At 42.1% G+C, this 54,686-nt stretch overlaps 1 protein-coding gene across 2 annotated transcripts; it reads right to left on the reverse strand.

Moving 5' to 3' along the window:
- Nucleotides 1-3,198: 3,198 nt before the first annotated feature.
- On the reverse strand, nucleotides 3,199-49,982 carry LOC121540524 (volume-regulated anion channel subunit LRRC8C). 2 transcript variants are annotated; one of them, XM_041849458.2, is made up of 7 exons: nucleotides 49,770-49,982; nucleotides 19,345-19,487; nucleotides 6,925-7,314; nucleotides 6,184-6,788; nucleotides 5,708-6,029; nucleotides 4,988-5,350; nucleotides 3,199-4,757 (listed from the first exon to the last, which is right to left on the reverse strand). In XM_041849458.2, exons 2-7 carry the CDS (start codon nucleotides 19,480-19,482, stop codon nucleotides 4,191-4,193), a joined length of 2,385 nt encoding a protein of 794 aa, XP_041705392.1. In that variant the 5' UTR covers nucleotides 19,483-19,487; nucleotides 49,770-49,982; the 3' UTR covers nucleotides 3,199-4,190. The 2 variants fall into 2 exon arrangements, with proteins under 2 accessions (XP_041705392.1, XP_041705393.1); XM_041849459.2 differs by having other exon boundaries at nucleotides 19,345-19,490.
- Between the last annotated feature and the right edge of the window lie 4,704 nt (nucleotides 49,983-54,686).

Consider the following 54,686-nt stretch of genomic DNA (forward strand, 5'->3'; position numbering starts at 1 on the left):
AAAAGGGTCAATCTGCAGTTGAAACAAAGTGACACCCCGCCACTGATTTGGTAAACAGCAGAGGGATGGAGAATGTAACCACCCTCAAACTCATGGACAGAGCTAGCCCATTCAAATAGATGGTAAATGTTATTAAAACATTATACTGTCTATTCACAAGTTGTCTGCAGCTTCAGGGGATTTTCACCCAAATGCTCTGTCTAAACGCAAATACACCTCGCACGCGATACAGTTTTGAAAACATTTGTAATTTAATGCTCATATAAGCGAGAAATAAACAAAATTAAATAGAAAAATAAACGACACGTACTGTACGCAATTTAGGAAAGCTGCACCCGGCTGTATTTTGAGAAACACAGGAAATGTGGAATGGAATGGTTGAATGGAAATGCGAGCAAAAGGTGAGAGGATGTGTCGTGCCCGAGGTGGCATGTGAAAACAGCTGGGTGCAGCTTTGCTAAACTGTGCACACTAAGTGTATCTTTGGTACTTTAAAGATTATTTCTCACTTATATGAACGTTACATTCCAAAGGTTTCCAAAATCGTGTCGAAAGTGAGGCGTATTTGCGTTTAGACAGAGCGTCGGCTGTAAATTGGGCATACCCCACTTGGGTTCTTGAAGCTAGGACAGAGCTATGGATACAAGAACTAATCATCCATAATATCAACATTATAGTTTTAACATGTTGAGGCTAGTGTTTGTTTACATTTACATTGTTTACAAACAAAGGAGTAAAACAAGCTTTTATGTTGGGTTCTGATGGGGTACTACAGTTGAACTAAGCTCATGAGTCATCTATACGTTATACAGTGGGGGAAAAAAAGTATTTAGTCAGCCACCAATTGTGCAAGTTCTCCCACTTAAAAAGATGAGAGAGGCCTGTAATTTTCATCATAGGTACACGTCAACTATGACAGACAAAATGAGGAAAAAAAATCCAGAAAATCACATTGTAGGATTTTTAATGAATTTATTTGCAAATTATGGTGGAAAATAAGTATTTGGTCAATAACAAAAGTTTCTCAATACTTTGTTATATACCCTTTGTTGGCAATGACACCGGTCAAACGTTTTCTGTAAGTCTTCACAAGGTTTTCACACACTGTTGCTGGTATTTTGGCCCATTCCTCCATGCAGATCTCCTCTAGAGCAGTGATGTTTTGGGGCTGTCGCTGGGCAACACAGACTTTCAACTCCCTCCAAAGATTTTCTATGGGGTTGAGATCTGGAGACTGGCTAGGCCACTCCAGGACCTTGAAATGCTTCTTACGAAGCCACTCCTTCGTTGCCCGGGCGGTGTGTTTGGGTTCATTGTCATGCTGAAAGACCCAGCCACGTTTCATCTTCAATGCCCTTGCTGATGGAAGGAGGTTTTCACACAAAATCTCACGATACATGGCCCCATTCATTCTTTCCTTTACATGGATCAGTCGTCCTGGTCCCTTTGCAGAAAAACAGCCCCAAAGCATGATGTTTCCACCCCCATGCTTCACAGTAGGTATGGTGTTCTTTGGATGCAACTCAGCATTCTTTGTCCTCCAAACACGACGAGTTGAGTTTTTACCAAAAAGTTATATTTTGGTTTCATCTGACCATATGACATTCTCCCAAGCCTCTTCTGGATCATCCAAATGCACTCTAGCAAACTTCAGACGGTCCTGGACATGTACTGGCTTAAGCAGGGGGACACGTCTGGCACTGCAGGATTTGAGTCCCTGGCGGCGTAGTGTGTTACTGATGGTAGGCTTTGTTACTTTGGTCCCAGCTCTCTGCAGGTCATTCACTAGGTCCCCCCGTGTGGTTCTGGGATTTTTGCTCACCGTTCTTGTGATCATTTTGACCCCACAGGGTGAGATCTTGCGTGGAGCCCCAGATCGAGGGAGATTATCAGTGGTCTTAGTACGTCTTCCATTTCCTAATAATTGCTCCCACAGTTGATTTCTTCAAACCAAGCTGCTTACCTATTGCAGATTCAGTCTTCCCAGCCTGGTGCAGGTCTACAATTTTGTTTCTGGTGTCCTTTGACAGCTCTTTGGTCTTGGCCATAGTGGAGTTTGGAGTGTGACTGTTTGAGGTTGTGGACAGGTGTCTTTTATACTGATAACACGTTCAAACAGGTGCCATTAACACAGGTAACGAGTGGAGGACAGAGGAGCCTCTTAAAGAAGAAGTTACAGGTCTGTGAGAGCCAGAAAACTTGCTTGTTTGTAGGTGACCAAATACTTATTTCCACCATAATTTGCAAATAAATTCATAAAAAATCCTACAATGTGATTTTCTGGAAAAAATATTCTCAATTTGTCTGTCATAGTTGACATGTACCTATGATGAAAATTACAGGCCTCTCATCTTTTTAAGTGGGAGAACTTGCACAATTGGTGGCTGACTAAATACTTTTTTTCCCCACTGTATTCTTCAAGAATCAAATCGGTATAGAGCATTCATTTAAAATATGGATGTAGGAACAAGTTTCCAGTGCAAATTAAGTGTTGTAGTATAGGTTATAACTTGGCCTTTGATATGGGTATGGAGTATAAAAATGTAATATAATGAATAGGGTAATAAGTATGTGCTGCAACTGGGGCTCACACAGACAAGTGATTGGTTACCTTCATTGTTATTTCAGAAACCATTGGAGTATACAGTATCTATCTTTGAACAGTATATTAAGTCCAAATATGAGGCGCTTCAGGATAAAACATTAAATCTCTCTGTAAAGAATAGATGTAGGACTGGTGAATGGATGATGCTCAACTACTGTGGGGCTGTGGTGAGGGAGCAGACAGAGGCAGAGATGAAGTTATGAGTCTATATGTATTCAGATGAAGATGGTACATGGCATGGAATAGGTTCAGATTAGTTTAATTTCAGCACAAGTTCAGTTAGGTGAACAGTTGATAGTTGTTGCCAGTCTTCAACAATTATTTGTACGTAGGTACACTACATGACCAAAAGTATGTGGACACCTGCTCGTCGAACATCTCATTGCAAGATCATGGGCATTAATATGGAGTTGGTCCCTCCTTTGCTGCTATAACAGCCTCCACTCTTCTGGGAAGGCTTTCCACTTGATGTTGGAACATTGCTTCGGGGACTTGCTTCCATTCAGCCACAAGAGCATTAGTGAGGTCGGGCACTGATGTTGGGCGATTAGGCCTGGCTCGCAGTCGGCGTTCCAATTCATCCTTAAGGTGTTCGATGGGGTTGAGGTCAGGGCTGTATGTATGTATGTATGTATGTATGTATGTATGTATGTATGTATGTATGTATGGTTTATCTACAAAGGAGACAAAGAATGGTACAAATAGCATGCAATAATGTGCATAACTAATTGACTTAATTTGTATGAATATCAATGGTAATATACAAATGCAAAAAATAAATGAGTAAAGCTATACATAAATATAGCAGCAATACAACAAATCAAATGGAAAAGGGGGTGCAATAGCATGTGGCACAGAAGGCCAAAGCTAGAGCAGGCTAGGCTAGCAGCTACATAGCATAGCATAGCATATGGCAGGCAAACAAACAATATAAAACTCATGAAAAGTATTCAAGCAGCAATGCAATAGCCATAAAAAAAAGCAGGCCTTAATTAGCATAACATTAGCAAAATGCTTATGTTAATTAACATGTGTCAATTAGCAACTACAGAAGAAAACATATCTGTTTGTGCTATCCTTCCATTCCTTGCCACTCCATGTCATGCCAAACATTATGTTTGGCATATGACGGAGTACAAGGAGTCGAATGTTAGCACAAACAGACTGGTACCCAGGCTAAGTATACTGTACCTTGCCTGTGACTAATTATATTGTTAAGAACCATTTAAAATTAAAACAAAGCCATATTCCCTTCTGTCATGAAGTAAAACTTAGACATAATACTAAAACATTCACCCATGAATATCACATCTTCCCCCTATAACAAACTTAGGGTACAGTGCTTAGAGTTTGATCATGATGTGCTAATAATACAGTAAATCTACAATTTTGGTAGACTAGGATTGTCAGACAAAATTGGCATTTTCTTTTTGAACAGATAAGTAACTTGGCTTGTCTGAGCCAGAATGGCCCGTACGGCAGGAGCCAATCACCTGTTTATGTAGTGTAATGCAGCTTGAATTACACCCCCTGGAAAGGACGCTAGTCTATCCCAGGGCCTTTTGCACAGATACTGTAAGGCATTTCACTCAGCCTTCATTTTGTCTCTGATTTCCGAAGGCAAGGTTTCAAACAGGGCATCCTCCACAATTAGGCCGCTGCGCTTCAATGCCCGGCAGAACCCAAGCTCTGGAGGCAGGAGCTCAAAATGGTTGCCCTTCAGTTCTAGGTGTGTCAATAGAACCAGGTATGAGATCTTTGGTGAGAGCAACGACAGCGTATTCTTGCCCAGCTTGAGGGTTGTGAGCTTCTTGCAAAAGAACAGCTCGTCTGGGAGGTTCTCGATCTTGTTGCATGTGACAGAGAAGTACTGAAGACTCTGTAGGACGCCGATCTCCGGCGGAATGAACCGGATGTCGTTGTTGGACAGGTCCAGGTAACGAAGCTTGTTGCATAAGAACAGGTGCGAGGGCAAGATCTCAATCTTGTTGTGGCTAAAGTAGAGGCGCTCTAGGCTGCCCAGCTTCTTGATGTGTTCTGGGATGTAGCAGATACTGTTGTGCCAGAGTTTCAGGCACGTCAGTTTGCGGAGGTGCTGGCAGCTGACTATCTCCTCGATGGAGTGCAGGTTGTTTTCTTTCAGGTCCAACTCCTGTAGAGTTAGAACATTTTATTTTAAGTGTCACTCCACAATATTACAGCAATTGGCAATACATTTAGCATATTTGAGGTCAAGAAAACCACCCAGAACAGAGTTAACTGGAGATGCACCATTGAAGCCATTTGCGCCACTAGGAGCTGAAAGGAATAAGTCATTACACATTTAAAAACCCCATTGTGGACCACTCAGGTAGCAGACAGTCAAAGTACAGCATATCATACCTGTAGGTTCGTGAGGCTGAAGACAGCATGTGGGATGCGTTCCAGGTCACAGTGCACCAGCTCCAGTTCAGTCAGGTTCACCATCTTCTTCAAATTGTTGAGCATCACCAGCTTAGTGCCGTCGTTGTAGACGTACAGCCTCTGCAGGTGGCTGGACACGTCCACGACGGACTGGGGAATCTTTGTAAAGTTACTTTTGAGCGATAGGGTCTTCAGATTCTTCAGCTCCCTCAGGGACTCCAGAACCACATTTTTAGAAGCGTCAGGACTCAGTGAGCCAATGAGGTAGAGCTCCTCTAGATTCCGCAGATGGTACAGCCAATGAGGCAGCTCCCTGCTATCGTCGAACTTCACCCTGAGCACCTTAGATAGATAGATAAACAAAAATATAAAACGCAACAACTTCAAAGATTTTACTGAGTTACAGTTCATAGAAGGAATTTCAGTCAATTGAAATAAATTAATTAGGCCCTAATTTATGGATTTCACATGACTGGGCAGCCAAAGAATGAGTTTCTCCCCACAAAAGGGCTTCATTACAGACAGAAATACTCCTCACCTATTAATCCCTGAGGGGAAATTTCATGTCAATAACAAATACAGACAAAATACACATATTGTACGAGACCAAAACAGAATACAGCGCCAAAAGCCATAAAAAAAACTAAAAACATGCCATACCAAAAGACTACGAAAATAGCATACGGTAGAATAGCATACCTTGAGGTTCTCCTTGAGGAAGGAGGTGGCTGTGGCGTGGATCTTTAAATAACACTGATACAGAGAAAGCTCCTGAAGGTCTTCAAGCTGGGCGATGGAGGCTGGGATGGTTACGTTGTTGATGATCTCTAGCTTTAGGGACTGGAGCTCTGTCACCTCGAAGATGGTGTCCGGAAGCCCAGACAGCATGAAGAGCTGCAGCTCCAGTCTGTTGTTGTGGTTGGTCAGCAGTCTCTGACGCAGCTTCTCTGGCGTCCACTCATGGTTCAGGTTCAGCTGTTTTAGTTTGTTTTCACTGACCTCCGACAGGAACACTGCGAATCTGAGAGGGAGAGCGAAAGAGAGAAGAAGATGAAGACAAAGATTACTTTATTGTCCATGGATGGGCAAAGGAAACTTTTACAATTGGAGGCATTGCATACTTATCAATAGCAATGAAGAGCTAAATTACTTGTACAATTAAAAAGACAACGCACCTCTTGGAGTACAGTGGGTCATACTGGTCGATCATATGCAGCATGAAGGCAAAGTCATTCTTCACGTCCGGGATGTCATCGATTCCCGTTTCCTGCCGTACGTATTCAAATGAGTACTCCTTCAGCGAGCGGTAGAAGAGCCAGTAGGAAGTGTAGAGGCAGGTGAATCCATACACAGCCACGAAGCATAGGTAACAGTATGACAGCTTGGAGAACAGGTGGGCCATGGTGTGATTACAGGAGAAATGCTTATATCCCGTCATGTCCTGTATGTCCACACTGCACTTCACTGTGATCTGTACCTCAGAGACTAACGCACTGTTATACGCGATGATGAGGAGGAACTTCATAACTTTGAGAACAGTCTGGCGAACATACATAATATAGAGGATGTCCCCCTCCTCGACGTGCAGGCGAAACTTCTTCACCTTCTCAAACAGAGCTTTGGCTTGCTCTCCTTCCTTCTTTTCCAGGGCGCTGGCTGTGGGCTTGTCCACTACGATCTTCTCTGGGATGGATTTGAGGGACTGGGTCTTCTCCAGGTTGTCCAGCTTCCCCTCTACAGACAAGTTGAGGATCGCTCTGCTGGCACTGCTCTTCTTGTCCTTCAATGAATGAATGCACTTTATTTGACATATTTAAAATATATACAGTACATGTCCGGTTTCTCTGACACAGATTGAGCCTAGTCCTGGAATAAAAATTATTTTAGGCATGTACACACACATATTCAAACAATACCTTCTCCTCTGGGTTCTCTCCAGACACCTCAGACAGAGCTCTGGTAGTCCAGGGGGAGTCAAAGCACTTTCCCAAGATGGAGATGAAATGCTCTATCTTAGAGCTAGAGCCTGGGAACTTGAACCAGAAGTTGCTACACACCATGAAGATCAGGGTGTGAATAAGGACCAGGTAAGGGAAGTACTTGGCGTACCAGTGCAGAGCCTTCTCGTAGCACATCTGGTTGATGAAGCTGTACTGCTGGAGGTCCAGGTTGGTTTTCAGGCCCATCATCTCATGCACATCCTGTGACACAACGGGTGAGACCAGCTCGGTTTTATTTGGTAAGAGTATTGTTTGGTTCGGCATGGACATTCTCTGGGGAAGGCAGATGATTTTGTCCTGCATCACCTGAAATAAAACAAAAAACAAATAAGAAGAATCAAGCAAGCAACACAGCAACATCGAATCTTGCGACTTGAAATCAGTCTGTTACAGTGATAATACAAACAGAGGGGAATATCTGATGATCAGTCTCATTTCCTACACTGACCTCACTGGTTGAGGATGTGACTCAGAAAGGAACTAACCAGTTAATGTTTTATCCACCGCAGACTGAAGAGGGAGACAGACTCACTAATGCAATGCAATACTGTACCACCAAATTATTTGTTATGCTTTGACCTGCTATAACACTTTAAACAATATTTTTTTACTATTCATATAGATTAGTTACAACATTAAAAATATTTTTCTTTCTATTGAAATCATAGATGAATCATGGATCCAAGTTGTGGTGTTGTATTTACAATGAGAGAAAAAACAAAAAATTATCCCTTTTTCTTCTTCAGCTTCGTAAATATGTACTTTTCTTGCTATGATCAGACCAGTGACTTAGCCTAAAGACCATGTGGTTTAAGGGCCAGAGGAAATTAGTCTCAGGGTTGTGCTGCAGCAGTACAGGGCAGAACAGAAGATATACAAAGTCAAACCTGCTAAGGGAGGGATACAAATTTACAGAATGGTTACCTGGAGGAAAATGGGGGAGGGTCATGCTTTCCAATTTCAGTCAAGGGGAGGGTTTAGTATTTTTTAAATCTAGTCAGGGCGAGGGTCATGTAATTTGTATTTTATGACATTTAAATATTTCAGTGTTTTAGACTTAGTTGCTTATTAGTAGACCCGCACGGAATCCACGCACGCAGAATTCCGACGAAAATCTGATGCTTTAGCTAGCTACATATATATTAACTAGCTAATAGGTTTGTTCTAGTTAGCTAATATCTGTTCTTGACAATTACATTTTTGTCTGTATCTACATAGTGGCAAGTTAGCTTGCTAGCTAACGTTAGTCTGGCAAGCTTCCCATGTTGTCACTCCAGCTACATCACGTCATTTACGCTAGCTAGCTAACTTAGCTGAGGTAATGATAGGTAGCTAACAAGTTAACCAAAGTGACGTGGTGGAGCTATCAAAACAAGAGACAAGTTAGGAATTACAAAAGCAGCAAGTCACAGACATGTTACTTTTTTTGGTCATTGTTTGAAAATGTCTTTGTGAGAGAGACATACTGTCAGGTTTATGGGCTGTCTGTGTGTTCCAGGCCTCTGTGTCAGGTTTATGCGCTGTGTGTGTGTGTGTGTGTGTGTGTCGCTTCAGGAGAGAGTGTGCTTAGCTTCAAAGCTTGAGATCCACTGTAGGCCTGCTATTGAACTCCCTGAGAATTCTTACATTTACCAGAATTTAACTATTATTCGCTACACTGGCCTCCTGTCTGTCAAAGACCCCCTTCACAGGAGTCCAGCTTGGACTTCACAAGAACATTAATCTAAGCATATATACCTCTTGAGAAGGGGCCCAAGTTCTCCACATTTCTGAAGAAACACTGCAAGCAGGGAGGGCCTACCCAGCGTCATCCCATCCGCGTACAGAGTACCTGCCAGAGCTTTATCCACAACATGAGCAGGACATCAAAGATGCTGTAGAGGGAAAGGACATTTATGTCATTCTTGATGAGACGACCAATGCCTTTGGAAGATGTGCACTCGCCATCCTACTCCAGCCAGTGGGTGAGCGACCTGTTGTAGTAGACCTGGCTTTCTTGGATAAAGTCAACTTTTCCACTGTGTCTCAAGCTGCCATTTCCTGTCTCAACAACAATGGGGTTGACTTTAACAATGTGTGGGCTTTTGTAAGCGACTCAGCTAGCTACATGAAGAAGGCTTTCACCAGCATCTTGAAGGGCCTCTTCCAACTCTGGACACGTCACCTGCTTTGCCCATCTCCTGAGCCTGGTGCTGAATGTTTTTCCAGAGGTGTTTGAGGACGTGAACAGGCTGTGTGCTCTGGTGAAGAAGGTGTTCTGTCAGGCACCCCAGCATTGTCTGGAGCGGAGATAATTCATTCTGGAAAATGGCCATTCTCCTGTGATGCCTGTGTATGCTGTGCAGACCAGGTGGGTCTCCTGGATACATGCTGTGGAGTACCTGACAGAGTACATGGATGTGCTCACAGACTTCACTACAACCTTCCCAGAAACAGCAAAGTGTCTCCAGGACCTTTGTGAGCTGCTGAGGGAACACAAGGCCCAGCTAAAGACCCAGGCAGTGTTCATTGTGGAGCATAGTCTGGAGATAGTGGCTAACCTGACAAAGCTGGAGGAGACCTCTGTACCAACAGCCCACAACAACATCCAGCAAGCTGGAGGACCTGCAAATGCAGTTTGAGTATGGTAGAACAGCTGGGGCTGATGACTGGCACCCTCATACAACTGAACTGCTGGGGTAGCTTCCAGAGGAAGACAGGCTCTCCTGCACAGAGTTGTTCCAGTCTACCATGGCAGCATGTTCAATCAAGCTGCAGACTGTGCTGGAGAAGCACCCCTGCCTTCACCTGTTCAAGTCACTAACTGTTCTAGATCCAGCCCAAGTAGTAGGCGCAAGAAAGGACATTAAGGAGTATGTCCATGCCATCCCTGCTCTGAGTCAGGTGTCTGCAGAGGAGGGGCACAGATACATGGCCATCGGCAAAGCAGACACTATGGAAGTGAGTGCAGTGGACTGGTGGGCAGCTAGGCAGGACAGGATGCCAGCCTTGGCTCACATTGCGATGATACATCTGTGCCTCTCCACTACCTCAGTGGATGTAGAGAGACTTCTCACATTATCAGATGCTACTTAGTCAGCGTAGAAGGAGCCTCAGAGAAAAATGTTGTTGAATGCAAAGTATAATAGCATTGAACACTACAATGCATGTCAATCACACACACAAACTCTACCACTCTGTGTTTTGGTTTAAAGCAATTTGAGAATAGTTAATGAATAGTTATAAAAGGATCAACTGTGCTATTTTGATAGTTTTTTCACATTGTTTGTAACTTATTTTGTACATAATGTTGCTGCTACCGTCTCTTATGACCGAAAATAGCTTCTGGATATCAGAACAGCGATTACTCACCTCGAACTGGACAAAGATTTTTTCTTTAATGAGTCCAATGCAAAGGATTTTTTAAAATCTTACTACACTAGAGGCAAAAAAAAGCTCCTACACTAGAGGCAAAAAAAAATATTTTATGCAGAAATCGCAGCAGATTCCATTTTGGTTTGCTTGTTAGGGTATACACTACCGGTCAAAAGTTTTAGAACACCTACTCATTCAAGGGTTTTTCTTTATTTTTACTATTTTCTACATTGTAGAATAACAGTGAAGACATCAAAACTATGAAATAACACATATGTAATCATGTAGTAACCAAAAAAGTATTTTATATTTGAGATTCTTCAAATAGCCACCCTTTGCCTGGATGACAGCTTTGCACACTCTTGGCATTCTCTCAACCAGCTTCACCTGGAATGCTTTTCCAACAGTCTTGAAGGAGTTCCCACATGTGAGCAGCACTTGTGGCTGCTTGTGGCTGCTTTTCCTTCACTCAGCGGTCCGACTCATCCAAAACCATCTCAATTTGGTTGAGGTCGGGGGATTGGGGAGGCCAGGTCATATGATGCAGCACTCCATCACTCTCCTTCTTCGTCAAATAGCCCTTACACAGCCTGGAGGTGTGTTTTTGGTCATTGTCCTGTTGAAAAACAAAGCCCAAACCAGATGGGATGGTGTATCGCTGCAGAATGCTGTGGTAGCCATGCTGTTTAAGTGTGCCTTGAATTCTAAATAAATCACAGACAGTGTCACCAGCAAAGCACCCACACACCATCTCCTCCATGCTTCACGGTGGGAACCACACATGCGGAGATCATCCGTTCACCTACCAAAAATCTCCAATTTGGACTCCAGACCAAAGGACACATTTCCACCGGTCTAATGTCCATTGCTCGTGTTTCTTGGACCAATCAAGTCTCTTCTTATTGGTGTCCTTTAGTAGTGGTTTCTTGCAGCAATTCGACCATGAAGGCCTGATTCATACGGTCTCCTCTGAACAGTTGATGTTGAGATGTGTCTGTTACTTGAACTCTGTGAAGCATTTATTTGTGCTGCAATTTCTGAGGCTGATAACTCTAATGAACTTATCCTCTGCAGCAGAGGTAACTCTGGGTCTTCCTTTCCTGTGGCGGTTCTTATGAGAGCCAGTTTCATCATAGCGCTTGATGGTTTTTGCAACTGCAAATGAAGAAACTTTCAAAGTTCTTGACATTTTTTTGGATTGACCGACTTTCATGTCTTAAGCAAAGAGAAACGACAGTCCATCATTACTTTAAGACATGAAGGTCAGCCAATACGGAACTTTTCAAGAACTTTGAAAGGTGAAGCTGGTTGAGAGAATGCCAAGAGTGTGCAAAGCTGTCATCAAGGCAAAGGGTGGCTATTTGAAGAATCTCAAATATAAAACAAATTTTGATTTTACACTCTTTTGTTTCCTACATGATTCCATATGTGTTATTTCATAGTTGATGTCTTCACTATTATTCTACAATGTAAAAAATAGTAAAAATAAAGAAAAACCCTTGAATGAGTAGACATATCCAAACTTTTGAGAGGTTACATACATACATACATACATACATACATACATACATACATACATACATACATACATACATACATACATACATACATACATACATACATACATACATACATACATACATACATACATACATACATACATACATACATACATACATACATACATACATACATACATACATACATACATACATACATACATACATACATACATACATACATACATACATACATACATACATACATACATACATACATACATACATACATACATACATACATACATACATACATACATACATACATACATACATACATACATACATACATACATACATACATACATACATACATACATACATACATACATACATATACATACATACATACATACATACATACATACATACATACATACATACATACATACATACATACATACATACATACATACATACATACATACATACATACATACATACATACATACATACATACATACATACATACATACATACATACATACATACATACATACATACATACATACATACATACATACATACATACATACATACATACATACATACATACATACATACATACATACATACATACATACATACATACATACATACATACATACATACATACATACATACATACATACATACATACATACATACATACATACATACATACATACATACATACATACATACATACATACATACATACATACATACATACATACATACATACATACATACATACATACATACATACATACATACATACATACATACATACATACATACATACATACATACATACATACATACATACATACATACATACATACATACATACATACATACATACATACATACATACATACATACATACATACATACATACATACATACATACATACATACATACATACATACATACATACATACATACATACATACATATAGTGTGCCCGATGCTGCCCCTCATCTTATGTATTTATTAGACCTAGTCCCAAAAACTCTTGGACTAGCCTATAGCCTGTTCAGTTTGAGAAGGAGAGCGCGAAGATCGGAAGGAGGACCGGAGATCAACTTTGATAGCTTGCTACTACAATAATTGATTTTATAAAAATAGAAAAAAATATTGTCCATGATGAACTTATCAGAGTTATTGACCTCACAATAAGACTTGAGTAACTTGCATTGTGGTACTGAAACTTGAAGCAACAGCACAATCAAATTGGAAATGGACAGCTCATTGTGCTGAAAGTAGGCAAGTTCGAGTAGGCATAATTCATTTTTATCTTAATTTTATTTACACTTTACTAAACAACAAGAGGGCTTTGTGTTGGAGCCTATTTCTTCCTATTTAAGAAATAAGAGGTAGGCCTACCTGTTGACAAAATTAGGTTATAGGTTGATATATCCATAGATTTGTTAGTCCATTCCGCCACCCACCATGCACTCTTTAAATAGCCAACCTCCATGTCAGTGAAGGGCTGTTAACTTAAAACAGACTCGAATTGAGGGGGTATGCCATAGGATGACCTTTTATTAAAGAAAGTGGCAAAAAGCACAGGCCTACCCCTTGATGGCTTAAGATTTAAGAAAATAAAACTGATCCGATTATTTAAAGTGATCTATAACAGCCCTTTGGTCCGTGATGCTTTACGGTAGAAATAAGCTGTAAAATACCTGGGAAAGACTTGACTCCGATGCATATGGGGGAGATCATTGTTTCATTTCTTTGACATACAGAGGATGTCTTTGCTTGGGAAGTAATCTAATTGTCACTATCAACTGATTAAGCTATTCACTTTCTGTAGGCCTACAATAGAAGATGTTTAAACCCAGACAGTTTTTAGGGAAACACTTCTCATTTGGTTAAACCACGGAAGATGACTAGCCAGCAGTTAAAGCTAATATTTTTCTGTGTTGGTAGGCCTACTCTGTCTGGGGTGGAAAGGTAGGCCTAACTTTTGAAAGTACCATGCTCAGATTCCTAATGAAGTCTCAGATTTAATTATTTGCAAACAGGGACAGTTTCGTTGCGAACAAGATTTGGCATTGGAGAAATATGACAAGATGAACACATAGACCTATTTCTCTGTCCATTCTTCACCTGTAATGTATCTAATTTGTGTGGTATAAAAAACATATTCTGCTAATATGCAGAACTACGTGGAATTGCATGACATTTTTACAAAAGGCAATTTTTTCCTCTGACCTGCAAATACGATGATAGATTCATACTATAAAAGGAGATCTTTACACCCCGTTTGTCCAACCACGGTGATCTGCGAACCTTCTGGCATGTAGCCCTGTGCGCTATTAAAATTCCTTTGTCATCATGTAATGCTTACAGGATAAAGAACAGTTTCTAAAACTGCATATCTAAGGCTCTGGTCTGCCAAGAAGTGAGGGTAAACATGTTATTATTTTGGGTATAGGGGAGGGTCACTTGTTTGCATTAAAGGGAGGGTTTAGGTGAAAAATATTTTGCTTAAGGGGGGGCCAACCATTTACATTTCAGAGAGGTCAAATTTTCTTCATGTAACCCTTATTAGAAATAACGTTAACTCACGAAATACAGTCTCTAGAGAGGATTAGCAGAATCCTACACACTCCTTTCCCTCACCCTCTTACTCTCTCATGTTCTCTGTTTCTCACTCCTCTTTCTCCATGCCCCTCAGTGCTCTCTCTTTATCCCCCCCCCCCAACCCCCTCTTTCCCTATATGCAGTAGCTGGTACAGTGAGGGAAAAATGTATTTGATCCCCTGCTGATTTTGTACATTTGCCCACTGACAAAGAAATTATCAGTCTATAATTTTAATGGTAGGTTTATTTGAACAGTGAGAGACAGAATAACAACAACAAAATCCAGAAAGACGCATGTCAAAAATGTTATAAATTGATTTGCATGTTAATGAGGGAAATAAGTATTTGACCCCCTCTCAATCAGAAAGATTTCTGGCTCCCAGGTGTCTTTTATACAGGTAACGAGCTGAGATTAGGAGCACACTCTTAAAGGGAATGCTCCTAATCTCAGCTTGTTACCTGTTTAAAAGACACCTGTCAACAGAAGCAATCAATCAATCAGATTCCAAACTCTCCACCATGGCCAAGACCAAAGAGCTCTCCAAGGATGTCAGGGACAAGATTGTAAACCTACACAAGGCTGGGATGGGCTACAGGACCATCGCCAAGCAGCTTGGTGAGAAGGTGACAACAGTTGGTGCGAGTATTCGCAAATGGAAGAAACACAAAATAACTGTCAATCTCCCTCGGCCTGGGGCTCCATGCAAGATCTCACCTCGTGGAGTTGCAATGATCATGAGAACGGTGAGGAATCAGCCCAGAACTACACAGGAGGATCTTGTCAATGATCTCAAGGCAGCTGGCACCATAGTCACCAAGAAAACAATTGGTAACACACTACGCCGTGAAGGACTGAAATCCTGCAGCGCCCGCAAGGTCCCCCTGCTCAAGAAAGCACATATACAGGCCCGTCTGAAGTTTGCCAATGAACATCTGAATGATTCAGAGGAGAACTGGGTGAAAGTGTTGTGGTCAGATGAGACCAAAATGGAGCTCTTTGGCATCAACTCAACTTGCTAGGTTTGGAGGAGGAATGCTGCCTATGACCCCAAGAACACCATCCCCACCGTCAAACATGGAGGTGGAAACATTATGCTTTGGGGGTGTTTTTCTGCTAAGGGGACAGGACAACTTCACCGCATCAAAGGGACGATGGACAGGGCCATGTACCGTCAAATCTTGGGTGAGAACCGCCTTCCCTCAGCCAGGGCATTGAAAATGGGTCGTGGATGGGTATTCCAGCATGACAATGACCCAAAACACACGGCCAAGGCAACAAAGGAGTGGCTCAAGAAGAAGCACATTAAGGTCCTGGAGTGGCCTAGCCAGTCTCCAGACCTTAATCCCATAGAAAATCTGTGGAGGGAGCTGAAGGTTCGAGTTGCCAAACGACAGCCTCGAAACCTTAATGACTTGGAGAAGATCTGCAAAGAGGAGTGGGACAAAATCCCTCCTGAGATGTGTGCAAACCTGGTGGCCAACTACAAGAAACGTCTGACCTTTGGTTTGGGTTTTGCCACCAAGTAATAGTCATGTTTTGCAGAGGGGTCAAATACTTATTTCCCTCATTAAAATGAAAATCAATTTATGACATTTTTGACATGCGTTTTTCTGGATTTTGTTGTTGTTATTCTGTCTCTCACTGTTCAAATAAACCTACCATTCAAATTATTGACTGATCATGTCTTTGTCAGTGGGCAAACGTACAAAATCAGCAGGGGATCAAATAGTTTTTTCCCCTCACTGTATGTAGAGCTATTAATTGGCTTCTCACTTTAAAAAAAAAACATGTCCCTTTGGCAGAGCCAGTGTTTACCCCCACTACTCTAAACTGAGACACACGGTCCCATAAAGCCAGGAAATTTAATAATTAGGGCCAGTAAACAGTCTGCTTTGACATGGCTGCAGTTCACCCATATAAACTAAATGGAAGTCATCAGATGGGTGGTGTTTTGTCAACCTTGTCTCAGGGAAATTATTAGGATTTGGTAAGTAAATCTGTTCCCTTCATTTAGTATGATAGATTATATTACATTACATTATGAATGGAATAGCGGTCATACAATATCATACAAATTACAGGACGTATATATTTCGCGGAATATGCCCAATCACCCTACTGTAGTTTCTGTCTAAAGTACAGTAACTAGACCATTAGTAGATATCATATCTTGGAGGTGCTCAGAAATACACTATGTATACACACGAAAGTATGTGGACACCCCTTCAAATGAGTGGATTTGGCTATTTCAGCCAAACCTGTTGCTGAAAGGTGTATACACTTTAGCACACACCCAAGCAATCTCCATAGACAAACATTGGCAGTAGAATGGTTTTACTGAAGAGCTCAGTGACGTTCAACATGCCACCTTTCCAAAAAGTCAGTTAGTCAAATGTATGCCCTGATAGAGCTGCCTCGGTGAACTGTAAGTGCTCTTATTGTAAAGTGGAAACGTCTAGGAGCAACAACTGCTCAACCGCGAAGTGGTAGGCCACACAAGCTCACAGAACGGGACCGCCGTGTGCTGAAGCGCTTAGCGCATAAACATTGTCTGTCCTCGGTTGCAAAACTCACTAGAGTTCCAAACTGCCTCTGGAAGCAACTTCAGCACAATAACTGTTCATAGGGAGCTTCATGAAATGGGTTTCCATGGCCGAGCAGCCGCACACAAGCCTAACATCACCATGCGCAATGCCAAGCATCGGCTGGAGTGGTGTAAAGCTCTCCACTATTGGACTCTAGAGCAGTGGAAACACGTTCTCTGGAGTGATGAATCACGCTTCACCATCTGGCAGTCCGACGGACGAATCTGGGTTTGGAGGATGGCAGGAGAACGCTACCGGCCCGAATGCATAGTGCCAACTGTAATGTTTGGTGGAGGAGCAATAATGGTCTGGGGCTGTTTTTCATGGTTCGGGCTAGGCCCCTTAGTTCCAGTGACGGGAAATTTTAACGCTACAGCATACAATGACATTCTAGACGATTCTGTGCTTCCAACTTAGTGGCAACAGATTGGGGAAGGCCCTTTCCTGTTTCAGCATGAAAGCGAGGTCCATACAGAAATGGTTTGTCGAGATCGGTGTGGAAGAACTTGAGTGGAAAGCCTTCCCAGAAGAGTGGAGGCTGTTATAGCAGCAAAGGGGACCAACTCCATATTAATGCCAATGATTTTGGAATGAGATGTTTGACGAGCAGGTGTCCACATACTTTTGGTCATGTAGTGTACGTATAATATTGCCCACAATTTCTAAAACCCTCATTCTGTCTTTTCGTAGAGATCCCTCCCTCAGCTCAAGGGACAACAGGGTATATTCCCACCTTAATAAATATTTCCTGCCAATGGTGTTTGGGGGTTTCAAAAAATGATTAGTCATAATCTACATGGGTTTATACTGAGATGGAGCCCCTATGCGCCCTGGTCAAAAGTAGTGCACAATGTAGGGAATAGGGTTAATTTGGGCCGCAGTTCAGAATCAGCAGATCGAGCTCCACCCTCTCCAGTTGGTCAGAGTGGTGAAGAGCATTGAAGTGACAGGCCATGGGCCACTGGAAACATGACTACGTCCCAAATGGCATCCTATTCCCTATTTAGTGCATTAATTTTGACGAGTGCACTATAGGAAATAGGGTGCCATTTGGGACAATACATTTTAGTCATTTAGCAGACGGTCTTATCCAGAGCGACTTACAGGAGCAATTAGGGTTAAGTGCCTTGCTCAAGGGCACAGACAGATTTTTCACCTAGTCGGCTCTGGGATTAGAACCAGCGACCTTTTGGTTACTGGCACAAAGCTCTTAACCACTAAACTACCTGCCGCCCCCACATGGGACAAATCCCATGTGTTTATAAAGAGGGGGTGGGGCAGGCGAGAGGACATTTTTGGTGCACGGTGCAGTGTGTGTGTGAAGTGCAGGAATTTCTTTCCCTTTGTATACTCCCGCCAGACTGCAACTTACATGAACCCAACACTGGGCTGTTTGTCACTGCAGGACAGGACACAGTAGAGTTCTATATATATATATATATATATATACACAGTTGAAGTCGGAAGTTTACATATACTTAGGTTGGAGTCATTAAAATTTGTTTTTCAACCACTCCACAAATTTCTTGTTAACTATAGTTTTGGCAAGTCGGTTAGGACATCTACTTTGTGCATGACACAAGTAATCTTTCCAACAATTGTTTACAGACAGATTATTTCACTTATCATTCACTGTATCACAATTCCAGTGGGTCAGAAGTTTACATACACTAAGTTGACAGTGCCTTTAAACAGTTTGGAAAATGGCTTTAGAAGCTTCTGATACGCTAATTGACATCATTTGAGTCAATTGGAGGTGTCCCTGTGGATGTATTTCAAGGCCTTCCTTCAAACTCAGTGCCTCTTTGCTTGAAATCATGGGAAATCAGCCAAGGGACTACAAGAGTAAAACATCAAATTTTGGTCATGTAGTGACCAGGAGACCCATGGGGCGGCGCACAATTGGCCCAGCGTCGTCCAGGTTAGGGGAGGGAATGGCCGGCAGGGATGTAGCTCAGTTGGTAGAGCATGGCGTTTGCAACGCCAGGGTTGTGAGTTCGATTCCCACAGGGGCCAGTATGAAAAAATAATGTATGCACTAACTAACTGTAAGTCGCTCTGGATAAGAGCGTCTGCTAAATAAAATGTAAATAAAATTACAACCAGAAACATGACAATCATTTCACCCAGTTTTGCCCTCTGGGTATAGGCTTATGCTACAAAATGTTTAGAATATGTATGCACCTCTTGGAAACAATTGTTTGTTCATAGATAGTCAGTCTTTTTATGGAACAGGTTTTGAAGCGGTTTGATGCTACTGACCTGTAGGGTGCATCCGAACACTCCGATCATTAGCATGACCACAGAGAGGTAGTCTGTGAACACATCCCACCAGGGCTTCAGGACCCGGAACTGTGCCTGCTGTTCCGAGAACTGTCGGAACTCTGTCACAGGAATCATGGCTCCTGCTGGGACAGAGATTAAATGTAGGGATTGTTTGTAAACAATGTATTAGTAAACAAACAATGTATAGCTTCAAAATATGTTTAGTCCTTATATGTGCCAGTTATTCCAACCATAGATCCATTTATGAATTTAAGAGTGGTGATATTTCTCCATCCCCATCCCTTAGCTTTAGAGCAAGTGGCAGGGCTGCCTTTTGGTTGAAATAATAAATGAAGGACTGTGCCTTCAAGCCTCCATTTAAATCCCCTTGTCACTTTCCTGGAGGATGCTAACCTATAGGTTCAATATGGCCAGCTTCCACACTAGTTGACAATGCAGGGGGAAATGTAGAGGGAAATGTAGCTAGCCTTCACAAGATGACACTTGGAACGAAGTTGGGGTACACACACTGACAACCCAATCATACACTTCACTGTCTCCAGAATCATATCCATAACATTAAGCATTACCTTCCGTACAACCAGTCTGTATCTTGTTTGTCAAACAAACTAGCCCTGCCAAAATACAGCAGGACACAATATGCCCATGTTTGTTTTACATTCAATTAGGATCATACAAAATACCTTTCACAGGAACTGTGAATCATAAAGTTTCCATTCGGTGTGGGGTTTGATGGAATTAAACTCTGCTTCCTATCATGCTGTCAAACATGACAAAACAACTCTGTTGTAACTGTAAGGGTGTATAAATCCCTTGGTGATACTGTTAAAGATTTGAATGTACAACAAAACTCACACTGGTTTGATGTACCAATGAACTGAGGAAAACCTCACTTTTGGCAGTTGGTTAAGACCACAATTTTGTGGCTAGCATAGACTAAACAATCTGCCTGTTAGGATGGAAAACAATCACAGAGTCTAAAGCAGCATAATACAGTTGAAGTCGGAAGTTTACATATATATACACACTTAGGTTGGAGTCATTAAAACAAAATTTTTCAACCACTTCACAAATATCTTGTTAACAAACTATCGTTTTGGCAAGTCGGTTAGGACATCTACCTTGTGCGTTACACAAGTAATTTTTCCAACAATCGTTTACAGACAGATTATTTCACTGTATTACAATTCCAGTGGGTCAGAAGTGTACATACACTAAGTTGACTGTGCCTTTAAACAGCTTGGAAAATTCCAGAAAATTATGTCATGGCTTTAGAAGCTTCTAATAGGCTAATTGACATCATTTGAGTCAATTGGAAGAGTACCTGTTGATGTATTTCAAGGCCTACCTTCAAACTCAGTGCCTCTTTGCTTGAAATCATGGGAAATCAGCCAAGACCTCAGAAAAAATATTGTAGACCTCCACAAGTCAGGTTTATACTTGGGAGCAATTTCCAAACGCCTGAATGTACCACGTTCATCTGTACAAACAATAGTATGCAAGTATAAACACCATGGGACCACGCAGCCGTCATACCGCTCAGGAAGGAAACGCGTTCTGTCTCCTAGAGATGAATGTACAAAAAGTGCAAATCAATCCAAGAACAACAGCAAAGGACCTTGTAAAGATGCTGGAGGAAACAGGTACAAAAGTATCTATATCCACAGTAAAACGAGTCCTATATCGACATATCCTGAAAGGCCACTCAGCAAGGAAGAAGCCACTGCTCCAAAACCGCCAGACTACGGTTTGCAACTAAACATGGGGACAAAGATTGTACTTTTTGGAGAAATGTCCTCTGGTCTGATGAAACAAAAATAGAACTGTTTAGCCATAATGACCATCGTTATATTTGGAGGAAAAAGGGTGCAGCTTGCAAGCCGAAGAACACCATCCCAACCGTGAACCACGGGGGTGGCAGCATCATGCTGTGGGGGTGCTTTGCTGCAGGAGGGACTGGTAAACTTCACAAAATAGATGGCATCATGAGGAAGGAAGATTATGTGGACATATTGAAGTAACATCTCAAGACATCAGTCAGGAAGTTAAAGCTTGGTCGCAAATGGGTCTTCCAAATGGACAATGACCCCAAGCATACTTCCAAAGTTGTGGCAAAATGACTTAAGGACAAAGTCATGGTATTGGAGTGGCCATCACAAAGCACTGACCTCAATACTGTAGAACATTTGTGGGCAGAACTGAAAAGGCGTGTGCGAGCAAGGAGGCCTACAAACCTGACTCAGTTACACCAGCTCGGTCAGGAGGAATGGGCCAAAATTCACCTAACTTATTGTGGGAAGCTTGTGGAAGGCTACCCGAAACGTTTGACCCAAGTTATACAATTTAAAGGCAATGCAACCAAATACTAATACCCACTGGGAATGTGATGAAAGAAATAAAAGCTGAAATAAATCACTCTACTTTAATTCTGACATTTGACATTCTTAAAATAAAGTGGTGATCCTAACTGACCTAAGACAGGGAATTTTTACTAGGATTAAATGTCAGGAATTGTGAAAAACTGAGTTTAAATGTATTTGGCTAAGGTGTATGTAAACCTCCGACTTCAACTGTATATTGAGTAATCGCGGTTAACCCAGACTTAAGTCTCAGGTGATTAGTCAGCTGCTTGATTAAGTTCTTGGTCCATACGTGAGAGAAGAGATAAAGAGACGCTAGAACGAGGAGTGGAACCGGCACGAGGAGCTCCATCCTCTCTATTTGCAAGTTAATGTCCGAATGTACCCTCCCCTTCCGAAATTTGAAAGATGCTAACACCTGTAAAATCGTGATTTGTCCAAATAACCATTGACGAAAAACCCAACACTGGAATTACTGCTGCTCGTTATCCCATGGTCCCAATTCTTTTATATGGATCTGGCCACGAGAGAATGTAAATGGAGCCATGCTTGTAGCATTATCAAGGCCTTATAAGCATATGCCTGTCATGTCTACAATGATTTTACTATCCCAGATTTAGGTACAATCGTCCCGGCACCTCCGTTAGAAGGTGTGGTAATGACTAATAGGAGACGGATGTACAGAAAACTCTTTATTGCACACACTTAAAAGATGCACTATGCAGAAATCGCTCAACCATTTCCTGGTTGCCTAAATTCTAATAGTTCGCCTAATTTCAGTTTGTGACAAAGAATGCAAATACAGTGTAGAGAATCAGCATACCATCTAAACCGCTGTGAATTTTTTCCATAACCAAAAATATAGTATTTCCAACTGTTTGATGCTGGTGTAAAAAAACGAAAGAAAAAGACGCAAATACAAAACTTAGCAGGAAACATATAAATAGTGCACATAGAACATTCTTAGACTTGCTTTCAATGAGAATGACAGATCTAACTCACATTTCTATGTGAATTTGGTCAGGTCACCCAAAATGTTACATATTGCCACTTTAAAAGACACACCCCCCAAAGTAGCAAGAGGGGACTAGTAGAAGTGATAGTGGTTTCTGTAATAAAACAGAAGATATGCATGTAGAATAGGACAAACATAGTACTCAATATAAACATAGCAGTGGGCTAGTACGCTAGGCTAGGGGCTTCTAGGCTAGGCACAGTACAAGGCATACAGGGAAGTTAGAATTTGCAAGGCTAACAGTGATGGCTAGCAGGGCAATGTACAGTGACCAAAAGGACTAACACTGCACACAGTATACAGTGGGGGAAAAAGTATTTAGTCAGCCACCAATTGTGCAAGTTCTCCCACTTAAAAAGATGAGAGAGGCCTGTAATTTTCATCATAGGTACACGTCAACTATGACAGACAAAGTGAAAAGAAAAAAAAATCCAGATAATCACATTGTAGGATTTTTTATGAATTTATTTTTCAAATTATGGTGAAAAATAAGTATTTGGTCACCTACAAACAAGCAAAATTTCTGTCTCTCACAGACCTGTAACTTCTTCTTTAAGAGGCTCCTCTGTCCTCCACTCGTTACCTGTATTAATGGCACCTGTTTGAACTTGTTATCAGTACAAAAGACACCTGTCCACAACCTCAAACAGTCACACTCCAAACTCCACTATGGCCAAGACCAAAGAGCTGTCAAAGGACACCAGAAACAAAATTGTAGACCTGCACCAGGCTGGGAAGACTGAATCTGCAATAGGCTCCACGCAAGATCTCACCCCGTGGGGTCAAAATGATCACAAGAACGGTGAGCAAAAATCCCAGAACCACACCTAGTGAATGACCTGCAGAGAGCTGGGACCAAAGTAACAAAGCCTACCATCAGTAACACACTACGCCGCCAGGGACTCAAACCTGCAGTGCCAGACGTGTCCCCCTGCTTAAGCCAGTACATGTCCAGGCCCGTCTGAAGTTTGCTAGAGTGCATTTGGATGATCCAGAAGAGGATTGGGAGAATGTCATATGGTCAGATGAAACCAAAATAGAACTTTTTTGGTAAAAACTCAACTCGTCGTGTTTGGAGGACAAAGAATGCTGAGTTGCATCCAAAGAACACCATACCTACTGTGAAGCATGGGGGTGGAAACATCATGCTTTGGGGCTCTTTTTCTGCAAAGGGACCAGGACGACTGATCCGTGTAAAGCAAAGAATGAATGGGGCCATGTATCGTGAGATTTTGAGTGAAAACCTCCTTCCATCAGCAAGGGCATTGAAGATGAAACGTGGCTGGGTCTTTCAGCATGACAATGATCCCAAACACACCGCCCGGGCAACGGAGTGGCTTCGTAAGAAGCATTTCAAGGTCCTGGAGTGGCCTAGCCAGTCTCCAGATCTCAACCCCATAGAAAATCTTTGGAGGAGTTGAAAGTCTGTGTTGCCCAGCGACAGCCCCAAAACATCACTGCTCTAGAGGAGATCTGCATGGAGGAATGGGCCAAAATACCAGCAACAGTGTGTGAAAACCTTGTGAAGACTTACAGAAAACGTTTGACCTGTGTCATTGCCAACAAAGGGTATATAACAAAGTATTGAGAAACTTTTGTTATTGACCAAATACTTATTTTCCACCATCATTTGCAAATAAATTCATTAAAAATCCTACAATGTGATTTTCTGGATTTTTTTCCCTCATTTTGTCTGTCATAGTTGACGTGTACCTATGATGAAAATTACAGGCCTCTCTCATCTTTTTAAGTGGGAGAACTTGCACAATTGGTGGCTGACTAAATACTTTTTTCCCCACTGTACAATAACAAGGCCATGGCAACAGGCACATGAACAGATAGGGCTCTACCTGTGTAGAGCACATGCCCCTTTGCCCTTCCAGTCTACAAAGTGCCCTGGTAGTATAATTTCCCCCAAAATGTTTTTTTTTGGTATACATTTGTCGTTGTTATTCTGAACCCACTGCCCGCAAGTCGTTGTTAAATTCTCATCTATGCTTCAGAACCAAATACTTGCGCGTCTTGATTGTTGACCAATGACCAGTCATCGGCATTGGCACGCAAAGGCGGACGCACCTATCCAGATTACTGACCAAAAATAATTGGTTTCATTTTCTCCAGTTTTGCCTGGCAAAAACAGAGTAGGCCGATGTTTATCATCCATATAAATACAGTTTAGCATCTACTACGGACTCATCTTTGCCAGAACAATAGGCTACCTTGCAATTTGATTGATCATTTTCATATTTCAGATAGGCCTAGTTTGGGTGCCTACTGGCAATATAATATGTTTAAAGATAAGCAACTGTAATAATCACACTGCCTTCAATATTATGGGATGAAGATGTAATAAATTCACCAGAATATGTTACGATATTTGTGAGGAAGAACAGGGCTACCCGGCTGGCAATGAGCACTCTGCAGGCAGGCTGCCCTCCAAAGTGATGGCACGATGCAGACAGAACATGCTTTCCATCTGATCCTGCAACCTCCCCTACAAGTAGGCCGTATGATTTTGCTTTCTTTGGACTCCAAGTATTCAGATTTCTTCACATGTTATTGTGTTACATAGTGGGATAAAAATATATTTGTCTTTTTTTGTCAACAATCTACACAAAATACTCTAATGTCAAAGTGGGGGGAAAAATCTCTATAAAAAAATTATTAATACAAATTAAAGCTGCAATATGTTACATTTTTGGTGACCCGACCGAATTCATAGAAATGTGTGTCAAAGATATGTCATTCTCATTGAAAACATGTCTAAGAAGCAAGATCTGTTCTATGTGCACCATTTCTATACTTCCCGCTCTTAAGTATAATTTTTGCATCTTTTACTTTCGGTTTTGTACACCAGCATCAAACAGCTGAAAATAAGATATTTTTGGTTATGGAAAATATATTTCACAGCGGTTTCGATGGTATGCTGATTCTCAACACTATCCTTGCTTGTTTTGTCACAAACTGAAATTAGGCAAACTATTAGAATTTTAGCCACCAGGAAATGGCGAAGCAATTTCTGCATAGTTCATCTTTAAATAACTAAAAAATAATTGCATAAGTATTCAGCTCCCTGAGTCAATACATGTTAGAAACACCTTTGGCATCGATTACAGTTGTGAGTCTTCTTGGGTAAGTCTATAAAAGCTTTGCAAACCTGGATTGTGCAATATTTGCCCATTATTCTTTTCAAAATTCTTGTCTTGCCATAGGTTTTCAAGCAGACTTAAATCAAAATTATAACTTGGCCACTCAGGAACATTCACTGTCTTCTTGGTAAGCAACTCCAGTGTAGATCTGGCCTTGTGTTGTAGGTTATTGTCCTGCTGAAAGGTGTATTCCTCTCCCAGTCTCTTGTGTAAAGCAGACTGAAGAAGGTTTTCCTCTAGGATTTAGCCTGTGCTTAGCTCCATCACGTTTATTTTTATCCTGAAAAACTCCCCAGTATTTGCCGATGTCAAGCATACCCATACCATGATGCAGCCTCACCATGCTTGAATATAAGGTGGCAGTTACTCAATGATCTGTTGGATTTGCCCCAAAGATGCATGTTATGGAATATTTTAATGATGTAAATTATATTTATATTCTTCTTTTCACTCTGTCATTTAGGTCATTATTGCCGAGTCACTACAATGTTGATCCATCCTCAGCTCTTCCATTACAGCCAATAAACTATGTAGCTGTGACCTCATGGTAACATCCCTGGGCAGTTTCATTCCTGTCCTGCATCTCAGTTCAGAAGGACGACTGCATCTTTTATGTGTCTAGGTCATACGTAACATAACCATGAACGTAACTAAGAAAAGAGCGGGTAGCAGCTTCAATCAATTCACGTACTACTGTCAAGATGGCTAGCGTTCAGTGCAACTCGATTGTCTCTTTGAAAGAAGTTCCTTTTTGTCGGCGAACAAATCAAGATAAATTGGCAACGAAACAATTAGGACCTCCCAGACCAAATGTAATAATTCAACAGGTTTCTACTAAAGGGGGAAAAGTCCTACACCCGAGGATTTTCCAAAAAATTGGTACGAACGAAAAACCTGGCTAGCAGGCTGCGATGTAGCTAATGCAGTCTTCTGCTACCCCTGCTTACTCTTTCACCCTGAAGGCGGCACGGCAGACAGCACCGCTTGGACAGCGACTGGTGTAACGGACATGCACCATCTTTCAGAAAAGATTAAGAAACATGAGCTGTCAAAGACCCACATGGATAGCTGTTTGAGATTGTCTGCTTTGGGGAGAGTGAACATTGCCACTCAACTGGATGAGGGATACAGGCTAGCTGTCCGCCGCCACAACGATGAGGTTAGCAAGAACCGCCACATCCTCAGCCGGCTAATCCAGTGTGTGAAGTTTTGCGGAGTGTTTGAGTTAGCTTTGCGAGGCAAAGATGAAACTGAGGGCTCCACCAACCCTGGTATTTTTATTGGACTTGTCAACTTTGTGGCACAATTAGATGAGGTGTTTTATGGACATGCATATTGTTTATGCAGTGTTGAGGAATGTGAAAGAACACCCTTGATTATTTTTACTGTGATAACTTATTTTGCTTTTGTAAGCCAACACTTTTGAGATCAGTCAATAAATGCATCTGGTATTGACTTATATGCTGCCCCCGTCTTCATGTTGTTGCTGGACATATCTTTTTTTAAATGTGTGTAGGTCACCTAAATCATCAGAAAAATTGCCCCCCCTGAGAATTTTTTCAGGAGCCGCCACTGTACCCATCTACCAATTACTACCCTTCTTTATTAGGATTTCAAAAAGCTCCCTGGTCTTTGTACACTGAACAAAAATATAAAACAACATAGTAGTAGTAGTAGTAGTAGTAGTAGTAGTAGTAGTAGTAGTAGTAGTAGTAGTAGTAGTGTTGGTCCCATGTTTCAAGAGCTGAAATAAAAGATCCCAGAAATTGTTAAAATGCACAAAAAGCTTATTTCTCTAAAATTGTGCGCACAAATCTGTTAACATCCCTGTTAGTGAGCATTTCTCCTTTGCCAAGATAATCCATCCACCTGACAGGTGTGGCATATCAAGAGGCTGATTAAACAGCATGATCATTACACAGGTGCACCTTGTGCTGGGACAATAAAAGGCCACTCTAAAAATGTGCAGTTTTGTCACACAACGCCACAGATGTGCAAAGTTTTGCAGGAGCGTGAAATTGGCATGCTGACTGCAAGAATATCCACCAAAGCAGTTGCCAGATAATTGAATGTTAATTTCTCTAACATATGCCGCCTCCGTCATTTTAGAGAATTTGGCAGTACGTCCAACCGGCCTCACAACCGCAGACTACATGTTTGGCAAGTGGTTTGCTGATATCAACGTTGTGAACAGATTGCCCCATGGTGGCGGTGAGGTTATGGTATGGGCAGGTATACACTACGGACAATGAACACAGTTGCATTTTATCGATTGCAATTTGAATGCCCAAAAATAAAGCGACGAGTTCCTGAAGCCCATTGTGAGGCCCATTTTCTGGGGGTTTTATCTGTATTCCCAGTCATGTGAAATCCAGAGATTAGGGCCTAATGAATTTATTTCAATTGACTGATTTCCTCATTTGAACTGTAACTCAGTAAAACCAATGAAATTGTTGCATGTTGCGTTCATATTTTTGTTCAGTATAGTTGAATCTGTGCTTGAAATTCAATATTTGACTGAGGGACCTAAGAGATGTTATATGTATGGGGGACAGAGGAAGGGTTAGTCATTCATGAAGTATGTCAACCCCTATTATTTCACACAGAGTGAGTCCATGTAACTTATTGTGATTTGTTAAGCCAAATGTTACTCCTGAACTAATTTTGGCTTGCCTAAACAAAGGGGCTGAATAACTAAACAATTACTACAGTTGAAGTCGGAAGTTTACATACACCTTAGCCAAATACACTGCTCAAAAAAATAAAGGGAACACTTAAACAACACAATGTAACTCCAAGTCAATCACACTTCTGTGAAATCAAACTGTCCACTTAGGAAGCAACACTGATTGACAATACATTTCACATGCTGTTGTGCAAATGGAATAGACAACAAGTGGAAATTATAGGCAATTAGCAAGACACCCACAATAAAGGACTGGTTTTGCAGGTGGTGACCACAGACCACTTCTCAGTTCCTATGCTTCCTGGCTGATGTTTTGGTCACTTTTGAATGCTGGCGGTGCTTTCACTCTAGTGGTAGCATGAGACGGAGTCTACAACCCACACAAGTGGCTCAGGTAGTGCAGCTCATCCAGGATGGCACATCAATGCGAGCTGTGGCAAGAAGGTTTGCTGTGTCTGTCAGCGTAGTGTCCAGAGCATGGAGGCGCTACCAGGAGACAGGCCAGTACATCAGGAGACGTGGAGGAGGCCGTAGGAGGGCAACAACCCAGCAGCAGGACTGCTACCTCCGCCTTTGTGCAAGGAGGAGCAGGAGGAGCACTGCCAGAGCCCTGCAAAATGACCTCCAGCAGGCCACAAATGTGCATGTGTCTTCTCAAACGGTCAGAAACAGACTCCATGAGGGTCCGATGTCCACAGGTGGGGGTTGTGCTTACAGCCCAACACCGTGCAGGACGTTTGGCATTTGCCAGAGAACACCAATATTGGCAAATTCGTCACTGGCGCCCTGTGCTCTTCACAGATGAAAGCAGGTTCACACTGAGCACGTGACAGACGTGACAGAGTCTGGAGACGCCGTGGAGAACGTTCTGCTGCCTGCAACATCCTCCAGCTTGACCGGTTTGGCGGTGGGTCAGTCATGGTGTGGGGTGGCATTTCTTTGGGGGGCCTCCATGTCCTCCATGTGCTCGCCAGAGGTAGCCTGACTGCCATTAGGTACCGAGATGAGATCCTCAGACCCCTTGTGAGACCATATGCTGGTGCGGTTGGCCCTGGGTTCCTCCTAATGCAAGACAATGCTAGACCTCATGTGGCTGGAGTGTGTCAGCAGTTCCTGCAAGAGGAAGGCATTGAAGCTATGGACTGGCCCGCCCGTTCCCCAGACCTGAATCCAATTGAGCACATCTGGGACATCATGTCTCGCTCCATCCACCAATGCCACGTTGCACCACAGACTGTCCAGGAGTTGGCGGATGCTTTAGTCCAGGTCTGGGAGGAGATCCCTCAGGAGACCATCCGCCACCTCATCAGGAGCATGCCCAGGCATTGTAGGGAGGTCATACAGGCACGTGGAGGCCACACACACACACTACTGAGCATCATTTTGACTTGTTTTAAGGACATTACATCAAAGTTGGATCAGCCTGTAGTGTGGTTTTCCACTTTAATTTTGAGGGTGACTCCGAATCCAGACCTCCATGGGTTGATACATTTGATTTCCATTGATAATTTTTGTGTGATTTTGTTGTCAGCACATTCAACTATGTAAAGAAAAAAGTATTGAATAAGATTATTTCATTCATTCAGATGTAGGATGTGTTATTGTAGTGTTCCCTTTATTTTTTTGAGCAGTGTACATTTAAAGTCAGTTTTTCACAATTCCTGACATTTAATCCTAGTAAAAATCCCCTGTCTTAGGTCAGTTAGGATCACCACTTTATTTTAAGAATGTGAAATGTCAGAATAATAGTAGAGAGAATGATTTATTTCAGCTTTTATTTCTTTCATCACATTTCCAGTGGGTCAAAGTTTACATACACTCAATTAGCATTTGGTAGCATTGCCTTTAAATTGTTTAACTTGGGTCAAACATTTCAGGTAACCTTCCACAAGCTTCCCACAATAAGTTGGGTGAATTTTGGCCCATTCCTCCTGACCGAGCTGGTGTAACTGAGTCAGGTTCGTAGGCCTCCTTGCTCACATACGCTTTTTCAGTTCTGCCCACAAATGTTCTATAGGATTTAGGTCAGGGCTTTGTGATGGCCACTACAATACCTTGACTTTGTTGTCCTTAAGCCATTTTGCCACAACTTTGGAAGTATGCTTGGGGTCATTGGAAGACCATCCATTTGGAAGACCCATTTGCGACCAAGCTTTAACTTCCTGACTGATGTCTTGAGATGTTGCTTCAATATATCCACATCATTTTCCTTCCTCATGATGCCATCTATTTTGTGAAGTGCACCAATCCCTCCTGCAGCAAAGCACCCCCACAGCATGATGCTGCCACCCCCATGCTTCACGGTTGGGATGGTGTTCTTTGGCTTGCAAGCTACCCCCTTTTTCCTCCAAACATAACGATGGTCATTATGGCCAAACAGTTCTATTTTTGTTTCATCAGACCAGAGGACATTTCTCCAAAAAGTACAATCTTTGTCCCCATGTACAGTTGCAAACCGTAGTCTGGCTTTTTTATGGCTGTTTTGGAGCAGTGGCTTCTTCCTTGCTGATCGGCCCTTCTGGTTATGTCGATATAGGACTCATTTTACTGTGGATATAGATACTTTTGTACCTGTTTCCTCAAGCATCTTCACAAGGTCCTTTGCTGTTGTTCTGGGATTGATTTGCACTTTTCGCACCAAAGTACGTTCATCTCTAGGAGACAGAACGCATCTCCGTCCTGAGCAGTATGACGGCTGCGTGGTCCCATGGTGTTTATACTTGCGTACTATTGTTTGTACAGATGAATGTGGTACCTCCAGGCATTTGGAAATTGCTCCCAAGGATGAACCAGACTTGTGGAGGTCTACAATTTTTCTTCTGAGGTCTCTGCTGATTGCTTTTGATTTTCAAGCAAAGAGGCATTGAGTTTGAAAGTAGGCCTTGAAATACATCCACAGGGAAACCTCCAATTGACTCAAATGATGTCAATTAGCCTATCAGAAGCTTCAAAAGCCATGACATAATTTTCTGGAATTTTCCAAGCTGTTTAAAGGCACAGTCAACTTAGTGTATGTAAACTTCTGACCCACTGGAATTGTGATACAATGAATTTTAAGTGAAATAATCTGGTCTGTAAACAATTGTTGGAAAAATTACTTGTGTCAAGCACAAAGTAGATGTCCTAACCGACTTGCCAAAACTATAGTTTGTTCACAAGAAATGTGTGGAGTGGTTGAAAAACAATTTTTAATGACTCCAACCTAAGTATATGTAAACTTCCGACTTCAACTCTATATTTTAGTTATGAAATTGTATTTATCAAAACAATATCAAAGAATATTCCACTGACAGAGTGGAATATATTCCACTGACAGAGTATTTTGTGTAGATTGTTGAGAAAATAAATGTGAATCCCACTTTGTAACACAAAATGTGAAGAAAGGCACTGCATATCGCTAGTTGATTTTGGCTGCTAACATGAATGACTTTCAGCTCCAAATGCAGGTGTAAAACGCAGTTTATTTCTGTAGCCTATCTTGCGTTTTTAAAATACATCACCGGCTGTAATGACAGGCTACATTTGCACAGCGATTGTGTGTGCATGTTCGTGTGTGCACACGTGCATTTGCACGCACATGCTGGGGGGTGGTCACATGTTTTGTGCCACTCCTTTTTGGGGGTCATCCACTGGGATACATGATAGTAGCAAAAAATTGAGTTGGGTTGGATATAGTAATGGTAGGCTACAGTATATATTTAACAGGAGTTTTGTTGGTCATTGTTAATAAGTGGAGCATTTATTAAAGTTCAAAATACTTTGCTAAATACTTTACTCATCAGATTGTGCTGCTTTCCCCTCTTCTTGTAATATTTCCCAATGAGTATTTTTTTTTGTTTTAGCACATGCCCCCCAAAAGGTCTGTGCACAGCCCTGCAAGGGAGCAGCTATCTTAGGTTACATAACAACACAGCGGCCATCTTGAGGCCTATAGTAGCAACGACTGAGCCTGTACTGGCTGGTCTAAACATAAACAAGCAGGTTTCTATACACCCAAACCCAGTGAAGTCCACTTACTATATCATGGACGCACTAACACTAGCGTGTGTTGTCATAGTCCAGGGCTTCAGGAGAAAGGTCAATTGGTTGTGGCCAAGCTGTTGGTGTGCAGGGCAGAAGTTTATCAGAGTTCCTCACTCTGCCATTGCTTTCTGAAGATGAAAAAGGCAGGAATTGGGGATCTGTGACCTCAGATGACTGCCTGTGATTGGCTGACCCCATGGTGTGATAAGACAACCATAGCAACCTCCCCTAGCAACAGAGGTGTGAAATGCAAGCTTATGGCCCTTTAGGCTCTAGTGGGGATGGGACCCCTACTTGGTGCAGTTAGAAATCCCAAAGTTGTGTCCCAGGGCCAGAGAGAGGGTTTTCTACACTGATGTTGCTCGTCTCTGTCCCTCCCTCCCTCTGGTCAGCTTTAGCAATCTGCTTACTATGGGTATCACTCTGAACTCTATCCAAAATGATGAAGTATTACAGCAATGCTTTTGTAAACACAAATAGGCCTACCATATAATTCACAATTGACTGTATAAAGCCCATTACGTCAGAGTGTACTAAGTTTCAGCTTAACTGCGGGAAATGCCATACATACAGTGAGGGAAAAAAGTATTTGATCCCCTGCTAATTTTGTATGTTTGCCCACTGACAAAGACATGATCAGTCTATAATATTAATGGTATGTTTATTTGAACAGTGAGAGACAGAATAACAACAAAAAAATCCAGAAAAACGCATGTCAAAAATGTTAGAAATTGATTTGCATTTTAATGAGGGAAATAAGTATTTGACCCCTCTGCAAAACATGACTCAGTACTTGGTGGCAAAACCCTTGTTGGCAATCACAGAGGTCAGACGTTTCTTGTAGTTGGCCACCAGGTTTGCACACATCTCAGGAGGGATTTTGTTCCACTCTTCTTTGCAGATCTTCTCCAAGTCATTAAGGTTTCGAGGCTGACGTTTGGCAACTCTAAACTTCAGCTCCCTCCACAGCTTTTCTATGGGATTAAGGTCTGGAGACTGGCTAGGCCACTCCAGGACCTTAATGTGCTTCTTCTTGAGTGACTCCTTTGTTGCCTTGGCCGTGTGTTTTGGGTCATTGTCATGCTGGAATACCCATCCACGACCCATTTTCAATGCCCTGGCTGAGGGAAGGAGGTTCTCACCCAAGATTTGACGGTACATGGCCCCGTCCATCGTCCCTTTGATGCGGTGAAGTTGTCCTGTCCCCTTAGAAATAAACACCCCCAAAGCATAATGTTTCCACCTCCATGTTTGACGGTGGGGATGGTGTTCTTGGGGTCATAGGCAGCATTCCTCCTCCTCCAAACATTGCGAGTTGAGTTGATGGCAAAGAGCTCGATTTTGGTCTCATCTGACCACAACACTTTCACCCAGTTCTCCTCTGAATCATTCAGATGTTCATTGGCAAACTTCAGACGGCCCTGTATATGTGCTTTCTTGAGCAGGGGGACCTTGTGGGTTCTGCAGGATTTCAGTCCTTCATGGCGTAGTGTGTTACCAATTGTTTTCTTGGTGACTAATGGTCCCAGCTGCCTTGAGATCATTGACAAGATCCTCCCGTGTAGTTCTGGGCTGATTCCTCATCGTTGTCATGATCATTGCAACTCCACAAGGTGAGATCTTGCATGGAGCCCCAGGCCGAGGGAGATTGACAGTTCTTTTGTGTTTCTTCCATTTGCGAATAATCGCACCAACTGTTGTCACCTTCTCACCAAGCTGCTTGGCGATGGACTTGTAGCCCATTCCAGCCTTGTGTAGGTCTACAATCTTGTCCCTGACATCATTGGAGAGCTCTTTGGTGTTGGCCATGGTGGAGAGTTTGGAATCTGATTGATTGATTGCTTCTGTGGACAGGTGTCTTTTATACAGGTAACAAGCTGAGATTAGGAGCACTCCCTTTAAGAGTGTGCTCCTAATCTCAGCTCGTTACCTGTATAAAAGACACCTGGGAGCCAGAAATCTTTCTGATTGAGAGGGGGTCAAATAGTTATTTCCCTCATTAAAATGCAAATCACTTTCTAACATTTTTGACATGCGTTTTTCTGGATTTTTTTGTTGTTATTCTGTCTCTCACTGTTCAAATAAACCTACCATTAAAATTATAGACTGATCATTTCTTTGTCAGTGGGCAAACATACAAAATCAGCAGGGGATCAAATACTTTTTTCCCTCACTGTAACTGACTGATGTTCTAGAGAGGATACCATAGAAATATAAATCACTATTCTGATCACCATTGTGATTCTATTTCTCTGAGGAGTGCCATCCACAACCAAAGGATTGCCCCCTTAAATATCCTCTATTGGGTATCCATCTGGTCTTATCAGTGGGAGAAGAACATTCTTCAAAAAACAAGACAAAAGGATGTCAAATGTTTTTCCAAAGAGAATGTATTTGGAAAGTTCTTACATCATGAGCATGATTCTATACTGTCTGCACTTTAGTGCAAATGTAAAACAATACAACTCAGAATAGTAACCCAGATAGCAAAAACGGTTCCCCTGCTTGCTATTTCCCACTGTCGCTACGCCCATGGCTATAAATTCCTACCACCAGCGAGCAAGTGGAGTTTGCAGCTCAATACATGATTTGCATCTCCGGTGGGTAGCCCCCATTCAGAGGATTGCTATAAGCCATTGGCAGGCCGCTTTTGAATCTCTGGCGTTTAGCCTCCACTCAGAGGACAGCTATACGCCCTAGGCAAGCCATCTAGCCATGAGTTAATTTGAAAGACAATAGCCAGGAATTTCTCTTCTCTCAAATTAGGCCTGCCACCTTCCAGCTAACCACAGCCAGCCAGAGGCTACAAGCGGTTTTTGTTGTGATCTATAAACCTTAGCCTACATTTTTTGTGATGTCAATTTGATTTATTTGCCAATTTAAACAAAACAACCCCCCCCAAAAAAAACAAGAGGACACAATGCATTCAAAATAATTGAGGATAACACAAAAGTGATACAACTAATCATTTACAGTTTATAGCATTTTTCTTCATGAGTTTTATGTACTAGGCTATATTTAAAGGCAATACCAACTGTGCCTAGCAACTGTTCCAGTTGCTTTGTTAAAGAGATGCCACTCCCTAAACCACTTCACACAGTGTTGATCACTGTCATTAAGGGTGCAATTGTCTGTGGTCATGAAGCCAATTCTAGTCTATTCTATTGAGGCCATTAATAAATAGCCTACATTCCAATGTACATTTAATTCCATGACCTGTTTATTGCTTAAAACTATGTTCAAATCGAAGCCACAGTCAATGTTGCAACTTGCAATGTAAATTTAAATGAATAGCCTGCATTGCTAAACTTTAGGAACCCATAGCCATTTCATTGCAGGAATGTCAGCCTTTTGAACTGAGACCACAGATAGTGGAGGGTCAACTCAAACTACTCCCTTTTTACCCTCCTTTGCCAAGTCATTTTATTTGAATTAGATATACATAGGCTGCAGTGGAGGCTCATTAGAGGAGGAAGGGGAGGACGATCCTCCTCAGTGAATTTCATAAAAATAAAAATAGTAAAACATTGAAAAAGGTATCATTTTTAGATCAAACTATACTAAATATATTCACGTCACCAAATCATTGATTAAAACACACTGTTTTGCAATGAAGGTCTATAGTAGCCTCAACAGCACTCTGTAGGGTAGTACCATGGTGTAGCCGGAGGACAGCTAGCTTCAGTCCTCCTCTTGGTACATTGACTTCAATACAAAACCTAGGAGGCTCTTGGTTCTCACCCCCTTCCATAGACTTACACAGTAATTATGACAACTTCCGGAGGACGTCCTCCAACCTATCAAAGCTCTTGCAGCATGAACTGACATGTCCACCCAATCAAAGGATCAGAGAATGAATGTAGTACTGAAAGCATAAGCTACAGCTAGCTATCACTGTAATGCATAACATGTGGTGAGTAGTTGACTCAAAGAGAGAGAGAGAAAGACAATAGTTGAACAGTTGTCAACTAATTAATTTCTTCAAAAATGAAGGAGAAGCAAGAGAGAGCGTGATTGTCATTTTTTTCCCACTTTCACTTACTTAGCTAGCAAATGCAGCTGGCTAGTTTAGTTACTCAAACACCCGGCTCAAACAGAGGGGTGCTATGTTAGCTAGCTAGTGATGACTATCCAACACAACACTGGAACTCTTCCAAGTCAAGGTACGCTTTTGGTTTTATTAATTTATTGCCACCGGGGCCCGCCGGAGTAACTGCTTACTGACTATACACTGTAACGTTACTGTATGATTGTAGCAGGTTTACTAACGCAATAGTTCTATTAGCTATGTTGACTAGGACGTTACTTTAGCTAATATGGGGACAACGATGTAGGCTGTGTGTAGCGGTTATGACATGGTGTGGCTTGGAAAGGTTTTTTCGACTGGTCACATACAGCTAAGGTGAGAGGAGGAGAGTGCATGGAGGAGGAACTGTGTTTATGCGTGATCAGGAGTGTATTCATTCCACCAATTCTGTTGAAAAAAATTTATTAAATGGAAGCAAACGAAACAGGGATCAAAATACCTGAATTTGTCCAATAGAAAACCTTGTTTGCAACTGTTGGACTAATGATTACACCCTAGATAAGCTAGATGCAGGGAAGAGTGTGCAAGACGGTATTGAATGTGTCACTGTCTGTCCATGTGTCAATGTCTGTCATCTCAAATTTCTCTTGCGACCTGTGTGCACCTACGTTGTAAACTTTCATTCATAGGCTAGGTTGTAGCAAACTCATGATGGGTACAGGGAAAATTAGAGTATCATGTAGTAGCCTAAAACTATTGATGTTACATTGAACTGAGTGAATGGAATATGAATGACAGTCATCCAACATGCTGTAATAGAAATAAGGCCATGCTCATGAAAAAAAAAAGAAAATGGTCCTCCCTCATCATAAAACGCCACTGACTGCCACAGATAGGCTGCTACAGTCTATGATTTATACTCTCCTACAACCTTGCCAAAAAAGAGAAATGCACACTACTTACAGTAGGTGGCGGCACCTCTAAAACCCTCACAGAAGAAGCCGGAAAGCTCAGAGAGTGCATGGCTACTGAGGCTTGTGAGAGGCAGAGTGAAGTGACAGCTCAGGACAGAGAGAGTACTGGGCGACACAGAGCGTACCGAGTGATGGTGGATGGAAGAGCGCACTTATTTGAAATGGAAAAGCGTCGCGGTAGCTATTGATAAAGAAGAACATCAAGATGCGCTCTGTGGGATGCACTGTTGAGCGCTACATCCCGAGGGGTTCGTGCTGATTGTACGGAGATTGTGACAGCCGGTTAAATGGTGTCCCTTGAGAAGGCAAGAACAAGATGTACAGTGGGGAGAACAAGTATTTGATACACTGCCGATTTTGCAGGTTTTCCTACTTACAAAGCATGTAGAGTTCTGTAATTTTTATCATAGGTACACTTCAACTGTGAGAGACGGAATCTAAAACAAAAACCCAGAAAATCACATTGTATGATTTTTAAGTAATTCATTTGCATTTTATTGCATGACATAAGTATTTGATCACCTACCAATCAGGAAGAATTCCGGCTCTCACAGACCTGTTAGTTTTTCTTTAAGAAGCCCTCCTGTTCTCCACTCATTACCTGTATTAACTGCACCTGTTTGAACTCGTTACCTGTATAAAAGACACCTGTCCACACACTCAATCAGACAGACTCCAACCTCTCCACAATGGCCAAGACCAGAGAGCTGTGTAAGGACATCAGGAATAAAATTGTAGACATGCACAAGGCTGTGATGGGCTACAGGACAATAGGCAAGCAGCTTGGTGAAAAGGCAACAACTGTTGGCACAATTATTAGAAAATGGAAGAAGTTCAAGATGACGGTCAATCACCCTCGGTCTGGGGCTTCATGCAAGATCACACCTCGTGGGGCATCAATGATCATGAGGAAGGTGAGGGATCAGCCCAGAACTACACGGCAGGACCTGGTCAATGACCTGAAGAGAGCTGGGACCACAGTCTCAAAGAAAACCATTAGCAACACACTACGCCGTCATGGATTAAAATCCTGCAGCGCACGCAAGGTCCCCCTGCTCAAGCCAGCGCATGTCCAGGCCCGTCTGAAGTTTGCCAATGACCATCTGGATGATCCAGAGGAGGAATGGGAGAAGGTCATGTGGTCTGATGAGACAAAAATAGAGCTTTTTGGTCTAAACTCCACTCGCCGTGTTTGGAGGAAGAAGAAAGATGAGTACAACCCCAAGAACACCATCCCAACCGTGAAGCATGGAGGTGGAAACATCATTCTTTGGGGATGCTTTTCTGCAAAGGGGACAGGACGACTGCACCGTATTGAGGGGAGGATGGATGGGGCCATGTATCGCGAGATCTTGGCCAACAACCTCCTTCCCTCAGTAAGAGCATTGAAGATGGGTCATGGCTGGGTCTTCCAGCAGGACAACGACCCGAAACACACAGCCAGGGCAACTAATGAGTGGCTCCGTAAGAAGCATCTCAAGGTCCTGGAGTGGCCTAGCCAGTCTCCAGACCTGAACCCAATAGAAAATCTTTGGAGGGAGCTGAAAGTCCGTATTGCCTAGCGACAGCCCCGAAACCTGAAGGATCTGGAGAAGGTCTGTATGGAGGAGTGGGCCAAAATCCCTGCTGCAGTGTGTGCAAACCTGGTCAAGACCTACAGGAAACGTATGATCTCTGTAATTGCAAACAAAGGTTTCTGTACCAAATATTAAGTTCTGCTTTTCTGATGTATCAAATACTTATGTCATGCAATAAAATGCAAATGAATTACTTAAAAATCATACAATGTGATTTTATGGATTTTTGTTTTAGATTCCGTCTCTCACAGTTGAAGTGTACCTATGATAAAAATTACAGACCTCTACATGCTTTGTAAGTAGGAAAACCTGCTAAATCAGCAGTGTATCAAATACTTGTTCTCCCCACTGTATGTCAGGAGAAGCGCAGTATTATCATAAGGAGACTTGGAATACGGAGGAAGAATGGAGGGAAAAAGAGAGGCAGAGGAGGTCTAAGAGAGAGAGGGAGGAAGATGGTGAGATTGAGTTGGTAAAAAAATGGCAGAAAAAAGGGAGATGTTTGTTAAAGAAGAATGGTAGAAAGTATAATCAGAGTGAGCTGAAGACAGGAGGAGAAATGGAAGTGAATGAGGGCGAAGTATCGGAGGTGGTAGGTGTGGTGAAGTTCTTGTAGGCCGAGGATTGGACCGAGGGTCAGGATAAAGATGAGTCTGTGACAGTAGGGGTGAAGTTTTTAGAAAAAGTGGAACCTTGTCTTTTGGCTGATCCAGTGGAATCAGTGAGGGTAACCAGAAGTGATCTTGTGATAATTGTTTGTGTTTCTGCTCGTCAGAGGGAGCAGGCGCTCCGCATTAAACGAATGAGGGCAAGGGATGTGAATTGTTTTGCGCTCAAGAAAAGGGTGCCATTGAAAGGAGAGATTACTGGGGTAGCAGTATATGTAAAAGTTGACCAACTGAAGGGGAAGATTCCCGGTGTTTGTGATGCTCGTCGTTTGGTGCGACGCAGACAGGGTGGCATGAGTGGTGAAACAGAAGAGTCATTGTCTGTTCTTTTGAGTTTTGATGTTGAGTCTTTGCCCGACAAAGGGATGTTAGGATATATAAAAGTTATCCTGTAAGAGCTTTTGTGCCGAATACATTACGTTGTTACAGGTGTCAAGTTTATGGGCATGTGGCAGCAGTGTGTAGGAGGGAGGTTCCTAGGTGTGAGAAGTGTGCAGAAAGGCATGAGACAAAGGAATGTGTAGCATTGAGGAAAGTAGTGGTATGTGTTAATTGTAGGGGTGCCCATGGGGCTGGGGATCAGAAATGTCCCGTGCGAGAGAGGCAGGTTGAGGTTTCCAGGATTAGAGTAGTGCAGAAGTTGTCATATGCTGAGGCAGTGAAGAAAGTAGAGGAAGATGGGTCAAGGGGGAGGGATCCTGAGAGGAGTGATGTGAGTAGTAGATCTGTACCAGTACAGAGGGATAGGCTAACAAGTGATATATGTTTCAGTAAGATTGGATTTTTAGCAATGGTTATCAACTGTACTGCAGGGATGGAACGTAAGTCGCAGAAAATTGAGGTTGTGGTGGCAGCTGCAGAGAGGTATTTGGGTGAGCGAGACTTGACATTAGAAGAGTTACAGGGTGTGTTAAGTGGTGGTGTACCATTCTTTCAGGTTGTTGGCCTGAGGTAGGACTAAATAGATTTAAATAGTGGAGTAGGGTGGTGTTATTTTATTATAATGTTTTTTTGTGAGTGTAGTGTTAGATGGTAGGGTATTTGTAAAAATATATGATTATTATTTTCAAGCAAAGTATAAGGCAGTTGTACTCCAGTCTAGTAGGTCAAATCAAAATGTAATTTGTCACATGTGCCGAATATAACAGGTATAGACCTTACAGTGAAATGCTTACTTACAAGCCCTTAACCAACAATGCGGTTTTAAGAAAGAATACCCATAAAAATAATAAGAAATAAAAGTTACAAATAATTAAAAAGAGCAGCAGTAAAATAACAATAGCCAGGCTATATAAAGGGGGTACCGGTACCAAGTCAATGTGCGGTGGCACCGGTTAGTCGAGGTAATTTGTACATGTAGGTAGATATGGCTAGATAATAAACGTAAAATATTGGGGGGGCAATGTAAAATGGTCTGGGTAGCCATTTGATTAGATGTTCAGGAGTCTTATGGCTTGGGGGTAGAAGCGGTTTAGAGCCTCTTGGACCTAGACTTTGCGCTACGGTACCGCTTGCCATGCGGTAGCAGAGAGAACAGTCTATGACTAGGGTGGCTGGAGTCTTTGACAATTTTTAGGGCCTTCCTCCGACACCGCCTGGTATAGAGGTCCTGGAAGGCAGGAAGCTTGGCCCCAGTGATGTACTGGGCCGTACGCCCTACCCTCTGTAGTGCCTTGCGATCGGAGGCCGAGCAGTTACCATACCAGGCAGTGATGCAACCAGTCAGGATGCTCTTGATGGTGCAGCTGTAGAACCTTTTGAGGATCTGAGGACCCATGCCAAACCTTTTCAGTCTCCTGAGGGGGAATAGGTTTTGTCGTGCCCTCTTCATGACTGTCTTGGTGTGCTTGGACCATGTTAGTTTGTTGGTGATATGGACACCAAGGAACTTGAAGCTCTCAACCTGCTCCACTACAGCCCTGTCGATGAGAATGGGGGCGTGCTTGGTCCTCTTCTTTTTCCTGTAGTCCACAATCATCTCCTTTTTCTTGATCATGTTGAGGGAGAGGTTGTTGTCCTGGTACCACACGGCCAAGTCTCTGACCTCCTCCCTATAGGCTGTCTCGTCGTTGTCGGATCAGACCTACCAATGTTGTGTCGTCGGCAAACTTAATGATGGTGTTGGAGTCGTGCCTGGCCATGCAGTCATGGGTGAACAGGGAGTACAGGAGGGGACTGAGCACGCACCCGAGGGGCCCCCGTGATGAGGACCAGCGTGGCGGATGTTTTGTTACCTACCCTTACCACCTGGGGGCGGCCCATCAGGAAGTCCAGGATCCAGTTGCAGAGGGAGGAGTTAAGTCCCAGGGTCCTTAGCTTAGTGATGAGCTTTGAGGGCACTACGGTGATGAACGCAGTGCTGTAGTCAATGAATAGCATTCTCACAAAAAATTTTAGAATGCTATTGTGGCATTACCGCCACGCAACATTTATTGGATGCCAACCGCCATTAAACCGCATCGAAGAAGCCGGAAAGCCCAATGTCATCAACAGGTATTTAGTAACGTGTTAGTAGCTATAGAAAAATGGCAATGGTAGGCTTTTGGAACAAAATAACTTTAATTGTTTGTATTTATCACCAGTGAACGTTTTAAAATACCGAAGGTACACTAGTGGCACACTTTGTCAAAATATAATTGGAGCACCAACTCGCTGGCCTGGATTTTGAATCATTGAGAGCGATTCATGTTGTCTTTGTAAAAACTTGCCGGAGATGGACCTCTTTTACCAACTCATTAGAAAAACGTTTCTAGTTTACTAATCTGTTCATGCACCAGATTGGAATGCAAAGTCTGTTGAATATATATAATTTGTAATGGAGTATCTTTTTCACAAATATATTTTTATGACCTAGTTATATTCGTTTTGCAACTGAAGCTAATTTGGGAAATTCCATTGATCCTTGAGCAAAACCTCACCAATGTTACCGTGCAGAAAGGAAAAGGTCTACTGGGATTGGTTAACGGGCCTGTAGCGTCCATTTTATCGTCAACGCCAATCCATTCATTTTCATTGTTGTTGAATACCTTCTCTACTACAAGTAATTTTTTACTGCGACTCAGCATGTTTGTTCAAGTAAGTAACGTTACAGCTTTCCTTCTTGTGTTACATGTTATCAAACTATTGTCATAGCTAATGCAAACTTTTATTACATTTACATTTTACATTTTAGTCATTTAGCAGACGCTCTTATCCAGAGCGACTTACAGTTAGTGAATACATATTTTTTTATACTGGCCCCCCGTGGGAATCGAACCCACAACCCTGGCGTTGCAAACGCCATGCTCTATCAACTGAGCTACATCCCTGCCGGCCATTCCCTCCCCTACCCTGGACGACGCTGGGCCAATTGTGCGCCGCCCATGAGTCTCCCGGTCGCGGCCGGCTGCGACAGAGCCTGGATTCGAACCAGGATCTCTACAATTGTTTTTCAAACTTCAAAAAGGCACTCACACATCTGAGCTATCTTTTTTGCAGGTGCATGGTAACCGTTGAATAAGATGAGAAAAAAAGCAGAAACCCGCACACTGCTCTTGATAGGATCACTGCTCTTTAATAAGCTTTACGTATCGGCCTCAAGTGACATTTGTTTGTCTTTAATGTTTGCTCAAACAGTAACCTTAATGCGTTAAACTAGCATCCACCACACTCATCTTCAGGTCCTTGGCACCCTTTACAGGCAGAAACCTAAGCTACAAATGTAAAAGTATTAGAAATGACACACTATGTGACCATATTTCCCTCTCCAACCCCCTTTATTTTATAGTAAGCTCGACGATGAAGTACATGCTAATTTAGCTGGCATTTTTCACCGCATTATTTTTAAGGACAATAACGTTAACACAAGTTGCTAACGTAAGTGTGGTTGTATGTTAGCTTGCTAGCTAGCAGCTTGTGTGGCGTTGCTAGCCTAATGTTAGCTAGCTAGCTGCTAAACGGTTTTGTTGTGTTAAGTTGGCTAGCTTACTATCTGCTTGTGTCCTTGCTAGCTGAGTTACCTACCTAGCTAGCTTGCTAATGTTAGATGCTAGCTAACAGCGATGTCTTTTCTTCTTAGAATTAGTCGTCTCCCTATAACACGGATCCACTTCAAGGGGCCAAGAGTCCGAATACAAGTAAGAGAAGCGTTATTCCTGAAAAAAATATTTTGTAGGATGTATTCAATCCTGCTAAATAAACAAGACCCTTTATTAATGTAATCTGTCTTTCAAAAAGGACACTGGACACCCCCAGCATCATATTCACCACAGCAGCATGTGGATGACAGCCATGGAGGTATGTAGTACATTCACTTAGCCTAAAATGGGACTATGCTTATCTGTCCAGTTTTGCACAATATGTTATTGTATTGAAAAGTAACCTGTAATTTTCCACAAGGGTAACTTGTAACCTTTTAAAATGTGGTTTTATTTTTCAGGGTAGAAATCCAATGACTGGCAGGACAACAAATCACTGAAGGAAGACAGGGCAGAAATGCAAAGACTCCAGCAAGAAAACAGAGCCCTGTGGGAAGAAGTTAAGGCGCTAAGGAGTGGGCAAGCACGTGAGAACATAACTTGCACATCTATTTTTGGTGTATAATTGTTTTCAGGAATGTGACAGTGATTAACTGCAACTTTTTTTCCCCCCTATAGGTTCGGGTGGTTTCGGACACTTGAGATGGATAACATGAATACCTTGTTAGCCTATCAACAGGCCAATGGGTCGGTTGGAGATGTGTCCTTGCCTGATGAACTCAATCTCCTGATGAAGGACCGGCAAGGCCTGGAGCTCCTGGAGACCAGGCTGAAGAAGGACACCAAGCTCCAGGAGAGACTTGTAAGTGTGCTCAGAATTGTGTATAGCCATTACTTTTTCCGGGAAGAAGCAAGAGACATTCAACTTTGACCTGGTTGTTGCGACTGTTGTAACCTGACGTGACAGCAGCATGTTCTAAATTCCTCCGCTCAGAATTTTAACATAAGGCATTTATATTACATGTAAATACTTATTGGAAAACTGACATCGGTCTTTAAAGATGGTCAAAATAAATGTATTTAAAATATAGGGGGTTGGAGAGGGAACTATGTTAACATAGTGTGTCATTTCTAATACTTTTACATTTGTACTTTAAATGTCTGGTTGTAAAGGGCGCCAAGGACCTGAAGACGACAGTGTGGCGGATGCTACCTTGCATTCTGTCAAACCGGCTTGCCATCGGCACAACCTGAACTGCTGCAGGGGATAAGAACTGTTTCAATGACTTGTTTCTAAAGACTATTATTCACAGTAAGTGTTTATATTATTCAATGTGTTACTTAAGTCATTAAAAAAAAAAAAAGTTGTGTAAGACCATGTGCAATTTAAATGTAACTCAATGTTCTTTCTTTGTGTATAGGAGCCATTCGGAAGAACCCTGCAACCCGGGATGCCACGGATTAAGTGGTCCAGATTCAGATCACCAGTTACCTGAAAAGGGCCTCCGATTGTGAAGGTGGAAGAAGGCTGCGCACAGGGGAGAGGGATCCACTGCTGTGAGGGTCAACATCAAGTCTCGGATCACCTATCTCAAAGCCAGCCACAAGACTGATCCAACAGCTGAACCCTGGGCTGACTACTGCATTCTACCACACACACACTTACCATTTATTCATAGACACACTTAAAATCACTTTAGTCTACCAATGCAATAGTTGTGTCACCTTACTGCACTATGTAGAGATACTGTACTTTAATTATAATTCTATGCTGCTTGTTCTGACAGCTGTACAGAGTATTATATTGTCCTATGATGTCATCTACTGGCGAATGTGGGTACTGTAGCTTTTAATTAGCTAACTTTCGGTTCAGAGCCATTTCCTGTCAGAACAATCAGCTCTATCTCAGTGCTGGATTACAGACCCTGGTTCGATTCCAGGCTGTATCACAACCGGCCGTGATTGGGAGCCCATAGGGCGGCGCACAATTGGCCCAGCATCGTCTGGGTTAGGGTTTGGCCAGGGTAGGCTGTCATTGTAAATAAGAATTTGTTCTTAACTGACTTTCCTAGTTAAATAAAGGTTAAAAAAATAAATAATAATAAATAAATATAAATTGTCATCATTTCTGCACGGTCATGTTGGCTAGCTAGGCTTGTTGTCTTGTTGCTAACTCATGATAGCGACGCTGTTCTTTTTTTGTATCCATTTGTGTTAATGTATATAGTGACATTTTCTCATACATTTTCTCCTTTCTGTATCTGTTACAGTTTTACAAACAAAATATATTCTACTAAAGATTCTTAACGGTACCAATGCCTCCTGATTCTTTATTGGAAGAGTGTAAGCTGTCTGCCAAGCGTTGTAGCTTAAACATTGTGAGGGCAGAACACTGCTTTTTTTTTTTTTTTTTTTTAGTCATTTAGCAGACGCTCTTATCCAGAGCGACTTACAGGAGCAATTAGGGTTAAGTGCCTTGCTCAAGGGCACATCAACAGATTTTTCACCTAGTCGGCTCGGGGATTAAAACCAGCGACCTTTCGGTTACTGGCACAATGCTCTTACCCACTAAGCTACCTGCCGCCCCCACTGCTAATGCACTGTAGTTCTTTTTTGTATATTTACAATGTGTCACTTATTTGATTCCTTTTATGTCACTTTGATTACTATGCCACTTTTGCCATTTCACTGTGTGAGAAGCCTTCCAATAACTTTTTGTTGTTGATTTGACAGGATTTATTTTTTGTCACCTGTTGATCCAGGGAACCATGACTGGCCCTCATTATCTGATATATTTTGCACACACACACACAATCATTTACAGTACTTTTAAAATACTTATAGGAAATCACAAACCTTTTTTCAAATGGCCATGGCATCCAATGTATCTTAAATAATAAAAATAAGTGGTGAAAGGGAGTAGGCACTCCGCTGACTTGACTCTGAAAATGAGTCTTGCTTCCGACTGGCAGCTGTAGTGTCTCCGGTCAGGAGAAGGGCGGGCGGGCTGCGTGAGGAAAACTGCACGTGAACGGCAGGAGCATGGCTGCCGCTTGACAAAGTGGCATATCGCGGGTGCCCCGTGAGTGAGGCAATGGGCAAAAAAGCAGTTGCATGGCGCGCGACCACTGTGGAGGGACGCCGGCCTCCCGATTGCTCATTGCTAACTGGGCACAAACTGGTTGAATCAACGTCTTTCAACAATATAATTCAATGTGATGATGTTGAATCAACGTGGAAAACTGATTGGATTTGCAAAAGGCCAGCAATGTAAAGGAATTTCGTGATTGTCTTTTTACCCTAAATCTAATGAGATGGTTAACAGTCAGGTCCATAATTATTGGCACCCTTGAAAAAGATGAGGAAAAAAGACTATAAAATAACTAATACAATTACTAAGATATTGTATGCAACAACAAAATAATAGGGAAATTATATTATTTTATACTAATACAATAGCTCAGAGAAAGAGACTGTTTAACAAGTAATAAACAAAAAATCTAAAAAAGATAGGGGTCAAAATTATGGTCACCCCTGTTTAACACTCTAGCACCCTCCACTTGAGAGGATAATGAATCTGCCTTTTTCCCAAAATGTTTTATGAGATTGGTGAACATGTTGGGAGGGATCTTAGACCATTCCTCCATACAGAATCTTTACAGATCCTTGATGGAATCACTCTTAATGAATGTGTATACACAGTCTTCAGCACTAAACAACCTCTATCAAAACATGTCTCAATATTTTAGCACTTACAATAACACAGCTGCACTGTTTTACATCACAGGGGCCAAGCTTCCTGCCATCCAGGACCTCTACACCAGGCAGTGTCAGAGGAAGGCCCTACAAATGTTCAAAGACTCCAGCCACCCTAGTCATAGACCGTTCTCTCTGCTACCGCACGGCAAGTGGTACCGGAGTGCCAAGTCTAGGTCCAGAAGGCTCCTTAAGAGCTTCTACCCCCAAGCCATTTGACTGCTAAACAGTTAATCAAATTGCTACCCGGACTATTTGGATTGACCCCCTTTTATATGCTGCTGCTACTCGCTGTTTATCATCTATGCATAGTCACTTTACCTCTATCTACATGTACATATTACCTCAACTAACCTGTACCCCCGCACATTGACTCGGTACCCTCTGTATATAGTCTCGTTATTGTTATTTTATTGTGTTACTTTTGTTAATTTTATTATTTTTTTGCCAATGTTTTCTAACTAAAAAAAATAAAACACTTCAGCATTGTAGGTTAAGGGCTTGTAAGTAAGCATTTCACGGTAAGTCTACACCGGTTGTATTCGGCGCATGTGCCAAACAAAATTTGATTTTGACTTGGACTTCATTTTAAATAGACCACCGTGCCAGTAACAAACAACCATCTTTAACCAGGGTTGGTCAGCATACAACTTTGTCTGAAAGTCGACAGATTCTCATAATTTCACTATACAGTACTACTAACATCTCTAATTGTCCATCACAACATAGTTTATTTGAGGAGTTCCTGAGTCTCATGGAAATATTGAATGTACCTTGGCAAGAAAGATGGAAGACAGACACTTCAGGTTCAATAGGTGAATGTTTACATATTACTCTGCCTCATAACTTCAACTCTATATGAAGTCTCAATGGCTGATGGTTTATTAATGCAACTGTAGCCTACTGTACCAAACAGTATACTCTATCAAAGAAAGAACTGTATGAGGATTGAATTTAACTACAGGCTGGGGCTTTTGATTATTTTTAGAAAACGGTTCCTCCCTTGCCTAGATGAGTCGTTTTCCTTGTCACCACAGTGAGCTGGCCTGGCAGCCCGGGTCTTATCCTATGCCTGGCTCTTCCTGACAGGAAACTCTGCAGATCTCTAAAACACACTGGAGTCACTGGGACTGCCCTAAACAGACTATGTTTGCATCCCAAATGGCACCCTATATAGAGCACTACTTTTGACCAGAGCCCTGTTGTGCCCTGGTCAAAAATAGTACAATATATAGGGAATAGGGTGCCATTTGGGACATACATGCATATCTGGATAGTTCACACCCAGTCCCCAGGATAACACATCCTGTACAAGATTAGTTATTCATAAGGACCATGGAAAAACACTGCAGAAAATATTAGACTCCAGGGTCACTTTGAGAGAATCAGGTGGTTAACTTGTAACAATAGGTCTTAAATTATAACAATAACGCCAGACTTACGTAGGACATCTTTTAACAATAACTTATACAATGAAAACCCAACATATCTTATAGGCTACTACTGGTAAATATTATTGAACTGCATAATACAAACTGCTGAGCCTATTGGCTGACCTTAGAGCCAACTTTTCTCCTTGCTCAACTTCAAACCACATAATAGGCCACAAAACTTTCCCAAAAAACAACCATAAACCATCCCCTCTAGACAGGATATTGACAAACTCAAAGCCATTAGTGAATTAGGCTATAGAGTATAAGGCTAATCTATGGTGTAAATGATCTGCCTTGCATACATAGGCCCTCATAGCCTACTGCTAACAAGTTATTCATATGGCCTGTGAAGCCATGGGGTGGAGAATAATATTTTACAACTCATGTTCTATTATTTTATTTTTGGGAGGAGATGGGGGTATATGTGATATCATTATCCAAACTTGAGAAATCGCCACCACTTTCACTATTTCTAGTCTTTAAACAAAATAATAAAACCTAGGCTGTGTGTGTACAAAAAAAAAAAAACGGTATGTGGCGTATGCTACAACTCAATATTAGCACTCTTCAGTAGCGGTGCCAGCTATGCAGGAGGATCGCGTTACATGGGCTATACACAGGCGAAAGTTATCTAGATCGCTTACCGGCAACAATGTGTGAGCCAATTTACAGTAAAACCCAAATACAGTCACAGACAATGTAACGAACTGCATATCGTAAACAACATGGACCGTTACAACCAATCATACAATAATACAATAACAAAATGTGCCTTACCCCTAGTGATGTCCGTCCGAAAGCCTAGGTTCTATAGAAGACGTCGATGGGTGTTTTTTTTAGTGCAGCGGCGATCATGTCCTTGTTGATCTGTGCATGGTGTTCAATAGGCCTACGAAAAAACGGTGTGCAACATTCAATTAAATGTAAACTGTGTTGTTCTGAACGATCAGATGAAAAACCGTGAGGCTTGGAGAACACTATCAGCATGGCAGCTGCCCTTAAAAACGTCACTCATTTCTTCAAGCCACACCCCACCACACCCACCAAACGGGTAGTGCTATCCTTTGGCCGTCCCTACCCTAAACCTTAATCCCTATCCTAACCCTAATCATAAACCTTACCTGACCATAACCATTGTACATTTCGACTTCAATTGGGTAGAGATGTCCCAAGGATCCCAAATAGCATGGACCCCTACCAAATGGAGAAAACGTACCTAAAGTCTGTTCAAGAACATTTGGGGGAAACGTGTCGTTCAGTGCAAACCGTAAAGCAACCTAGAAAACGTTTAATCGACCTGAACGCATCCCTAGTGTGGTCCTCGGCTTTCCATTATTTCTGACTGCGATCTATGGTCATGGTCAAAAGTTTTGAGAATGACACAAGTATTGGTCTTCACAAAGTTTGCTGCGTCAGTGTTTTTAGATATTTTTGTCAGATGTTACTATGGTATACTGAAGTATAATTACAAGCATTCCATAAGTGTCAAAGGCTTTTATTGACAATTACATTAAGTTTATGCAAAGAGTCAATATTTGCAGTGTTGACCCTTCTTTTTCAAGACCTCTACAATCCGCCCTGGCATGCTGTAAATTAGCTTCTGGGCCACATCCTGACTGATGGCAGCCCAATCTTGCATAATCAATGCTTGGAGTTTGTCAGAATTTGTGGGGGTTTGTTTGTCCACCCGGCTCTTGAAGATCGACCACAAGTTCTCAATGGGATTAAGGTCTGGGGAGTTTCTTGGCCATGGACCCAAAATGTCGATGTTTTGTTCCCCGAGCCACTTAGTTATCACTTTTGCCTTATGGCAAGGTGCTCCATCATGCTGGAAAAGGCATTGTTCGTCACCAAACTGTTCTTGGATGGTTGGGAGAAGTTGCTCTCGGAGGATGTGTTGGTACCATTATTTATTCATGGCTGTGTTCTTAGGCAAAATTGTGAGTGAGCCCACTCCCTTGGCTAAGAAGCAACCTCACACATGAATGGTCTCAGGATGCTTTACTGTTGGCATGACACAGGACTGATGGTAGCGCTCACCTTGTCTTCTCCGGGACAAGCTTTTTTCCGGATGCCCCAAACATTCGGAAAGGGGATTAATCAGAGAAAATGACTTTACCCCAGTCCTCAGCAGTCCAATCCCTGTACCTTTTGCAGAATATCAGTCTGTCCCTGATGTTTGTCCTAGAGAGAAGTGGCTTCCTCAATGCCCTTCTTGACACCAGGCCATCCTCCAAAAGTCTTCACCTCACTGTGCATGCAGATGCACTCACACCTGCCTGCTGCCATTCCTGAGCAAGCTCTGCACTGGTGGTGCCCTGATCCCGCAGCTGAATCAACTTTAGGAGACGGTCCTGGCGTTTGCTGGACTTTCTTGGGCGCCCTGAAGCCTTCTTCACAACAATTGAACCTCTCTCCTTGAAGTTCTTGATGATCCTGGTTGATTTAGGTGTAATCTTACTAGCAGCAATATCCTTGCCTGTGAAGCCCTTTTTGTGCAAAGCAATAATGACGGCACGTGTTTCCTTGCAGGTAACCATGGATAACAGAGGAAGAACAATGATTTCAAGCACCACCCTGCTTTTAAAGCTTCCAGTCTGTTATTCTAACTCAATCAGCATGACAGAGTGGTCCTCTGTAGCTCAGCTGGTAGAGCACGGCGCTTGGAACGCCAAGGTAGTGGGTTCGATCCCCGGGACCACCCATACACAAAAAAAAAATGTATGCACGCATGACTGTAAGTCGCTTTGGATAAAAGCGTCTGCTAAATGGCATATTATTATATTATATTATATATTATTATCTCCAGCCTTGTCCTCGTCAACACTCTCACCTGTGTTAACGAGAGAATCGCTGACATAATGTCAGCTGGTCCTTTTGTGGCAGGGCTGAAATGCAGTGGAAATGTTTTTTGGGGATTAAGTTCATTTTCATGGCAAAGAGGGACTTTGCAATTAATTGCAATTCATCTGATCACTCTTCATTATATTCTGGAGTATATGCAAATTGCCATCATAAAAGCTGAGGCAGCAGACTTTGTGAAAATTAATATTTGTGTCATTCTCAAAACTTTTGACCACGACTGTACTGTAGTTAGTTCAAGGTTCCTGTTTGTGATGCATGAAGAATGTACTGACTGACGCGAATTTGCCTGAAACTGTGTTCTTCCGCTTCTCTATCGTTCGCTATGTACTTCAGTCAGACTGCCATCAATTAAGTCGTTGGTGGTGACGTAAAAATTAGGGATGTTGTACAAAACGAAGACCTCATCAATTATTGGATTTTGTGGATATGAATAATACCTTTAATATTAAGTGGTTGAAAAAATGCATATAATCTTATCCTAACCCTAACCTTAATATAATTACATCTATTTGAATAAATTAAAGCTCTCGGTAACAACAAATAATAACAGAATTGACACAGCCGATCTGGTCTGTCTATTAATATCTTCCCCTCTCGGGAGGTTGTGTGTCCGTATACACACTCCATATACTGAAACATTTACCAGGCAAGTCAGGACTCCTGCTTGGTCTGTCATCTTCGGCGGCTGAAGCTGGTCCTGGTCTCCAAAGTCGCTTTCTCAGGTTCCTGAGGCGTTCCTCAAGGAAACCAGTAGAAGGACGGTGGCGTCATCCTTGGGTGTACCAAGCATCCTTGAAGATAAGTCTGTCATTAATGATGTAACTAGATCACTCACGTTTCTCCAAACCTCTCGGGGCTTGCCACAATGGCTTTGCCCTCCAATGTGGTACTGAGTATTTCTAGAATATTCGGAATATTCACTCATTCACTCACACAGAGAGAGAGCGCGAGAGATAGATCAACAAATACCTTACAATTAGCTATATTCCGTGACAACATGTAAAGCATCAACGTTAAAGTGTAGGTAGCATAAACTTAACCACATGTAACATATTGATTTGCATTAGTATACGCATTAAAAGTCCCAATGCAAAGTTACACCTCACTTTTCTATTTTCCGAGTTATTACATAAAACTGATCAGAATATAGAAGAATGCCTAAGTCATGCCAGACATTTTTTTCTGGGGGGGAGATGTAATATGGAGGACCCGGCAAGCCAGCCTATTCCCTATAATGTAAACTCCAACAAAAATAACTTCAAATTAAACCAAATCGTTTGGACTACTGGTTTCAATAAAATGTTCAGCCAATTTACAAGCAAATAGATTATGAATATATTATTACAAATCAGCTTGCAAGTTTACTAGCCAACTAGCCTGCTAACTTTAGCCCAACCAGCCTGCTAAGATTAGCCCTACCATCATGCTAACATTATGTTAGCACTGCATGAGTTGGCCAGTTGCTATCAACACCTAGCTTACAGCTACATTAAAGTAAACCAACGTTTTTGAAATAAATAACCACATCTAACCAGTTATCAAAGAATGTTATATGCAGTTAATGTTATCTTAGCCAGCAAATTAGCCAGCCAGTTAACGTTAGCTATTTGGCTGGGGCCCATCATGGTAAGGACTGTAGGCTGAGTTAGCTACCAAATAAAGCAAGAGCCAGGGAGAGAGGCACTTCTGTTGTGAGAAGCCTAGCTATTTTAGCCAGCTAACTAGGCTTGCCAGCTAGCATATCACTGCAGAGGAAACTTCAGCCAGATATGAAATGTCAAAATGTCAGACAAAAGCAGCGACTCCGAGCATAGCAGGAACTCTGTTCCCCTGGGCCTGACCTTTTTGGAGAATCTGATTAAGTCAAGGTAGTGCTAAAGCAGGCAGCTGAGTCATTGATTACTTTCCCGATTTGATCCCGAAGCAAGGCACCGAGAGCGCGCTGGTGCTGGACTTGTAGTGCAGAATGTGGCTCCACGTGTGGGGAATGTTGATTGGTAATATGGCTAGCTAGTTTGCTGCTGAGAATACATCCTATAATGTCACATCCTTCGTAACTACGGCTGAGTCATGTAAAAAGAACTTGTTGTAGGTGCTCGTGCAGCAGGTGTATTGCCATGCCAACAGCCATGGAGTCTGTGTGCTGTCAGGAACACCGGGTCCACGATGACAGAGGAGGGAGTGGGTTGTATAAAGCAACATTCTGGCTTCCCCACGGTCTGTCTGGATGTCAATGTGCTGCACACAGCCTACAATACCTACCGGCAGGACTACGCCCAAGGACCTGACAGTACATACTCAACACAAGTTAGTTAATCTATAAATAGAATCCTCACAAATCTAATGCAATAATGAAATCAAATCATGTTAAACCACTCCCCTTACAAATAGTAATACACTTTTTCCCTTTCTTTTTCAAAAGTTCAGACAGTTGCCTTCAGGCAATTCATCAGCTGGAATTGGGGCTATCTGGGATAGTACAACCATGTGCCAATTCCAGTGTGTGCAGTTAATGGGATAATAAATAGGTTCCCAAATTAGGAGAACATGCCCTTTATGGGCTTCAAGTACCATAAAAAGAATTCAAGCATGTTTTTACCTTTTTATTAAGTTATAGAAAATATATGTTATACCAATACTGGTACATCACTTTGTCATGGGTCTGTCACATTTCACTTAGTGGCCACAGTACACATAATAATTATATTTAAAATACAATAGCAATAAAAATAACATTTAGAAATACAATAAATAATTGTAGATATTTTTGTACATTTCTTTATGGATGAACGAGTTCCACTCTGAAAGCTTGGTGGCAGCAGCAGAGAC

The sequence above is a fragment of the Coregonus clupeaformis genome, chromosome 26 (genome assembly GCF_020615455.1).
Source record: "Coregonus clupeaformis isolate EN_2021a chromosome 26, ASM2061545v1, whole genome shotgun sequence".
Lineage (NCBI taxonomy): Eukaryota > Metazoa > Chordata > Actinopteri > Salmoniformes > Salmonidae > Coregonus > Coregonus clupeaformis.

Coding starts and splice junctions, on each gene's coding strand:
- LOC121540524 (XM_041849458.2), bottom strand. CDS start 19,482: ATGATTCCTGTGACAGAGTTCCGACAGTTCTCGGAACAGCAGGCACAG. Junction 7,315..19,344: donor TGTTCGGATGCACCCTACAG/GTCAGTAGCATC, acceptor GTTTTATTTCAG/GTGATGCAGGACAAAATCAT. Junction 6,030..6,183: donor GACCCACTGTACTCCAAGAG/GTGCGTTGTCTT, acceptor TCTCCCTCTCAG/ATTCGCAGTGTTCCTGTCGG.